The sequence below is a fragment of the Trachypithecus francoisi genome, unplaced genomic scaffold, assembly GCF_009764315.1.
Source record: "Trachypithecus francoisi isolate TF-2019V2 unplaced genomic scaffold, Tfra_2.0 Lachesis_group11, whole genome shotgun sequence".
NCBI lineage: Eukaryota > Metazoa > Chordata > Mammalia > Primates > Cercopithecidae > Trachypithecus > Trachypithecus francoisi.
In genome coordinates, this window is record NW_022681456.1 from 76,237,958 (window position 1) to 76,310,046 (window position 72,089).

General features: G+C 39.1%; 1 pseudogene; it reads left to right on the plus strand.

Moving 5' to 3' along the window:
• Positions 1 to 34,037: 34,037 nt before the first annotated feature.
• Positions 34,038 to 38,513, plus strand: LOC117090855 (annotated as a pseudogene).
• Positions 38,514 to 72,089: the final 33,576 nt, after the last annotated feature.

The window sequence follows — 72,089 nt, forward strand, 5'->3', positions numbered from 1 at the left end:
TGTAAAGTTCATTGATGCTAGGAAGAAACTGCATCAACTAGTGAGGAAAATGACCAGCTAATATCATAATGACAGGATCAAGTTCAAACATAACAATATTAACCTTAAATGGAAATGGACTAAATGGTCCAATTAAAAGATACAGACTGGCAAATTGGATAGAGTCGAGACCCATCAGTCTGCCGTATTCAGGAGACCCATCTCACATGCAGAGACACACATAGGCTCAAAGTAAAGGGATGGAGGAAGATCTACCAAGCAAATGGAAAACAAAAAAAGCAGGGGTTGCAATCCTAGTCTCTGATAAAACAGACTTTAAACCATCAAAGATCAAAAGAGACAAAGAAGGCCATTACATAATGGTAAAGGGATCAATTCAACAGGAAGAGCTAACTATTCTAAATATATATGCACCCAATACAGGAGCACCCAGATTCATAAAGCAAGTCCTTAGAGACTTACAAAGAGACTTAGACTCCCACACAATAATAATGGGAGACTTTAACACCCCACTGTCAACATTAGACAGATCAATGAAACAGAAAGTTAACAAGGATATCCAGGAATCGAACTCAACTCTACACCAAGTGGACCTAATAGACATCTACAGAACTCTCCACCCCAAATCAACAGAATATACATTCTTCTCAGCACTACATTGCACTTATTCCAAAACTGACCACATAGTTGGAAGTAAAGCACTCCTCAGCAAATGTAAAAGAACAGAAATTATAACAAACTGTCTCTCAGACCACAGTGCAATCAAACTAGAACACAGGATTAAGAAACTCAATCAAAACTGCTCAACTACATGAAAACTGAACAATCGCTCCTAAATGACTACTGGGCAAATAACAAAATGAAGGCAGAAATAAAGATGTTCTTTGAAACCAATGACAACAAAGACACAACATATCAGAATTTCTGGGACACATTTAAAGTAGTGTGTAGAAGGAAATTTATAGCACTAAATGCCCACAAGAGAAAGCAGGAAAGATTGAAAGTTGACACCCTAACATCACAATTAAAAGAACTAGAGAGGCAAGAGCAAACACATTCAAAAGCTAGAAGAAGGCAAGAAATAACTAAGATCAGAGCAGAACTGAAGGAGATAGAGACACAAAAAGCCCTTCAAAAAATCAATGAATCTAGGAGCTGGTTTTTTGAAAAGATCAACAAAATTGATAGACAGCTAGCAAGACTAAAAAAGAAGAAAAGAGAGAAGAATCAAATAGATGCAATAAAAAATGATAAAGGGGATATCACCACCGACCTCACAGAAATACAAGCTACCATCAGAGAATACCATAAACACCTCTATGCAAATAAACTAGAAAGCTGGAAGAAATGGATAAATTCCTGGACACTTACACTCTCCCAAGACTAAACCAGGAAGAAGTTAAATCCCTGAAGAGACCAATAACAGGCTCTGAAATTGAGGCAATAATTAAAAGGCAACCAACCAAAAAAAGTCCAGGACCAGACGGATTCACAGCCAAATTCTACCAGAGGTACAAGGAGGAGATGGTACCATTCCTTCCGAAATTATTTGAATCAACAGAAAAGGAAGGAATCCTCCCTAACTCATGTTATGAGACCAAAATCATCCTGATACCATCAATGAACATCAATGCAAAAATCCTCAATAAAATACTGGCAAACCGAATCCAGCAGCACATCAAAAAGCTTATCCACCATGGTCAAGTGGGCTTCATCCCTGGGATGCAAGGCTGGTTCAACATACGCAAATCAATAAATGTAATACAGCATATAAACAGAACCAGTGACAAAAACCACATGATTATCTCAATAGACGCAGAAAAGGCCTTTGACAAAATTCAACAGACCTTCATGCTAAAAGCTCTCAATAAATTCAGTATTGATGGAACATATCTCAAAATAATGAGACCTATTTATGACAAACCCACAGCCAATATCATACTGAACGGGCAAAAACTGGAAGTACTCCCCTTGAAAACTGGCACAAGACAGGGATACCCTCTCTCACCACTGCTATTCAACATAGTATTGGAAGTTCTGGCCAGGGCAATCAGGCAAGAGAAAGAAATAAAGGGTATTCTATTAGGAAAAGAGGAAGCCAAATTGTCCCTGTTTGCAGATGACATGATTGTATAATGATGTAACCCTATCATCTCAGCCCAAAATCTCCTTAAGCTGATAAGCAATTTCAGCAAAGTCTCAGGATACAAAATCAATGTGCAAAAATCACTAACATTCTTACACTAATAACAGACAGAGAGTCAAATCATGAGTGAACTCCCATTCACAATTGCTTCAAAGAGAATAAAATACCTAGGAATACAACTTACAAGGGATGTGAAGGACCTCTTCAAGGAGAACTACAAACCACTGCGCAATGAAATAAAAGAGGACATAAACAAATGGAAGAACATTCCATGCTCATGGATAGGAAGAATCAATACCGTGAAAATGGCCATACTGCCCAAAGTAATTTATAGATTAAATGCCATCCCCATTAAGCTACCAATGACTTTCTTCACAGAATTGGAAAAAAACTACTTTAAAGTTCATATGGAACTAAAAAAGAGCCCCCATTGCCAAGACAATCCTAAGCCAAAAGAACAAAGCTGGAGGCATCATGCTACTTGACTTCAAACTATACTACAAGTCTACAGTAACCAAAACAGTATGGTACTGGTACCAAAACAGAGATACAGACCAGTGGAACAGAACATAGCCCTCAGAAATAATACCACACATCTACAACCATCTGATCTCTGAAAAACCTGACAAAAACAAGAAATGGGGAAAGGATTCCCTGTTTAACAAATGGTGCTGGGAAAGCTGGCTAGCCGTAAGTAGAAAGCTGAAACCGGATCCTTTCCTTACACCTTATACAAAAATTAATTCAAGATGGATTAGAGACTTAAAAGGTTAGACCTAAAACCATAAAAACCCTAGAAGAAAACCTAGGCAATACCATTCAGGACATAGGCATGGGCAAGGACTTCATGTCTAAAACACCAAAAGCAATGGCAACGAAAGCCAAAATTGACAAATGGGACCTAATTAAACTAAAGAACTTCTGCACAGCAAAAGAAACTACCATTAGAGGGAACAGGCAACATACAGAATGGGAGAAAATGCTTGCAATCTACTCATCTGACAAAGGGCTAATATCCAGAATCTACAAAGAACTCAAACAAATTTTCAAGAAAAAAACAAACAACCCCATCAAAAAGTGGGCAAAGGATACGAACAGACACTTCTCAAAAGAAGACATTTGTGCAGCCCACAGACACATGAAAAAATGCTCATCATCACTGGCCATCAGAGAAATGCAAATCAAAACCACAATGAGATACCATCTCACACCAGTTAGAATGGTGATCATTAAAACGTCAGGAAACAACAGGTGCTGGAGAGGATGTGGAGAAATAGGAACACTTTTACACTGTTGGTAGGACTGTAAACTAGTTCAACCATTGTGGAAGACAGTGTGGTGATTCTTCAGGGATCTAGAACTAGAAATATCATTTGACCCAGTCATCCCATTACTGGGTATATGCCAAAGGATTATAAATCATGCTTTTATAAAGACACATGCACACGTATGTTTATTGCAGCACTATTCACAATAGCAAAGACTTGGAACCAACCCAAATGTCCATCAGTGACAGACTGGATTAAGAAAATGTGGCACATATACACCATGGAATACTATGCAGCCATAAAAAAGGATGAGTTCATGCCCTTTGTAGGGACATGGATGCAGCTGGAAACCATCATTCTCAGCAAACTATCACAAGAACAGAAAACCAAACAGCACATGTTCTCATTCACAGGTGGGAATTGAACAATGAGAACACCTGGACACAGGAAAGAGAACATCACAAACCACGGTCTGTTGTGGGGTGGGGAGAGGGGGAAGGGATAGCATTAGGAGATATACCTAATGTAATTGACAAGTTAATGGCTGCAGCACACCAACATGGCACATATATACATATGTAACAAACCTGCACATTGTGCACATGTACCCTAGAACATAAAGTATAATTAAAAAATAATAATTTTTAAAAAAAAAAATCAGTATATTTTAACACTAGCCTAAACCAAACAAAATTTTAGGGTGAAGTCTGAAATAAATTATTTATTATATGTCATAATCAAATAATTTAAGAATCAACAATTCAATTTCAAAATCACAGAAAATAAGATGAATATATATTTTTTTCCATGGTATATTAATAGGTAAAATTTTAAATACACAAAAAACATTGGGAAGTATTGTTCTATTACATATTATGAACACATAATATGTTAAACACAACAAAAAACACTAATTTCTTGGTGGGATACTATCTGATTGCCAGAGATGAGCAGAAATACTAAACCTCTGAAATACTTATCTATAATATGCGATAATGTAACTACCTAATGAAGCTTATTGTGCAAATATAATGAGATAAAGCAGGGGTCAGCAAACCAGGACCACAAGCCAAATCTGACCCACCACTTATTTGTGTACAGTCCACAAGATGAGAATGGTTTTTACATTTTTTAATGGTTGGAAAATATCAGAACAAAAACAGTATTTCATGATGTGTAAAAATTATATCAAATTCAAATCTGAATCCATAAATAAAATGATAGTGAAACACAGCTACACTCATTGATTTTTGCATTATCTGTGGCCACTTTCACACAACAGCAGAAGTGAGCAGTTGCAATAGAGACTTTATGGCCCGCAAAACCTAAAATATTTCCTGCCTGGCCCTAAAAAGAAAAAGGTTGAGATAAGCATGAAAACCACTTAGCATAATGCTTGGCATATACTAGAGGCTCAATAAATGATATTTATTTACATTAAATGTCCTTGATATATTCATATATAGTAAATGAACTAAAAATTATGGGTCTCCCAACTGCTATAAATGACCCCAAAATGTAATAATGGAGACTCAGCTCAACAAAACACCCAGGCCACTCAGAGCCCCAACAAGGCTTTCCCCATCATCATTCCGCACCCCACTATCTGCTGCAGGACTTGCTTCTACTTGCCATCTGCTCTGCAGAGAGGATGGAGAGGCACCTTCTGTGTGCCTCATGTCTGTCTTCAATGCTTTTTTAGATTACTGCTCAAAATTAATCACCCCCTCCCCCACCACTTCCTTGGGTGTAGTGTACTTTGGAAATGACCAAATGACTTGCTTTGGAATGGAATATGAGCAGACATATCATGACCTACTGGAACTCTCATTTTCAGAGTATTCATTCTAGACCCCAAGTACAAGGGAAGAAAAAGTTATTCAAACTAGAAATAATTCACTAATGAACTGGCCACCAACAAAATTAGTCCCCACTTCAAACTTCCCTTGCTATTGGAGTCATTCCCTGCCCATCAGATCAGAATCTTAATCTTCACTCTTGATTATTCAGTGTTTCCAGCCTGATTAGACTCATGGGCTATCTTGCCAGCCAGATGTCTACTGCCCAAGCAGTTGTCGAGGTTACATTTTTAGGTCTACAAGAATGTTGAAATAGATTATTCACAAATATAAAGCCTCAGTTAAATTTGTTCCTTCTGCCAGCCACATGGAAAGGAAACACACTGGTGAAAACATAAAATGCAGTCAACTGAGGTTACAGCTAATTTTTGGCATGGAATCAACTTCTCAGATTTTCAGCTAGAATAGATTGCTTCCAAATTCACATGCTGAAAAGTAAAGAAAGAAAAAAATTGAGTTTACAGTCATTGCAGCAGTAAATGGTGTACGGAGCCCCCTGACATCCTCTCTTGAGGACCCTACTTTCTCAGACTCTAGGTAACTTAAAAGAAAAAAAATGAATGAATATGTTATCATCATCTATTAGCCCACTGAGGAGTTTGGCCAGGTAATATCTTCTAGGAGGAAACCACAAACCATCACACTAAAGGGTTTTCTACAGGGTAGGGCGTGAGGTACTCACCATTATTCTCTAAAAACAAAAAAGAAGAGGTAGGGAGAGGGGCAGGAAATGTGTCAAAGGAGAAGAATCAGGGAATCCTGCTTAGAGGGGACGCTGCCCCTGAAGATTTCACGCCACTAGAATTCTTGACTCAATTACATTAAAAAATTATTCATTCAAGCCAGCAATGGTACATAAAAAAAATTATTCATATGCTTTCTACTAACACAATCTACCCTGATCAGACTTCCTTCATCCCTGGCTCAGTTTTAATAATTTTTTCAACTTTTTAAAAAAACTTTTTATGTAAATATTAAAGGCCAATTCAAGTCCTATTTTAAAGATATCTCAGTGAGGGGTAGACGGGAGCAGGATCTGCTTCTTTGCCAAGGGCACTTTGGTTGCTATTTTCTATTTACAAGAAAGGGTATATTTCCATGTCTTTAGCGCTTAGACAGGCATAAATGAATAAATTAGCATTTGCCTACGTTTAAATGTTATAACCTAAACTGCTGGGCAGCTGACTCTAATTGATTTATTATTGCTCACAGTTATTGTTTGCCAACTAAAGCCAGATGTTAAGGTAAAAGAGAAGCTACTAACCAAAAACATGATACCTCAGTGTCCTGGTTTTTAGGCTCAGAATTCTTCCTGTGAGCCATGATTAGGGATCAGGTGATACTGATTTTCTCTTGCTGCATGCTCTAGTAAGTCTCTTTGGCATGCACAGTCTATTTTTGATTATCTACTTGAGGCTTTGGGCTTCTACAGGATGTGAAATTGGGTTTTAACTCTAGTTTACCTCATTATCCAAAGGCCAGATACAGCCAAATATACTTTTAACTATTACCCAGAGCTCTCAGTGACTCCTCTAAGAATAAAAGCCATGATACTCACATTGTCCCTTCCACCTATGAGCAGCTATCCTAGTGGCTTAAATACTGATGAGCTTTGGATTGCCCATCCTCATTGATATACAGATTTATCTTCTCACTCACTGGGCATTCAGAAGATTACACCTCCCAGCCCTTTTGCAGTTAGAAGGGGACATCTGACTGGTTCTGGCCAAGAAAATGAGAGAAATGACTTGTGTCACTTGTAGGCTGAGGCAATGACATCTCCTGTGCAATTACTCAGCCTCTCTCCAGTTTCTCTTTTGCACTGATGGAGCAAGATGGTGGAGCTGCTGTCAGGCTGATCCCTGAGTGACTGAGTGGGCAGCGCTCCATCACGTCCACTCTACCCCACACTCCCCACCTGCCACCTGCCCACTCAAATTGGATGTTCAGCTGGAGCAAAAAAGAAAGCTTTACAGGATAAGCCACTGAGAAGTGGGGGCTAATATGTTACTGCAATCATAACTGCATTGGTTATCACAATTACATGATGTATATCTCCGAGAAATTATTTCCACATGACTCCTACATCAACGTGTCTCATGATTCTCACAGGAAAAGCAACCTTCATTTATTCCCTCAAACTCAAGGCTTCAGCTTGACGTTAAAGGAAAGATAGGATTTGGAAGGTGAAGAAAGTGGAGAGATCATGACACACCAGAGAAACAGGTTGTTACTCTGACCATTCTAGGACATTGTATGATTTAATAAACACATTCCTTTGATAAAAAAATTGTTGATGAAAACTTAAGATGCTCAATTTCAGCTCCACCCTTCCTTAGTACGTGGGGGAGTGGAAAACCACAACCCCAGGCCAAGACCCTCTATGAATTTACTAATTGGAAAGTGTTTCTCCCTTTCCACACTTAACTACATCAAGCCAACTTCTTCAGTATTTGTGTGAATGCATAGCCCCCAAACAGGGACTTGGGCTATTCCAAAAGATCCATCTCCTACTTAAATTGACGTATCCCTATGCCTCCACCAGAAAATCTCTGACAGTTTTGAAGTGGAACAGAGCCAGGCTCTGTGGCACATGTCTATAGTCCCAGCTACTCAGGAAGCTGAGGTAGAAGGATCACTTGAGCTCAGGAGGCTGGGGCTGTCTTGCTCTCTGATCGTGCCTATGAATAGTCACTGCACTCCAGCCTGGGCAACATAGTGAGACTCTGTCTTTTAAAGAAAAAAAAGTGGAACAGAAAAATGTCAAGGTTCACAGCTTCAATAGTAGTTGCTTGCGTGTTCATGTATGTATGCCAGGAGTGGAAGAGTAATGTGTTTTGGGGATGTGTGTGTGTGTATGTGTGCACATGTGTTTATGTATGTGTTTATGTAGTAAGTGTGTGTGAGTGTATGTGTTACGAGAAACATCACTGTTATACTTACCACTATCCTAAGAAAGACAATAGTAAGAAAAACAACACAATTTCTATATTTCCTTAGGGAAAAAAATTATTCAATACAATATTGCTTGAAGTGGAAAAACTTATATATTAGATAGAAAAATAAAATTATAGTAGAATGAAATACAACAATTTTTAGTACTTAGTATCTTCCCAGCACTGTATGCTGTGGCCTAACGTTTGTGTCTGCCTGGCAAAATTCTCTCTCTTTTTTTTTTTTTTTTTTGTAGACTGAGTTTTGCTCTGTCACCCATGCTGGAGTACAGTGGCGCGATCTCTGATTACTACAACCTCCACCTCCTGAGTTCAAGGGATTCTCCTATGTCAATCTCCCAAGTAGCTGGGGTTACAGGCATGCGCCACCACATCTGGCTAAGTTTTGTATTTTTAGTAGAGACAGGGTTTCACCATGTTGGCCAGGCTGGTCTCAAACTCCTCACCTCAGGTGATCCGCCTGCCTCGGCCTCCTAAAAATGCAGAGATTACAGGCATAAGCCACTGTGCCCGGTCACCCTTGCAAAATTCTTGTATTGAAACCTAATTACCAATGTGGTGGTAATTGGAGGTGGGCCTTTGGAAAGTGGTTAGGACATGAAGGCAGAGCCCTCATAAATAGGATTGGTCCCATTATAAGAAGAGACTCCAGAGAGATGCTTTGCCCTTTCTACCATGTGAGGACATAGCAAGAATGTGCCATTCTGTAAACCAGGAACTGGGTCCTCACCAGACACCAAATCTGTCAGCACCTTGGTCTTAGACTTCCCAGCCTCCAGGACAGTGAAAAATAAAACTTTGCTGTTTATAAGCTACCTTGTCTATGATATTTTGTTATAACAGCCCAAACAGACCAAGACAGCATTCTAAGCACCTTGTGTGTATTAGCTCATGTATTCCTGATAACAACCATGTGAGGCAGGAACTATTATCCTTATTTTATAAATAAGGGAAATTAGGCACAGAATAGTTAAATAAGTTAGTTACCCAAGATCTCATAGTTTGCAAATGGTCGAGACAGGATTTGAATGCAGCAGTCTGACTTCAAAGCCCACACAGGTGTAGGGATTGATACATACACAAATACTCTGAGTTTGATTGATACATACAAACAATTGAGTTTCCTTTTGGCAGCATCATAAGTCTGGAAATCATCCTCTGTGGGCTATGGCCAAATTCTTTCCACCAGGCAAAGCCTAAGTCCTCCTACTCACCAATGCCTTCTGCTATTTCTATTATGTGTTGAGTATTTTGGAGAAAAAATACATATTTTTTATAATTATTAGACTCTTTTTTATTATAAAAATATTCAAACATCCCAAAAGTAGAGAGAATAAAATAATGAACTCCACATACTCATCATCATCCACCTCTTCGCAATCTAGTCACCCCTCTCAAATTCCCCCACCCTGCCCACATTCTGTTTCTGTCCCCACCATGCCATTGAAACTCATCAAGGATTCCCAGTGACCTCTTGAATCACAATCCAATGGATTCTTTCCAGCCTTTTTTCAATATCCTTCTTCTGATCTGTCTGAATCTCCTGCCACTCTTGAAGAGACACTCATCATATTAGTGTGATAGCTACCACTCTTTAAGATCTGTGTACCACATCCCCCACTAGGGGCAGTCTGACACCCCACACCTCACAGGGTGGCGTCACCCCTGAGAGGAAACTTCCAAAGAAAGAATCAGACAGGTACACTCGCTGTTCAGCAATATTCTATCTTCGGCAACCTCTGCTGCTGATACCCAGGCAAACAGGGTCTGGAGTGGACCTCAAGCAATCTCCAACAGACCAACAGACAGTCCTTCTGACTGTCAGACGGAAAACTATCAAACAGGAAGGACACCTATACCAAAACCCCATCCGTACGTCACCATCATCAAAGTCCAGAGACAGATAAAACCACAAAGATGGGGAAGAAGCAGGGCAGAAAAGCTGGAAATTCAAAAAATAAGAGCGCATCTCCCCCTGCAAAGGAGCGCAGCCCATCGCCAGCAACGGATCAAAGCTGGTCAGAGAATGACTTTGACGAGATGAGAGAAGAAGGCTTCACTCCATCAAACCTCTCAGAGCTAAAGGAGGAATTACGTACCCAGCGCAAAGAAACTAAAAATCTTGAAAAAAAAGTGGAAGAATTGACAGCTAGATTAATTAATGCAGAGAAGATCATAAACGAAATGACAGAGATGAAAACCATGACACGAGAAATACGTGACAAACGCACAAGCTTCAGTAACCGACTCGATCAACTGGAAGAAAGAGTATCAGCGATTGAGGATCAAATGAATGAAATGAAGCGAGAAGAGAAACCAAAAGAAAAAAGAAGAAAAAGAAATGAACAAAGCCTGCAAGAAGTATGGGATTATGTAAAAAGACCAAATCTACGTCTGATTGGGGTGCCTGAAAGTGAGGGGGAAAATGGAACCAAGTTGGAAAACACTCTTCAGGATATCATCCAGGAGAACTTCCCCAACCTAGTAGGGCAGGCCAACATTCAAATTCAGGAAATACAGAGAACACCACAAAGATACTCCTCCAGAAGAGCAACTCCAAGACACATAATTGCCAGATTCACCAAAGTTGAAATGAAGGAAAAAATCTTAAGGGCAGCCAGAGAGAAAGGTCGGGTTACCCACAAAGGGAAGCCCATCAGAATAACAGCAGACCTCTCAGCAGAAACTCTACAAGCCAGAAGAGAGTGGGGGCCAATATTCAACGTTCTTAAAGAAAAGAATTTTCAACCCAGAATTTCATATCCAGCCAAACTAAGTTTCATCAGTGAAGGAGAAATAAAATCCTTTACAGATAAGCAAATGCTTAGAGATTTTGTCACCACCAGGCCTGCCTTACAAGAGACCCTGAAGGAAGCCCTAAACATGGAAAGGAACAAGCGGTACCAGCCATTGCAAAAACATGCCAAAATGTAAAGATCATCGAGGCTAGGAAGAAACTGCATCAACTAACGAGCAAAATAACCAGTTACTATCATAATGACAGGATCAAGTTCACACATAACAATATTAACCTTAAATGTCAATGGACTAAATGCTCCAATTAAAAGACACAGACTGGCAAACTGGATCAAGAGTCAAGACCCATCAGTCTGCTGTATTCAGGAGACCCATCTCACATGCAGAGACATACATAGGCTCAAAATAAAGGGATGGAGGAAGATCTACCAAGCAAATGGAGAACAAAAAAAAGCAGGGGTTGCAATCCTAGTCTCTGATAAAACAGACTTTAAACCATCAAAGAAGGCCATTACATCATGGTAAAGGGATCAATTCAACAGGAAGAGCTAACTCTCCTAAATATATATGCACCCAATACAGGAGCACCCAGATTCATAAAGCAAGTCCTTAGAGACCTACAAAGAGACTTAGACTCCCATACAATAATAATGGGAGACTTCAACACTCCACTGTCAACATTAGACAGATCAACGAGACAGAAAGTTAACAAGGATATCCAGGAATTGAACTCATCTCTGCACCAAGCGGACCTAATAGACATCTATAGAACTCTCCACCCCAAATCAACAGAATATACATTCTTCTCAGCACCACATCGCACTTATTCCAAAATTGACCACATAATTGGAAGTAAAGCACTCCTCAGCAAATGTACAAGAACAGAAATTATAACAAACTGTCTCTCAGACCACAGTGCAATCAAACTAGAACTCAGGACTAAGAAACTCAATCCAAACCGCTCAACTACATGGAAACTGAACAACCTGCTCCTGAATGACTACTGGGTACATAACGAAATGAAAGCAGAAATAAAGATGTTCTTTGAAACCAATGAGAACAAAGATACAACATACCAGAATCTCTGGGACACATTTAAAGCAGTGTGTAGAGGGAAATTTATAGCACTAAATGCCCACAAGAGAAAGCAGGAGAGATCTAAAATTGACACTCTAACATCACAATTAAAAGAACTAGAGAGGCAAGAGCAAACACATTCAAAAGCTAGCAGAAGGCAAGAAATAACTAAGATCAGAGCAGAACTGAAGGAGATAGAGACACAAAAAACCCTCCAAAAAATCAATGAATCCAGGAGTTGGTTTTTTGAAAAGATCAACAAAATTGACAGACCGCTAGCTAGACTAATGAAGAAAAGAGAGAAGAATCAAATAGACGCAATAAAAAATGATAAAGGGGATATCACCACCGACCCCACAGAAATACAAACTACCATCAGAGAATACTATAAACACCTCTATGCAAATCAACTAGAAAATCTAGAAGAAATGGATAATTTCCTGGACACTTACACTCTCCCAAGACTAAACCAGGAAGAAGTTGAATCCCTGAATAGACCAATAGCAGGCTCTGAAATTGAGGCAACAATTAATAGCCTACCCACCAAAAAAAGTCCAGGACCAGATGGATTCACAGCTGAATTCTACCAGAGGTACAAGGTGGAGCTGGTACCATTCCTTCTGAAACTATTTCAATCAATAGAAAAAGAGGGAATCCTCCCTAACTCTTTTATGAGGCCAACATCATCCTGATACCAAAGCCTGGCAGAGACACAACAAAAAGAGAGAATTTTAGACCAATATCCCTGATGAACATCGATGCAAAAATCCTCAATAAAATACTGGCAAACCGGATTCAGCAGCACATCAAAAAGCTTATCCACCATGATCAAGTGGGCTTCATCCCTGGGATGCAAGGCTGGTTCAACATTCGCAAATCAATAAACGTAATCCAGCATATAAACAGAACCAAAGACAAGAACCACATGATTATCTCAATAGATGCAGAAAAGGCTTTTGACAAAATTCAACAGCCCTTTATGCTAAAAACGCTCAATAAATTTGGTATTGATGGAACGTACCTCAAAATAATAAGAGCTATTATGACAAACCCACAGCTAATATCATACTGAATGGGCAAAAACTGGAAAAATTCCCTTTGAAAACTGGCACAAGACAGGGATGCCCTCTCTCACCACTCCTATTCAACATAGTGTTGGAAGTTCTGGCTAGGGCAATCAGGCAAGAGAAAGAAATCAAGGGTATCCAGTTAGGAAAAGAAGAAGTCAAATTGTCCCTGTTTGCAGATGACATGATTGTATATTTAGAAAACCCCATTGTCTCAGCCCAAAATCTGCTTAAGCTGATAAGCAACTTCAGCAAAGTCTCAGGATACAAAATTAATGTGCAAAAATCACAAGCATTCTTATACACCAGTAACAGACAAGCAGAGAGCCAAATCAGGAATCAACTTCCATTCACAATTGCTTCAAAGAGAATAAAATACCTAGGAATCCAGCTTACAAGGGATGTAAAGGACCTCTTCAAGGAGAACTACAAACCACTGCTCAGTGAAATCAAAGAGGACACAAACAAATGGAAGAACATACCATGCTCATGGATAGGAAGAATCAATATCGTGAAAATGGCCATACTGCCCAAGGTGATTTATAGATTCAATGCCATCCCCATCAAGCTACCAATGACTTTCTTCACAGAATTGGAAAAAACGGCTTTAAAGTTCATATGGAACCAAAAAAGAGCCCGCATTGCCAAGACAATCCTAAGTCAAAAGGACAAAGCTGGAGGCGTCACGCTACCTGACTTCAAACTATACTACAAGGCTACAGTAACCAAAACAGCATGGTACTGGTACCACAACAGAGATATAGACCAATGGAACAGAACAGAGTCCTCAGAAATAATACCACACATCTACAGCCATCTGATCTTTGACAAACCTGAGAGAAACAAGAAATGGGGAAAGGATTCCCTATTTAATAAATGGTGCTGGGAAAATTGGCTAGCCATAAGTAGAAAGCTGAAACTGGATCCTTTCCTTACCCCTTATACGAAAATTAATTCAAGATGGATTAGAGACTTAAATGTTAGACCTAATACCATAAAAACCCTAGAAGAAAATCTAGGTAGTACCATTCAGGACATAGGCATGGGCAAGGACTTCATGTCTAAAACACCAAAAGCAACGGCAGCAAAAGCAAAAATTGACACATGGGATCTAATTAAACTAAAGAGCTTTTGCACAGCCAAAGAAACTACCATCAGAGTGAACAGGCAACCTACAGAATGGGAAAAAATTTTTGCAACCTACTCATCTGACAAAGGGCTAATATCCAGAATCTACCAAGAACTCAAACAAATATACAAGAAAAAAGCAAACAACCCCATCAAAAAGTGGGGAAAGGATATGAACAGACATTTCTCAAAAGAAGACATCCATACAGCCAACAGACACATGAAAAAATGCTCATCATCACTCGCCATCAGAGAAATGCAAATCAAAACCACAATGAGATACCATCTCACACCAGTTAGAATGGCAATCATTAAGAAGTCAGGAAACAACAGGTGTTGGAGAGGATGTGGAGAAATAGGAACACTTTTACACTGTTGGTGGGATTGTAAACTAGTTCAACCATTATGGAAAACAGTATGGCGATTCCTCAAGGATCTAGAACTAGATGTACCATATGACCCAGCCATCCCACTACTGGGTATATACCCAAAGGATTATAAATTACTCTACTACAAAGACACATGCACACGTTTGTTTATTGCGGCACTATTCACAATAGCAAAGACTTGGAATCAACCCAAATGTCCATCTGTGACAGACTGGATTAAGAAAATGTGGCACATATACACCATGGAATACTATGCAGCCATCAAAAAGGATGAGTTTGCGTCCTTTGTAGGGACATGGATGCAGCTGGAAACCATCATTCTTAGCAAACTATCACAAGAAGAGAAAACCAAACACCGCATGTTCTCACTCATAGGTGGGAACTGAACAATGAGATCACTTGGACTCGGGAAGGGGAACATCACACACTGGGGCCTATCATGGGGAGGGGGGAGGAGGGAGGGATTGCATTGGGGAGTTATACATGATATAAACGTCATGCACATGTACCCTAGAACTTAAAGTATAATAAAAAAAAAAAAAAAAAAGAAAGATAAAAAAAAAAAAAAAAAAAAAAAAAAGATCTGTGTACCAAGCAGAGTGCTGAGTACTTTTTATACATTGTTTCATTTAATTCTCAAAACAATGCTGAAGTAAATACTGTTATGATCCCCATTTTCAAAATCAGGAAACAGACTGAGGCATAGAGAGGATAAGGACATTTGTCATAGGTCACACAATTAGGTAGACCCTGGGCTGGAAATGAGGTCTGTCTGACTCTGAAGCTCATACTATTCACCCCTACACCATATGTTGAGTCTCTCTCATCCATGGCTTTCCATGCATCACTCTCTCCTAGAGTCACTTGGATCTCTCTCACTTCCCTTCCCCATCCTTTTTTCATCTCATCTTCTTATGTCCATATGCTAATGTGCCCAGTAGTACTGCCTTCCAGGCTCCTCTTTCTTATACTCACTCCATCTGTGTGACCTTGCCCATACCCAGGACTTCAGTTGCCACCATATGCCAATACCTCTAATCTAGAATTCCAACTCCAGTCTCTTACAAAGGTTTCAGTTCCAACATTCTCCCTAGCCACTGGATATCACTACTTCACTGACCCATAGGAGCCTCCACTTCAGCATGTCCATTTATCATCTTACCTTGGAAATTTACTTTTCCCCTCATGTGTTGCTGGTTTAGAGGAATTATATCACACAGTTATCCACCAAGCCCTATCGACCCTGTCTTCAAAACTTCTCTCAAGTCTGTCCTCTTCTCTCTATCCTCGTTAGTTTAATCCTACGTGATTTTTCCTTAGATTATGGCAAATCCTTGATTATTGCCACACCACACTTCCAATCCATTCTCCAAACGTTTTTCAGATTGATTTTTAATGTAGATCTTATCACATTACCTGCCTGCCTAAAATATTTCAAAACTTCCAGTTAGACTTCCAGATAAAATCCACATTCCTTATGACGGTATACAAGGCCTTCTCTGGTCTAGTCTGGTCCCATAACACCTGTCAGAGTTGTACCTTACCACTACCTATTTGTACTCAATTCTCTAGCCTGTTGTATCTCTCCAAAATTCTTCTTCAGTCCTATAATCATTCATGTTTTCATGTCCTTCTATGTAATATCTAGATTGTTCTTCCAACCATTCCCTTTCTGGCCTCCTGCCACCATACATCAACAGAAGTTTACATATTATCTACCTGGCCAGTTATAGTTCATATTTCAAGATCCACCTCAAGGCTTACCTTCAAGGACTTTCTCTGACCTCTCTTTCTTATCCCCAGTCCAGGTTTGGGGTCCCTCCTTGATGCTCCCATACCACTTAGACTTCTGAGGCAGATACTGTAAGTTGCCTACTCAATATCCTTTCTGCTGTCTTTCTTACTATCAGTACTCCAATTATGTTCAGTGTATGATATGTCCAATTAAAAATACTCATCTCTGCTCGTCATCACTCGCCATCAGAGAAATGCAAATCAAAACCACAATGAGATACCATCTCACACCAGTTAGAATGGCAATCATTAAGAAGTCAGGAAACAATAGATGTTGGAGAGGATGTGGAGAAATAGGAACACTTTTACACTGTTGGTGGGATTGTAAACTAGTTCAACCATTATGGAAAACAGTATGGCGATTCCTCAAGGATCTAGAACTAGATGTACCATATGACCCAGCCATCCCACTACTGGGTATATACCCAAAGGATTATAAATTACTCTACTACAAAGACACATGCACACGTATGTTTATTGCGGCACTATTCACAATAGCAAAGACTTGGAATCAACCCAAATGTCCATCTGTGACAGACTGGATTAAGAAAATGTGGCACATATACACCATGGAATACTATGCAGCCATCAAAAAGGATGAGTTTGCGTCCTTTGTAGGGACATGGATGCAGCTGGAAACCATCATTCTTAGCAAACTATCACAAGAAGAGAAAACCAAACACCGCATGTTCTCACTCATAGGTGGGAACTGAACAATGAGATCACTTGGACTCGGGAAGGGGAACATCACACACTGGGGCCTATCATGGGGAGGGGGGAGGAGGGAGGGATTGCTTTGGGGAGTTATACATGATATAAACGTTATGCACATGTACCCTAGAACTTAAAGTATAATAAAAAATAAATAATAAATAAAAAAATAAATAAATAAATAAATAAAAATGAAAAAAAAAAAAAATACTCATCTCTTGGCCTGGGTGCAGTGGCTCATTCCTATAATCCCAGCACTTTGGAAAGGTGAAGCAGGGGGATCACTTGAGGCCAGGAGTTCAAGAACAGCCTGGGCAACATAGCAAGACCTAGTCTCTAAAAAATCTAAATATTAGCTGGGTGTGGTGGCACATACTTGCAGTCCCAGCTACACAAGAGACAGGCAGGAGGATCACTTGCGCTCAAGAGTTCAAGGTTATAGTGAGCTCTGATCATGCCACTGCACTCCACTCTGGGTAACAGAGTGAGACTCTGTCACTAAACATTTAGAGACTCTGTCTCTAAAAATTAATTAATAATTAAAAAATTATCTGAGCATGGTGGTGCACACTTGTAGTCCCAACTTGGGAGGCTGAGGTGGGAGGATCACTTGAGCCCAAGAGTTTGAGGTTGCAGCAACCTAGAGTTGGGCAAGGGAACAAGACACTGTCTCAAAAAATAAAAATAATTCATCTCCCAGATTCCCTTAAGCCAGGAGTGACCATGTGAGCTACTTCACTCAATAATATGTAAGCAGAATCCTGTTGGATGGGCTTCCAAGAAAGCTATGGTTTTCCTAATAAAAACAGACTCAGCTGGCACATGTCCTCTGCCTGTCTTCCCTGTCTTCCTGCCTAGAACACAATCAGACCAACTATGAAGATGAAAGCTGGACACTAAGGATGGAAGAGCAGGAAGCTGGATGGAGCCTGGTACTGGATGACTTCCTTGAGTGCTAAACTTCCTCGCTCTAAACTTCTTTTTACATGAGAAAAATAGGTTTATTTTTAAACCACAGGGTTAAGCCTCTACTGTAGGGTTTCTGTTGCAATGTATCCCAATTCTAACTGATAAACTCTCCCTATTTCCTTATCACTTATCACACTATATTCATTGTAGTTGCCTAGTGTCTGAGTCCATTAAATAGGGTCCATGACCACATGGGCTGCTTTATGAATCTCTACTTCCTCCTCATCTCACAGCCTCTTAGCTCACTTTTTAGTGCATCCTTGGCCAAAGCAAGCACCAGGTGAAAACTGACAGCACATTATCTCAGCTGCACCACTGTCTCTTGCTTTCTACTATGGGTAATCTGCCTTTGATTGGAGACACTCAGCCATTCTGCTTCTTGCACAACTTGGAAGTCAAGGAAGTTAACATTCCCAAGGGCAATCCTTATTCAGTAGATTGAATACCACCACTTCCACGTCTCAAGGGGGCAGTTCTGAGGGGCGTCCTACACAGCTTCTCAGAGGCCCCACGGAATTGAACTCCAGGTGCCCACAGTGCTAAACCAGCTCATAACACTTTCCTATATTATTTCCAAATCCCACTCCTGCTTATTTCCCAAATAAAACTCCCTACCAGTGAGATCTTGTCAGGCTCTGCTTTTGGGGTGAACCCTGGCTAAGCTGTGACTTCGTATCTCATCAGCACTTAGGGTGGTACCCAGTGATAAATACTGAATGAATAAACTTCTTCAACTATATCCCTTTGGGAGAACTGCTTTTTATTTCATTAACCTTTTTTATTTCATTATTTATTATAATAACCTTTTTATTTCATTATTAATCTGCTTATAATTTGAGCAGATTCTGGGAAGATGATGAAGTAGGAAGCACCAGCAGTCTGTCTCTTCATCTAAGCAACACTGCAGTAGTAGAATTTGTCTGATGGAACTATTTGGAACTCTAGAGTCTATTGAAGGCCTGTGACTTCCAGGAGAAGGCTTAGAGCAAAACAGAGGTTAATTTAAGTTAATTTCAGCCCTTAGCAGAGTAGAAGATACACATTCTATAAGCCAGACACATGGCAAGCAGCTGTGCACATGTCCCTGGGGCATCTTGCACACAGCTTGTGGGAGTCAGAATGGGTAAAAAAGATCTTGCCCTCCAAATATTAGGGATCTGTGCTCTGATCACTCAGCGGGGATCCTGATCACAGAGGTATAGAAAAAGAGGCCAGTGGACCTTGTCGTTGCACCTCCCCTCATTGTTGCAAGCCCCTCCTCCTCTGACTGAAGTGACTTGAGGGGATATAAAGGGTCAGTGCCCTTTTATTCTTCATTCGTTTTTCTCTTGTTCTTCTTTTGGGAGTGAGACACTGAAAACTACGACATTCAAAACAACTGCATAAAAGACTTGGAACCAACCCAAATGCCCATCAATGATAGGCTGGATAAAGAAAATGTGGCACATATACAGCATGGAATGGTGTATGCAGCCATAAAAAAGGATGAGTTCAGGTCCTTTGCAGGGACATGGATGAAGCTGGAAACCATCATTCTCAGCAAACTAACACAGGAACAGAAAACCAAACACTGCATGTTCTCACTCATAAGTGGGAGTTGAACAATGAGAACACATGGACACAGGGAGGGGAACATCACACACTGGGGCCTGTTGGGGGGTGAGGGGCTAAAGGAAGGATACCATTAGGAGAAATATCTAATGTAGAGGACGGGTGATGGGTGCAGCAAACCACCATGGTATGTGTATACCGACGTAACAAACCTGCACGTTCTGTACATGTATCCCAGAACTTAAAGTATAATAAAAATAAAATAAAAATAAAAACTGCATATATGGGAAAAGTTGGCAAGTGACCACACAAAACCAGGGAAAGTCACAGGCTCAGAAAAGAGCTGAAAGGCCTTAAGTTTATATCTCAGGCTGATCCTTGGCACAACAATCAAAACAACAAAAAATAAGAGAAAACAGCAAACCCTGGGAAGAGGGAAAATCTAATTTCAAAAGTTACCATATTATGAAATTCAAGTATTTCAAAAAACTCACAAAGCATACAAAGAAACAGAAAAGTATGGCTCATTTAAAGAAAAAAATAATAAATCAACAGAAACCATTTCTGAAAAAGACCTGATGACTGATCTACTAGAGAAAAACTTTAAACAATCGTCTTAAATGTGCTTGAAGAACTAAACGAGGACATGGAGAAAGTTAAGAAAATTACCTATGAACAAAATGAGAATATTAATAAAGAGACAGAAGATACAAAAAGAAACAAAATTCTGAAGCTGAAAATTATAATAACTGAAATGAAAATTCAGTTGATTGAAAAAATGTTCTTTCATTCAATATTCATCTTTGAACAAATATTTATTCAAATCTGGGTAGTAACCTAGTGCCAGTGAGATATGAAGTCATAGCTGTCTTAGTCAAGGTTCCCCCAAAAAGCACATATGAACAAGCAACAGAAAGAATCAGCAAACTTGAAGATAGGATGATGGAAATTAGCAAGTCCAAGGAAGAGAAAGCAAAAAGGTTAAAGAAAAGTGAAAAGAGAGCCTAGGGCACCTTGGGACACTATCAAGTGGAACAAACTATGCACTGTGAAAATTCCAGAAGGAAGAGAGAGAGAAAAAAAAAAGGACAGGGACAATATTTCAATAATGGCTGAAAACTTCCCAATTTTGATGAAAAACATAAATACAGACATCCAAGAAGCTTAGCAAACTCCAAGTAAGATGAACTCAAAGATAGCCACACCAAGACACATAACCAATCTGTCAAAATTCAAAGATGAAGAGAGAATTTTTAAAGCAGTAAGACAGAAGAGAAGTGACTTGTCACATGCAAGGGGTCCTCAATAAGATTACCAGAAGATTTCTCATCAGAAACTTCTGAAAATAGAAGAGTGGCTCAATATATTCAAAGTGCTAAAAGAAAAAGCTGTCAGCCAAGAATCCTGTATCTGCCAAAACTGTCCTTTAAAAGTGATGAAGAAATTAAGGCATTCCCAGATAAACAAAAGCTGAGGGGGGTTTTTACCACTATACCTGCCCTGCAATAAATGTTTAAGGAAGTCCTGCAGAGTTAAATAAAAGGACACTAGACATTAACTTGAAGCAATACAAAGAAATAAAGATCTTAGCAGAGTGTGGTGGCCCACACCACCTGTAATTCCAACACTTTGGGACATCGTGGCAGAAGGATTGCTTGAGCTCAGGAGTTCGAGACCATCCTAAGCAAGATAGCAAGACCCTGTCTGTACAATAAAATGTTTAAAAATTAGCAAGGTGTGGTTGTGCGTGCCTGTAGTTCCAGCTACTCGAGAGACTGAGGCAGGAGGAATGCTTGAGTCCAGAAGTTTGAGGCTGCAGTGAGCTGTGATTGTGTCACTACACTACAGCCTGGGTGACAGAGTAAAATCCCAGCTCTAATCTAAATAAATATTTAATGGGCATTATAAGAGCTAGTATTATTACAATGGTATAACTCCACTTTTTTATTTTCTGATTTAAGAGACTAATATATTAAGAAAACATATTAATCTCAAAGCTAGTACTATTGTAACTTTGGTGTAACTCCACATTTTATTTTTTACATAATTTAAAAGACTAATTTATTTAATATAATAATTAAATTATTAATAAAATATTAATATTAAACTTAAAAATAGCATGTTTTGGAGCACAATGTATAAAGACATAATTTTTTGACATCAACAACTAAAAGGGATGATGACAAGCTGTGAAAGGAGCAGACTTATGTTATTTAAATTAATATAGTATAAATTCATATCAGACTATTATAACTTAATATGTTAAATGTAATTTCCACGATAACTACAAAGAAAATAGCTATAGAATATATACAAAAGGAAATAAGAGAGAAATTTAAACATTTTACTACCAAAACAAAATTTTTAAGACAGTAATGCAGGAACTGAAAGACAAAAAAAGCTATACACCATTCAAGAAACAAAGAGCAATATGACAGAAGCCCCTCCTTGTCAGTAATTACTTTAATTGCAAGTAGATTAAATTTTCTAATCAAAAGACAGAGATTGGCAGAAAGATTTTAAAAATATGTTCTAACTAGATACTGTCTACAAGACAGAATCAGTTTAGACTCACAGGCACACACAGGTTGAAAGTGAAAGAGTCAAAGAAGATATTCCATGTAAATCATAACCAAAAGCGAGCAGGGACAGCTATGCTAATATCAGATAAAACAGACTTTAAATCAAAAAAAGGTTAAAAAAAGACAAAGAAGGACATTGTGTATTAATAAAAGAGTCAACCCAGCAAGAAGATATAACATTTTTATAAACATGACAGACCATCAAAAATATATGAAGCAAAAACAGAACTGAAGAGGTAAATAATTCTAGAGTAATAGTTAGTGATTTCAGTAGCTCCTTCTCTATAAAGGATAGAACAACCGAACAGAAAATAAGGAAATAGAGGACTTAACACAAAATATCAACTAGACTTAACAGACATATACAGAACACTATACCCAACAATAACAGCAAATGCTTTTCTCTCCAGTGTACATGAAATATTTTCACCAAGATAGACCATATGTTAGGCCACAAATTAAGTCTCAATGTGTTTGAAAATATAGATACTACACAAGTATTGACGGCAGCAATGGCCCATCTGGAGCAGCCACTGCCATCACGCCAGCTGCAGTGGGAAGGCACGGCTGGGGCTGCACGCTCCACAGAGACAGCAGGAGAAGCGGGAGCCCCACTCCTTCTGAGTTGGGATGGGAGCTCCCTGGGTGCTGCTGCAGCCACCCAAGCCACAGCTGAAGACCTGGGCATCTGTGTGCTCGTGGAGCCTGGGAGCAGGTGGGACCCACACCTCACCCCAACACCTCCAGCTGCCCAAACCATGGAGCAGGCAGGAGCTCTGCACACACACCCAAACCAGGCACAGCTGCAGCCACCCAAACTGCAGCTGCAGATTCAGGCAACCCTGCACTCTTGGAAGCCCAGGAAAGCCCCCCTGCCCTCACAGGCTCAGAAGTGTCTGCTCCCACTGCCTGGCTTCCCCTGCTGTTGGTGCCTGCTCAAATCTCAAAGCAAAGTCAGGGCCAAGCCCAGGTGCTGTCATGGCCCAGCTGAGTTTGCACACACTCAGGGCAGTGCTGACACACAAGCTCCCTGTCATGCCAGCCCCCTCCAAACAAGCATAGGAGGGAAGACAAGGGGAGGCTGAAGGCAGCTCAGCGCTGGTCTGAAGGCACCACTTAGCACCTACAGCCTGGGTGCCATGAATGGCAGCAGGAGGCAGGCAAGTTCCTGAGTGGAAGTGGACAGATCCCCAGTGAGCCCCACTTTCAGGCAAGGGAGGATCTAAAGGCTGGGGGCTGGGCTGCCAGTCCCAGGGACCAGAGATGGAACTTGTGGTGCCTTTTGCAGGCCTGTCCATGGCCACCCATGGACCAATTGCCAATCAACTTCCTCCCCTCTGAGCCCCAAAAAAGCCCCAGGCTCAGCCAGAACAGACATCAGGAGGACCAGCTTCAGAGTGGAGCTACCCACTCCAGGGTCTTCTGTCTGCTGAGAGCTGCAAAGATGTTGGGACCACCAGGTGCAGAGAGGAGCTACCCACTCCAGGGCCTCTTCTCTGCTGAAAGCTGAGAAGACATTGGAATGACCTGCCTGCAGAGAGGAGCTTCCCACTCCAGGGTCTCCTCTCTGCTAGGAACAGAACATTCATCAGGGCACCCTGGTTACAGAAAGGAGCTGCCCCCTGAAGATTTCCTCTGATCTGTTATATCACTCAATAAAGCTCCTCTTTGTCTTGCTCACCCTCCACTTGTCTGCGTCATTCTTCCTGGGCGCAAGCCCAAATGGCAAGGATAAAAGAGCTGTGACACAAACAGAGCTGAGACATACTCCCTTGCTCACCACATTGTGAGTGAAGAGAAGGAAACAAGAGCTATGGCTCTTCAGGTAGCCCAGATCTGGGAACTCCCCAAGGCAGGGTTGTGACTCCCTCTTTGGGGGCTCTGCAGTTCCTGGCATCTCCAAGCCTCCAGGCATCACTGTGTTTCCCCATTCCAGCCTTGGAAGCTGCTTGTGGTGTGCCTGGTCCAGCTGCAGCCTTGCAGAGGGCCAGCACCTGTGCCAGCACCTGCAGCTCCCCACCACACTGCAGCAACCAACATGTCTGACTGTGCAGTGGCCAGACCCCATGCTCACTCACACACCCCTGGCTATTCCACATCTGATTACCCTTGGCAGGCATGGGACCCAGTCCAGTAGGTCAAGCACAGCCTGCCAGGGTAAGTTGGTGAAATAGCCTAGCCACAGAGATTTCTAGCCAGAAAAATGACACCCTGAAGATCCTGTAACTGTATATTATCTGACAACTTGGGATGAAGTTCCTGTCTCTAAAAAAAAAAAAACTTTTTTTAAATTAGCCAGTCAAGGTGGTACATGCCTTTAGACCCAGCTACTCAGGAGACTGAGGTGGGAGGATTGCCTAAACCAAGGACTTCAAGGCTACAGTGAGCAAGGATAACACCACTGCACTCCAGCCTGGGTGACAGAGTGAGACACTGCATCTTTATAATTAATTAAATTAAAAAGTGAGAAAGAAATAAAAGAGAACAAAAGACCACCATCTCTTACAAACATTGATGCAACAATCTTCAACAAAGTATTAGCAAACCAAACTTGCAGCACATTAAAAGCATTTTACACAATCACCAAGTGGGATTTATTCCTGGAATGCAAGGATGGTTCAACGTATTAGAATCCACCACTGTAATAAACAACATTAACAGAATGAAGAGGAGGAAACCACATGATCTTTTCAATTGGTGCAAAAAAGGCATATGACAAAATTCAATACCATTTCATGATAGAAAACACTCAACAAACTAGGAATAGAAGGAAACCACCTTAACATAATAAAAACCATATATGAAAAACCTACAGCAAACATCATATTCAATGGTAAAACAATAAAGGCTTTTCTTCTCATATCAATAATAGAGCAAGAATGCCCACTTTTGCCATTTGAATTCAACATAACACTGGACATTCTATGAAGAACAATTAGGCAAGAAAATGAAAAGACATCTAAACTGGAAAGGAAGAAATAAAATTATCTCTGTTTATAGATAATATCATTTTATACATAGAAAACCCTCAAGATTCTAACAAAAGAAACTATTAGAACTAATAATGGAATTCAACAGAGTAGCAGGATACAAAGTTAGCACATAAAAATCAGTTGCATTTCTACATACTAACAATAAACAATCTAAAAGGGAAAATATGAAAATTCAGTTTACAATAGCATCAAAAAGAATAAAACACTTAGGAACTAACCTAAACAAAGAAGTAAAATATTTTACAATAAAAATTATGAATCACTGCTGAAATTAAAGAAGACTTAAACAAATGGAAATGCATCCTATGTTCATAGACTGGAAGACAATATGGTTAAGATGTCAATACTACCCAAAGTGATCTGCAGATTCAATGCAAAACCTACCAAAATCCAAATGGCATTTTTTGCAGAAATAGAAAAACCCATCCTAAAATTCATATAGAATCTCAAGGACCCAAAATAGCCAAAACAACCTGAAAAAAAGAACAAAGCTGGAGGACTCACATTTCCTGATTTTAAAACTTACCACAAAGCTATAATAATTAAAATACTGTGGTAGTGGCATAAAGACAGACAAATATACCAATGGAATAGAATTAAGAGCCCAGAAATGAACCCTCATAGATAGACAGATAGATAGATAGATAGATAGATAGATAGATAGGGATATATATGGTTAAATGATTTTTGACAAGAATGCCAAGACCATTCAGTGGGGAAAAGACAGTCTTTTCAACAAAGAATCCTGGGAAAATGGGATATTCACATGCAAAAGAATAAAATTGGATCCTTATCTAATCCATATTCAAACATTAAATCAAAATTGATCAGAGGCCAAGCACAGTGGCCCAGTACTTTGGGAGGCCAAGGCAGAGGATTGCTTGAGGCCAAGAATTTGAGAACAGCCTGGGCAATATAGCAAGACTCTCATCTCTACGATAAGTTTAAAAACAAAAATGAAACAATTTTTAAAATGTTTTAATGGATCAAAAGCCTAAATGTAAGACTTAAAACAATAAAACATTTAGAAGAAAACACAGGGCAAAAACTTCACAACATTGGATTTGGCAATCATTTCTCAGATTGAACATCAAAGGCACAGACAACAAAAGAAAATATAGACAAATTGGACTTTCTAAAAATTTTTAAATTTTGTACATCAAAAGACACTATCAACCAAGTAAAAACACAACCCACAAAATGAAAGAAGATATCATATCTGATAAGGGATTAATATGCAGCATACATAGAGAACTTCTAAAACTCAACAAGAAGACAACCTGATTCAAAAATGACCAAAAGTCTTAAGGTGACTCACCTACTTTGCAGGATGCCTGGGAGTTGCCATCTGCTCGTCCCCTTTACACTTACAAAGCCAATGGACCAAAATGTGGCTGTCTTTTTTTTCTACAACTAGGAATTGGAAGCAGTGGCCGGCAGGCCAGTGCGACCTCTGGTTCCTGTCTATTTATGAGCCTACTCTCTTTGAGTCCTGCGGTGGCCTCAGAGCTGGCAGAAGCACACTGGGTTTGTCCCTGCCTCCCTCCAACTATGAGATGGGCCATACTAAACTGCCCACAATATTGAAAAAAAAAAGTTTTAATGGGCAAAAGATTTAAACAGACATTTCTTTAAAGAAAATACACAAATAGCCAATAAGCACATGAAAAGATGTTCAATATCACTAATCATTGGGGAAATGTAAATCAAAACAATGAGATACCATCTCACACCCATTAAGAGGGCTACTGCCAAAAGAACAGAACAGAACAGAAGTGTTGGAGAGGGTGTGGAGAAATTGGGACGCTTGTGTACTGTTGGTGAAAATGTAAAATGTTACAGCCGCTGTGGAAAACAGTATGACAGTTCCTCAAAAAGTTAAAAATAGGATTAACTTATGAGCCAGCAATTCTATTTCTGTACCCAAAAACACTGAAAGCAGGGCCTTAAAGGATATTTGTATACCCATGTGGGTAGCAGCACTGTTGAGGATAGCTAAACCATGAAAGCAACCCATGGTCCATCAATGGATGAATGGATAAGCAACATGTGGTATATCTGTACATGAAATATATTCCATCTTAAAAGGGAAGGAAATTCTGATGTAGGCTACAACATAGATGAATCTTGAGAACATTATGTGAGGTGAAATAAGCCAGTCTCTAGTAGACAAGTACTGTATGATTCCACTTATATGAGGTATTTAGAGTAGTTCAAAATTATACCGTCAGACAGTAGAATAGCGGGTGCCAGCAGCTGGGGAAAGGGGAATATGGGGAATTATTGTTTAATGAATACAGAGTTTCAGTTTTACAAGATGAAATGAGTTATGGAGATGAATGATGGTGATGATTGCACAACATTATGAATGCATTTAAAAATACTGAACTGTGGCCAGGTGCGGTGGCTCAAGCCTGTAATCCCAGCACTTTGGGAGGCCGAGACGGGTGGATCACGAGGTCAGGAGATCGAGACCATCCTGGCTAACACGGTGAAACCCCGTCTCTACTAAAAATACAAAAATACTCCCGAGTGGCGGGCGCCTGTAGTCCCAGCTACTCGGGAGGCTGAGGCAGGAGAAGGCATGAACCCGGGAGGCGGAGCTTGCAGTGAGCTGAGATCTGGCCACTGCACTCCAGTCCGGGCGACAGAGCGAGACTTCGCCTCAAAAAAAAAAAAAAAAAATACTGAACTGTGTACTTAAAAATAGTCAGGATGACAAATTTTTGTTTCATGTATTTTACCACAATTTTCAAATGGGGAAACATTTTATAATCATTTGAAAGGATAGGAGTGCTCATAGGGGTGAAGTTTAGAAGCTACTAACTTCAACATAAAATACCAACAACAGAGGAAAGAGAAAATCATTAACAGCAGCATCTAACCAGATTTCAATCAGTGGGGTTTCATAATTCATTATGTTCAACTAAATAGGGATCCCTGAACTGTCAATATAAAATTTATTGTTCTAAATGCAATTACACTGTAAGCACTGTTAAACCTTGGGATATTGATTATTTGAACATTTAGACAAATAAAAGTATTAAAATATTATAAAAATTAAAAGACTTAGTTAAGAAATCATAACATCTATGAATATACAATCATGTTTTCCCTGAAGATATAACTTCAATCCCAAAATAAATTTTCAAATATAAAATAGCTATAATAATGTTTCAACCAATAATTTTATATTACCATACAATTGGAAGAGAAATAGCTAGTTTTTAGAATAATAAGAAAATGTTAGTAATAAAGCATTCTTTGGAAATATGGAGCAAAATTCTGTTACCATGGGCTTTGTTTTTAGATCCATGATTTGATAAAAATTCATGTGTCCCTTTCTATTTATTATAAAAAGAGATAAAAACCTACCACAGTAAAATGCCTCTAGGTCTATGCCTAGTGCCTTAGAAATAAAAATTTATTATCAAAGAATGGCTAAAGCCTCAGCTCATCCAAAGAGCTCCTCCTACTGTTTCTCCAAAATGTAAAATGAGTCTGAAGAGAGGAACTTTAACTGAAGAACCAGAGCATGACAAAATCAAGGCATAGGAAACAGAAGAGTTAAAGCCCCTGAGTCAGGGCTGAGAGTCTGATTCTTAAACAGGAGGAGCTAAAAGTCAAACCCTGACAGGGACAAAGCTTCTAGGTTCATTCTCAGGGCCTTGCCTTCCGTTAAGCTGCTTTGTCTAAGAACTGTGCTCACTTGCAAATTTGCAGGGGCTTTTTGGCAATATCTGAACTCAAAGAAATGCAGCTCTAACAAGAAAATACCAAGCACATGACAGAGTGTGGCAGAGAATTTTTGAACAAAGCACCTCTTCCCATTATCCCCAGACACTCCAAGGCCAGTGTCTACTCTGCACACAAATCATCGTGAAGGAAATGAAAGGTATATTCAGGTACAAAACAATTTTTTTAAATAAGTTGTTAGTAATAAGTTTCTAACAACTTAGAATTACTGTATTAATGTCTGATTAATTCAAATTCTTAGTCTCTGACATTTTTGGCAAATGGATAGTAGAGTTTGTTTTTCAGTCTATGGGCATGAGAGCCAATGCCTGAACCACAAAGAGAAAACAGTAAATGTGTTAATAATAAAGGTTCGAAGGTTATACACCAAACTTAACATGTGGGAAGATGAAGAGCTGGGGACAAAATAAGGTGTTTTTCTTTCTACTTGATATAATTCTATATTAGTTGAATTTTTTATAATGAGCATGTTTTATGTAAAACTTCTGAAATTTTATTTTTTAAAGAGTCATCTAAAATAATAATATTATCTGGGACATACTTACCCATCTAGGTAATAATCCATGCTCTCCATTTGGTCACTTTGTTCAGTCATCCCATGGACTAGCTCCTTTGGGGCACCAGTCCCCAGACCAGGCACTGCAGAGGCTGCAAAGACAATCCTTGTAACAGCAAACATTTATGGAGTGCTATGTGGCAGGTACTGTCTCAAGAACTTATCAGAGCTATCCCATTTAATCCTCATCCAATTTTGTCAGACCCACTCCTCAAATGAGGAAACAAGGCACAGAGCAGTTAAGTAAATTGCTCAAGACCTCAGCTGACACTGATAGAACAGGTTGTTTGGCTTCAAGCTGCACCTTTAATCACTATGCTATTTTGCATCCCTAAGGGTGAAAACCCTTCCCAAACTCTGAGAGTTTACACTCTAGTTGGAAAGAAATGTAGAAATCAATCACATATCATAGATGGTGTGATAAAGGTACACACAAAGAAAAAAGAAAGCTTGATTGAGTATGGGTGGGAAGGGTGAGGAGTGTCAAGGAACATTTCCAAGAGGAAGCACCCAGCAAAGCCAAGAGCTGGTCTCCTCACAAGAGCTGAAGGAGGGGAGGGTAATGAACATCTACTCCACACCTGCTGCTTACCAGGTGCTTGGTGGGTGTATTAGTCTGTTTTCATTTTGCTAGTAAAGACATACCCAAGACTGAGCAATCTACAAAAGAAAGAAGTTTAATGTATGCATAGGTCCACGTGGCTGGGGAGACCTCACAATCATGGCAGAAGGTGAAAGGCACATCTCACATGGTAGCAGACAAGAGAAGAAAGCTTGTGCAGGGAAACTCCCCTTTATAAAATCGTCAGATCTCGTGAGACTTATTCACTATCATGAGAATAGCACAGGAAAGACCCGCCCTCATGATTCAATTACCTCCCACTGGGTCCCTCCCACAACATTTGGTAATTATGAGAGTTACAATTCAAGAAGAGATTTGGGAGGGGCACACCAAACCATATCAGTAAGTGTTAACACAGATCATCTCTTTCTAGTCCCATAATAGGCTCTAGGAACTATGTGTTGTCTCTATTTTACTGATCAAGAGACTAATACCCCAAAAGTAAAATAACTTGTCTAAAACTGAAGAATTATTAAGTGCCAGAGCCAAGAACGAACTTTTATCTAACTCAGAAGCCCATGCTCTTTCCTCTCCCACCTCCCCCCACTACACACATGCACACACACACAAGCACACACACACATGCACACACACACATACAGAGCAGGAGGAGAAAAGTTAGAAATAGCAAAAAGACATTAAAACATCCTGTAAAAGGCTGGTCGCGGTGGCTCACGCCTGTAACCCAGCACATTGGGAGGCCGAGGCAGGCATATCACAAGGTCAGGAGATCAATACCATCCTGGCTAACACAGTGAAACCTCGTCTCTACTAAAAATACAAAATATTAGCTGGATGTGGTGGTGGGCGCCTGTAGTTCCAGCTACTCGGGAGGCTGAGGTAGGAGAATGGCGTGAACCAGGGAGGCAGAGCTTGCAGTGAGCCAAGATCACGCCACTGCACTCCAGCCTGGACAACAGAGTGAGACTCCATCTCAAAAAACAAAAAAAACAAATCCTGTAAAAACAAAACAGTCATTAATAATAATAAAATAGTAAGTTAAAAATAATATACAGTGAGTCTCCATTGGTTAAATAAAATAATAATAACAAAATGGTAATAATAAAAATTAATTTAATAATAACAAATAAACATACTGGCATAAGAAATCTCCATACTCTGAAAGAAATCTCTTAAATAAGCAGCAGGCTATTGATCTGAGGTCATCTCCATACCTTGAGTTCCCACAAACAAATTGCAACTTCAGTGAGTAAACAAACTGAAAAATCTAACTTTGAAATATAACAAATGGTCAGTCTTGGCCAACCACAGCAGCTGAACTCCAGCCAATCACAGGCTGCCACCTACTCAGATCATGTTCAAATAGGGCAAACATCAAGCTGTAGCCAGTCAAGCTCTTTCTGCACTTTCCTTTACTATGTAAGCATACTCACTTCCAACTGTGCTTACTGAGCTCTCTGAACTTTTGCTGGTTCTAAGTACTGCCAATGCATGAATTATTTTTTGCTCAGATAAACTCTGCTAAATTTAAATTGACAAAGGCTTTTATTTTAACAGACAAAGCTATCCAGCCACAAAGTGAACTATCATAAGATGAACTTCCATTCCTGGAAATGTTTGTGCAAATTTTTAACATCTGTCAGCCTGTCCTGGAAGGCCCAAAGTGAAACTTTGGATATCCAACCTCTAGGGGTTCTTAAATCACAGTGGGTTTCTATAGTTACAGTTACCCTAAGAAATTAAGTAGAGCCACAAAATAAAGTTCCACTTTGGACTGGTTTGTTTCTGTGGCTACACTGTCAGTTCTCTGAAGAGAAAGTTGAGTTTCATCCTCTTTGTTATCCTCACTCTTCTCAAGGTCACCCATGACCTTTGAGAGACAAATCTAATTGCTGTCTCTCTGTTCTCATCTTACTTTACCTCTCTGCAGCACTATACACTTCCTCGCTAAAACACTTTTTCTATTGATTTCCATAGCTGCACCTCTCCATCTTCCTGCCTGTTACACTGGCTGGTCCTTCTCCATCTTTTTTGCTGCTCCTCCTTCTCTTCCCAACTTCAACAATGTTGTGACTTGGAGACGCAGTTCTGCACCACCTTTTCTTGGATCTATACTCTCTCCCGACATCAGCTGGTCATGGCCCTGATCTTCCAATGCCACCTATATACAAATGACACCCAAGTGTGTATCTTCAGCTCTGACTTATCTAATATCAATGTTTTCATGTCCAGTAGGCATCTGAAACTAAGCACATTCAATCAAACCCTTAATTTCCACCCCCTAAACCTCTTCTTTCCCATCTCAGGAAATTGTTCAGGACAAAGACCTCTTTAGCTCAATCTCCACATCTAATCCATCAATATATTGTGTTGTTTCTCTCTCTAAAATATATTTTGGAATCAACTACGTCTCACCATTTCTACTATTTCCACCTTAGACCAAGACCCTGGACTTACCTGGCTTATCTGAAATAGCCCTGGTGCTCTTCCTGCACCCACTCTTGCCCACACAGTCATTCTCCTCACAGCAGCTAGAATTGCACGTACAATAAAATCTAAACTCTTCATCGAGATCTTACAAGATCCCAGATGGCCCAATCCCTGCCTGCCTCTCTGTGCTTACCTTCCATTACGCCTCTTTTGCTCACCAGGCTCTGGCTACAAGAGCTCCCTCCAGTACCTTGAACATGCCAAGTTTGCTCCTGCCTCAGGCCTTTGCACTTGTTTCCAATGCCTGGGGTGCTCTTTTCCTTCCCCTCTCTAGCTGACTCCATTTTCTTAAATAATACCCCCTCAGGGAGGCCTTTTCCACTCCACACCTGTCACTCTCTATTACATTAACCTATTTTATTTTCTTCATAGCCTCTTTGTTAACTTATTTATTGCCTTTATTCCCAAGGAAAAGTAAACTCTAAGAGAGCTGGGACTTCACCCATCATGTTCACCAGTGACCCAGTACCTAGAACAGTGCCTGGCATAAAATAGGTGCTTAATAAATATTTTTGAAGAAATTCAATATAAGTATTAAAGAAAGGTTTTTGCTTAACAGAGTCTACTGATGACTTTATGCCACAACTGGAGTTAAAGATGTTTAAAAAGCTTTGATTTCTGTTATAAACAAGTGACTAGAGAGTCCCCGGTTGCCCAGGTTGCCCCAACAAGTTTACCATGGATCTGTTACTAGTAGTGCTGAAAGAGATAACAACCAATAACTCTGGGGCTCAACTTCCTTTGTTTTGCATTCTCAATCTCTAAATGTAGGAAACACAGTTTAAATGATAACTCCGCCTCTTTCTTCCAGGCCCCCAGTGTTATTATTTGAAATGAAGAGACACCAAAGCAGAAAGCCTGCTTTAGGCCAAGATACAAATTATCTCATTGATATTGTCAGATGTGTGTCATGTTCCCACGGGGGAACTATCCATAAGTAATGTCATGAGCCACTTGCGGTTTCATACGAAACATCTCCACATGGACATCCTCTGCAATTTCTGATGAGTTTGTAGTTCCATTGGAGGTACATTTTTTAGAAATGTTCATTATTTTTAGATATTAAAGCAAATCTCATAAGGAGGATTAAGGATTAGGTGTTATCATTGTAAACAGAAAATAATCATTCTTTATCATTACTGCATTATGTGGAAAAAATGACTTCCTTTCACTGAGTTTTGGTTTAAACCACTATAGTGAAAGTGGCTTCTGAAAAATTGTCTCAGGTAACTTTTATAGTCATAATAGGGAAAAATATAATTTGCCATCAGTAGCCTATCATTTCTACACTTCTCAGTTATTTGTGACCTGAATAAATAAGGCCTATGGCTTAATAGGATAAGAATGCTGCTAAGATATGTAGCAGCAAAGATAAACCCTCTTTTCTGTCCTCCCCAAGAATACGAGATGGAGGTGCAAGTCATGATCCTTTCAAAAAAGCAAGGCTGCACACCCAGAGCCTTTCTAAGCAGTCCTACTTCGAAGAGACACATACAGTGAAGTTCTGGGGCTGCCTTAAATAAGGTAATGCAGGGAGGAAAATCTGTTCTTGTTATAAGCATCTGAATACCTCAAGAAAAAATATTTCAAGGTTGTGTTATTGGTTTATTGTTCATCATCTTCACATTTCCACTTGCCTATCTAACCACAGCTGAATATTTCATTTCCAACTCCCCTGTTAATGTTACAACTACAAATTAATTTCATTTCCTTGTTGGTAATATGTTACATTGCTTGATAAGGTTTTAAAAGATTATCAGAAAAAAGGTGCCAGAACAGTGCAAAATATCACCACATCCCTAAAGAAAAAAGGCTAGAGATCTCTGGCATAGTGGCAACTTGCCAGCCTTCAAAATTACTGAAAAACAACTGAAATTTTTAGCCTATGAATTTCAAATCCTTTGACCAATACCCTGATATAGATATCTACAACCTTCATTTGCTTTTGTTTATCTAACAAATGACATGAAGATGTAATGCTCTGATGAGATGAAATTGAATGTGTGTGTGCACACACCTGTGTGTGCATTTGAATGTGTGTGAAAAGGAAGACACCTATTTTCCAGGGTGTGTCAAAGATGTACCGTTCTTAATGACTTCTATCTGGGATTTACTTGTATTCAAATGTTTAAGTTTTTCTTCCTTCCAAACATCTAAGCCATACTAAATTAATGGAAGAAAGTGGTAATTGTTTACTAACGGAACAAAACAGAATGTCACATTAAGAAATCATTGGAGGCCGGGCGCGGTGGCTCAAGCCTGTAATCCCAGCACTTTGGGAGGCCGAGACGGGTGGATCACGAGGTCAGGAGATCGAGACCATCCTGGCCTACACCGTGAAACCCCGTCTCTACTAAAAAATACAAAAAACTAGCCGGGCAAGATGGCGGGCCCCTGTAGTCCCAGCTACTCGGGAGGCTGAGGCAGGAGAATGGGGTGAACCCGGGAGGCGGAGTTTGCAGTGAGCTGAGATCCGGTCACTGCACTCCAACCTGGGCGACAGAGCGAGACTCCGTCTCAAAAAAAAAAAAAAAAAGAAAAAGAAATCATTGGAAACCCTGTTATCCATAACCACCATCCTACTCTAAAAATTAAAGAAAGAAGAGCACTGGAGTTAAAGTTACATTCCCACGCAAACCAAAGACATTTTTGCCTCTTCATATAAACTGTAAACTCCTCTCTCTCTCTCTAGCAGGGTTTGTATCATATCTCTGGATTCTATCCCAATGCCCTACAAATTGAAGGTACCAAATACCTATTTTCTTTTTTATTATTATTATACTTTAAGTTCTCAGATACATGTGCACAATGTGCAGGTTTGTTACATAGGTATACATGTGCCATAGTGGTTTGCTGCACCCATTAACCCATCATCTAAGTTTTAAGCCCAGCATGCATTAGGTACTTGTCCTAATGCTCTCCCTCCTCTTGCCCCCAAGCCCAAATAGTCCCCGGTGTGTGATGTTCCCCTTCCTGTGTCCATGTGTTCTCATTGTTCAAATCACATTTGTGAGTGAGAACATGCAGTGTTTAGTTTTCCGTTCTTATGTTAGTTTGCTGAGAATGATGGTTTCCAGTTTCATCCATGTCCCTGTAAAGGACATGAACTCATTCTTTTTTATGGCTGCATAGTATTCCATGGTGTGCATGTGCCACATTTTATTTATCTAGTCTATCATTGATGGGCATTCAGGTTGGTTCCAAGTCTTTGCTATTGTGAACAGTGCTGCAATAAACATAAATGTGCATGTGTCTTTATAGTAGAATGATTTATAATCCTTTGGGTATATACCTAATAATGGGATTGCTGGGTAAAATGGTATTTCTGTTTCTAGATCCTTGAGAGATCACCACCCAAATACATATTTTCTAAGAATTATGATGATAATGAATTAACTCCTCTAATTCCTACCAGGAAATATATTCCATACATAATTAGACCCATGTTTCTCAAAACATGTTTCACAAAAGATGTATGCCTTGCAACATGGATGGCTGTTCTACTAAAAATGGGAGAAAAAGAAAAATTCTTTAGCTAAGTAAGATTGAGAAACCTAAGCATAAAGTTAAATAAGTTGCATTACCACATAATTTCTTAAGAAGTTTTAAAACATTTTTGTGCATTGTGAAACTCTAAAAGACAGCTAAAGTTTGCAACATTTCCCATAATTGTTTGATAAGGAAAACTTATGAAACCTTGAAGGGTACTAGTGTCTTACAGACCAAAGTTTAAGAAATGCCACATTAGATGAATGTTGAGTGCCCACTATACAAAAGGATAGTGTTCATTGAAATATACCCTTTCTTTCAGCCCTGGGGATTTTTTTCATCTGTAAACAGAAGATAATAACACCTACCTCACAGGGTTGTCATGAAACTGGAATGAAATCAAATATATGCAATGCCAAGTCTAGCACAAAGAGGACCAAAATAAACTCTCCTCCTCTGTCCATAAAGGCATTACTGTGAGGAAACTGAAATTGTCCTGAATTTTGTTGCACTTATACACACCTCTGTATAGGTTTGTATGCCTGGGGACAGAACTGTATCATATGACACTCCATTATCTGGTTCAGGAGTTAAGTCAGTACAGCCAAAGCCATCTCTCACCCAACTAGGATTTTAGTTCCTTAACTTCATAAACCTCCATCCACCACTGCCTTCCTTAATTAGACCTATGATTCCTCACACACAGTCAACACACTTGTAAAGAAAGACCCAGGCATTCAAGCATAAACCAGAAATATAGTACATCAGGTTGCCAAAATGGTTAAGTACTTTATTAGCGAAGGCTCTTAAGCATATATATATATGTGTGTGTGTGTGTGTGTGTGTATATATATGTGTGTGTGTATATATATGTTATTTAGGGTCATACAAGTGCTGAACGGTACAGTAGAACTGCTTTTAGTTTCTAATCTGTTTTAACAACACTGCATCGCAAAGTTGATTAAAATAAATATTCAAATAAAATCTAAGTTGAACAAAGCAATTCAAAAATGTTTAAGCCTCAAGTGCATGCAGCCACAGAATATGCTCTTGAGCATTGCTCCCTAAGGGGCTGCTATCCTCTGCCTCCTTGAAGGCACCCATGTCAGGGGTTGCCTGATCCAGGGAGCTGGTTAAGAATATGAGAATGTGAGCACAGAAAGGCAGGCAACAGCACAAACAGCCATGCTTCTAGAAGGTTCTAGGGAGAGAGCAGGAGCAGTGCAGAGGGAATAGGAATGAGCAGGCAGAGGACCTGGGGTCATGAGACCTTTGGGTGGGAGGAGCCAGTGGCCGGGAAGGTTCTAGTGTGTTCCATCTCCCAGCAGCTGCCTGCTTCTACGAGGTCTTGCGGAGCCAGCACCTGGGCCTGGACAGCCACAGCCCCGTAGCTTCGCCCACCGCCTTCCGACCATAGACCCCCACAAAGTGAATGTGCTTTGAGCCTTTGTGAAAATGTGTAAACAAGATCCAAGCGTTCTGCACACCAAGGAAATGTGTTTCCTGAGGGAGAGGGTGGAGAGCATTGGGGGTAAAGTATCACCTGCTACTTGGAAAGCGAAATCAGAAGAAAATACCAAGGAAGAAAAATCTGGTAGTAAGAAGGTGGAGGAAGACTTAAAGGCAGATGAACCATCAAGTGAGGAAAGTTGTCTAGGAATCGATAATAAAGGTATGATTGAACCAGACACTGATGGCCCTCCAGAAATGGGAGATGAAATGCAGAGATAATAGAGGAGATGATGGATCAGGCAAATGATAAGAAAGTGGCTGCTATTGAAGCCCTAAATAACGGTGAACTGCAGAAAGCCATTGACTTATTCACAGATTCCATCAAGCTGAATCCTCACTTGGCCATTTTATATACCAAGAGGGCCACTGTCTTCGTCAAATTACAGAAGCCAAATGCTGCCATCTGAGACTGTGACAGAGCCATTGAAATAAATCCTGATTCAACCTAGGACACAGGAAATTGCAGAACATCAGAGAAAGTATGAACAAAAATGTGAAGAGCAAGAGACCAAAGAATAGAAAGAGTTAAGAAGGCTCAAAAGAGCATGAGAGAGCCCAAAGGCAGGAAGAAGCCAGACAAGCCAGACAATAGTCAGGAGCTCAGTCTGGCTCTTTTCCAAGTGGCTTTCCTGGGGAAATGCCTGGTGATTTTCCCAGAGGAATGCCTGGAATGGAGGGGGCATATCTGGGATGGCCAGAAGGCCTTAACCCAATAAAATTCTCAGTGAGCCAGAGGTTCCTGTAGCCATACAGGATCCAGAAGTTATGGTGGTCTCCCAGGCTGTGGCTCAGAACCCAGCAAATATGTCAAAATACCGCAGCAACCCAAAGGTTATGAATCTTATCAGTAAATTGTCAGCCAAATTTGGAGGTCAAGCGTAATGCCCTTCTGATAAATAAAGCCGTTGCTTAAGGAAAGGCAACCTAGATCACCTTATGAATGTTGCGGTAATACAAACCAGTGTACCTCTGACCTTCTCATCAAGACAGCTGGAGTGCTTTGAAGATAATCCCTACCCCTCTCCCCCAGTGCAGCTGAAGTATTTTACAGTGGTTTGCCATTAGGGTATTCATTCAGATAATGTTTTCCTACTAGGAATTACAAACTTTAAACCCTTTTTAAACCTTAAAAATATTTAAAACAAATTTAAAGGGTCTGTTAATTCTTATATTTTTCTTTATTAATCATTTTGGATTTTTTATTTGAATTATCGGGCAGGAAAAATACTTATGTATGGAAGATTATTGCTCTAATTTGAGTGAAATAAAAGTTTGTTAGTGCGAAGCAAAAAAAAAAAAATGTTTAAGCCTCTTGCGATGCACAATTCATCAGTGATACATTAGTGCCCTCTGCTGCTGGTTGAGTTTTCCAACAGCTCAGAATTTCAGTATGGTTTTTCTTTTTCTCCTTTTGTTCTTTTCTCTTCTTTTAAGAACATTACAGTGTATTGTTTTGGTTCAACATTTTATACATTAATTAATAAAATTAGTGGAATGGTAATCAGGATGCATGGCATTATTTTAAATTATTATTGCTTGTGTTTTGACATCAATGTAAAGAAATTTCTTGACCAAAATTACTTAGAGATTTCATATTGAGCTGCAATCATGGAACACAGCATACATTATTGCTCTTTAATTGTAAAATATTCTATAAAAAGGAATTTATGTAGCTAGCCTGATAGCATATTGTATAGGTTCCAATTTTTATTGATTATAAAATATAATTTACCCCTCATTTTGCATGGCTTATTTCTTAGGGTTGCCAGATTTAGCAAATAAAACTATGTCCCAGGTACTTGCATGGAACCTATTTCTACTAAATACTTAAACTAAAAAATGCTAACTCGTTAGGTTAAAAAAGTATTTACGGTTGACCTGAAATTCAAATTTAACTGGATTTCATGTATCTTACCTTGTGACCTTATGTATTCTCATGTGTGCACTGAATTTCATCATTGAAATTCTTTCCTTTTATGATAATCAGAGTTTATCCTACCATAATAATGACTAAAACCAAACATATCTTTCTTTATTTTCTATTTCTTTCCTCACATTTTGTGAAACACTGAGTACTGAGTAGGTTTTCACATATCAATGCTTAATGCACAAAACTGAATTAGCAGAGTTCGTTAGTCATGAGATTAAAAGCATTTGTTCTTAAAGGAAGAGTTATTTAGTTAACAGATGGATTAAGTAAGAACAATCCTGAATTCCTCAACTTCCTTTATGGAGCAACAAACATACTATATAAAAAGCATATAAAAAGTTTTGTTTTGTTTTAAGAATGGTAAGTTTGAAAGTAAAGGCACCCAGATGCAACATTATCCTAAAGCATGATTCTCAAGCTTGCACAGCTGAACTTGTGCAAGTTTTTTGGGGTTTTGTGTGTTTGTTTTTGAGACAGGTTCTCACTCTGTCACCCAGACTGGAGTACAGTGGCACAACCACAGTTCACTGCAGCCCCGAACTCTTGGTCTCAAGCGATCCTCCCACATCAGCTTCCTAAGTAGCTGGGACTAGGTGCACCACCATGCCTGGCTAATTTTATTTATTTATTTATTTTATTTTAGAAACAGAGTCTCACTATGTTGTCCAGGCTGGTCTCAAACTCCTGGCCTCAAGTAATCCTTCTGCCTCAGCCTCCAGAGTCGCTGGTATTACAGGTGTGAGCTACTGTGTCTGGCCAGAGAGTGCTTCTTGATTTTAATATACACATGAATGAAACAAATTGATCTAGCAGAATCTGGGCATTTCTAATTAGCATCTAGTTGATGCCATTGCTGCTAAACGAAGGACCATACTTAGAGAAGAAAGATTTTAGGAGAGACCAAAAAAGAAAAAGCAATTCGTTTCAATATGGAACTACATAATGCCTGTGTGAATTGAAAATGCAGATTACTTACCAGCACATTACTGCCAGAATGTAATGATAACTGACATAGAAACGAAGGATGGGAGCAGAGATGAAAGGAAACGAATCTTAATAGTCCTACAGTGGTGTTTAGTGTGCCATCTTCAGTTCCTTTATCGTTTTCTGTTACAGTATCTCTCACTGGCAAAACGGAATTAGTATTTGCTCCCTCACTACTTTTTCAGAATTTGAGAATTTGCATTAGATCATTTTATATGCAGCATCCCAAATACACAGTAATTTAAAGCATACAAGTTGAGACCACATTAGAATTAAGTTCATAGTTTATTTCCATCAGACCTATTTTAACCATTTTGGTCTGTTGGAGCTTAAAGTAGCAAGATGCAGATTGTGCAACCATGTGGAGCTGATCAAGTCAACCCCCGAAAGTGTAATTGGTAAATCTTTTCAAGTGCTTTTGAAAAATTAATCAAGGCAGGTTTGGTGAACCTTTGCTGAGAGTGTCATTAGAACAAATGACTTGGTTCCCAATAAATTATCATAAAGGAAAACTCCATCTGCAAATCCCAAGGTGACCCATTTATCTCGCTTGAATGGAAAATAATGACTTTTTAAGCACTGCAAATAATTCCGCTGGTTTAAAATCAATTTGGTTAATACAATTAAATTGAACTATTTGATCTTTCAGGTTCAAAAACCACCAACTTGACTCAAACATTAACATTTTAATATGGAAACAACCACCATAATCTTCCAATGCCTTCTAAAATGGTTTATAGGAACACGTTGTAGAAAACAGTGCATATAACATTGTCTTCAAAATCTTTCCAGAACCAGTAATAAAAATTAGTATTGAAATATTCTGCCTTAAGCACTCATATTTCACCTCAAAGCCAATGCCTTTTTTTTTTTTTTTTTTTTGACACAATCTCACTTTGTCACCCAGGCTGGAGTGCAGTGATGTGATCTCTTCTTACTGCAACTTCCATCTCCTGGGTTCAAGTGATTCTCCTGCCTCAGCCCCCCAAGCAACTGGGACTACAGGCATGTGTCACCACATCCAGCTAATTTTTGTGGGATATATATAAAATTTAAGGACTGAGATACACGTGCAGAACGTGTAGGTTTGTTACATAGGTATACACGTGCCATGGTGATTTGCTGCACCCATCAACCCATCATATACATTAGGTATTTCTCCTAATGCTATCCCTCTCCTAGCCCCCTACCCCCCAACAGGCCCCAGTGTGTGATGTTCCCCTACCTGTGTCCATGTGTTCTCATTGTTTAAATCACACTTATGAGTGAGAACATGCAGTGCTTCATTTTCTGTTCCTGTGTTAGTCTGCTGAGAATGATGGTTTACAGCTTCATCCATGTCCTTGCAAAGGACATGAATTCATCCTTTTTTATGGCTGCATAGTATTCCGTGGTGTATATGTGCCACATTTTCTTTATCCAGTCTACCATTGATGGGCATTTGGATTGGTTCCAAGTCTTTGCTATCATCAATAGTACTGCAATAAACTTACGTGTGCATGTGTCTTCGTAGTAGAATGACTTATAATCCTTTGGGTATATACCCAGTAATGGGATTGCTAGGTCAAATGGTATTTCTGTTTCTAGATCCTTGAGGAATCGCCACACTGTCTTCCACAATGGTTGAAATAATTTACACTCCCAACAGTGTAAAAATGTTCCTATTTCTCCACATCCTCTCCAGCATCTGCTGTTTCCTGACTTTTTAATGATCACAATTCTAACTGGCATGAGATAATATCTGATTGTGGTTTTGATTTGCATTTCTCTAATGACCAGGGATGATGAGCTTTTTTTCATATGTTTGTTAGCCACATAAATGTCTTCTTTTGAGAAGTGCCTGTTCATATCTTTCTCCAACTTTTTGATGGGGTTGTTTCTTTCTTGTAAATTTAAACAAGTTCCTTGTAGATTCTGGATATTAGCCCTTTGTCATATGGATAGATTGAAAAATTTTCTCCCATTTTGTAGGTTGACTATTCACTCTGATGATAGTTTCTTTTGCTGTGCAGAAGTTCTTTAGTTTAATTAGATCCCATTTGTCAATTTTGGCTTTTGTTGCTATTGCTTTTGGTGTTTTAGTCATGAAGTCTTTGCCCATGTCTATGTCCTGAATGGTATTGCATAGGTTTTCTTCTAGGGTTTTTATGGTTTTAGGTCTTATAATTAAGTTTTAATCCATCTTGAGTTAATTTTTGTATAAGGTGTAAGGAAAAGGTCCAGTTTCAGTTTTCTGCATATGGCTAGCCAGTTTTCCCAACACCATTTATTAAATAGGGAATCTTTCCCCATTGCTTGTTTTTGTCAGGTTTGTCAAAGATCAGGTGGTTGTTGATGTGTGGTGTTATTTCTGAGGCCTCTGTTCCATTCCATTGGTCTATATATCTGTTTTGGTACCAGTACCATGCTGTGTTGGTTATTGTAGCTTTGTAGTATAGTTTGAAGTCATGTAGCATGATGCCTCCAGCTTTGTTCTTTTTGCTTAGGATTGTCTTGGCTATACAGGCTCTTTTTTGATTCCATATGAAGTTTAAAGTAGTTTTTTCCAATTCTATCCGTGAGCAGGGAATGTTTTTCCATTTGTTTGTGTCCACTCTTATTTCCTCGAGCAATGGTTTGTAGTTCTCCTTGAAAAGGTCTTTCACATCCCTTGTAAGTTGTATTCCTAGGTATTTTATTCTCTTTGTAGCAATTGTGAATGGGAGTTCACTCATGATTTGGCTCTCTGTTTGTCTATTATTCATGTATAGAAATGCTTGTGATTTTTGCACATTGATTTTGTATCCTGAGACTTTGTTGAAGTTGCTTATCAGCTTAGGGAGATTTGGGGCTGAGACATGGAGTTTTCTAAATATACAATCATGTCATCTGCAAACAGAGACAATTTGACTTCCTCTTTTCCTATTTGAATACCATTTATTTCTTTCTCTTGCCTGATTGTTCTGGCCAGAACTTCCAATTCTATGCTGAATAGGAGTGGTGAGAGAGAGCATCCTTGTCTTGTGCTGGTTTTCAAAGGGAATGCTTCCAGCTTTTGCCCATTCAATGTGATATTGGTTGTGGGTTTGTCATAAATAGCCCTTATTATTTTGAGATACATTCCATCAATACCTATTTTATTGAGAGTTTTTAGCATGAAGGGATGCTGAATGTTTTCAAAGGCAGGCCTTTTCTGTATCTATTGAGATAATCATGTGGTTTTTGTCATTGGTTCTGTTTATGTGATGGGTTACATTTATTGATTTGCATATGTTGAATCAACCTTACATCCAAGGGATGAAGCTGACTTGATCTGGCTGTGGCATCTGTCACCCCATTGATCACCAAGCTTGGTTTGGCTGAGCTGACTGGCTAGGCAGGTGACCCCTTCCTCCCTCACTGCTCCATGTATGTCCCTCCCAAAGCTGTGCACTCAGTCAAAGAGGACGACCATCCCGGATAGAGGAGGACTGGTCTTTGGTCAAGGGTATAGGAGTAGCTGCACTCCCTTGCTAGACCCTCCAAACAAGTTCTCAAAACAAAATTTTTAACTAGCCAGATGTGGTGGCATACAGCTGTATCCCACCCACTCAGGAGGCTGAGGCAAGAGGATCACTTGAGCCCTCTTGCCTCAGAGTTCACGGTTACAGTGAGCTATGATTGTACCACCACACTCCAAACTGGGCAATAGAGCAAGACTCTGTCTTAAATAAATAAACAAGAAAAATAAATTTTTTAATTGCTAAAAAAAATAAGGAAGATTTAAATAAATGGAGACATAGTCTCTGTTCATTAATTTGAATGTTCATAATTTGGAAGACTTGATGTTGTTAAGATAAGAATTTTCCCCTAATTGATCTATAGCTTCAGTGCAATCCCAGTCATAAATCCCAGCAGGCTTTTTCATAGAAATTGACAAGTTGATTCTTGCATTGGGGAGTTATACATGATATAAACGTCATGCACATGTACCCTAGAACTTAAAGTATAATAAAAAAATAAATAAATAAATAAAAATTAAAAAATAAAAATAAAAATAAATAAAATAAATTTAAAAAAAAGAAACACATCAAAAAATAGATTGAAAACTAAAAAAAAAATAAAATAAAATAAAATAAAATAAAATGTGTATAGAAATACAGAAGACCTAGACTGGTCAAAACAACCTTGTAAAAGAAAAATAAAGCTGAAGGACTTACAATTCTGACCTTAAGACTTACTATAAAGTAACCAAGACAATGTATTACTGGCTTAAGCATAAATAAATAGATCGGTAGAACCAAATATAAAATCTGGATATAGACCAACACATATATAGTCCATTGATTTGCAACAGACACCAAAGCAGTTCAATGAGGAAAGTATTTTCAACAAATGGTTCTGGAACATCTGGACAGCTATAAGAAAAAGAGTAAACCTGAACTCTTCACACCGTACACAAAAATGAATTTCATGTATATATTATAAACTTAAATATAAAAGCTAAAACTATAAAGCTCTTAGAATAAAATGTAAAAGACTATTTTCACAACTAGGAGTAGACAAAAATTTGTTAGGACACAGAAATCAATAACAATAAAATGGTTTTAATTGGTAAATTAGACTTAAAAATTAAAGACCTCTGCTCACTGAAAATGTTAAGAATATGAATAGGCAAGCCACAGATTGGAAGAAAATATTCATGAAACATTTATCTGATACAAAAAAACTTTTAAGTGAAAATAGAAAGGTTTTTTATAACTCAACAGTAAAAAGAAAAACAATCCAAGAAAAAAATGGGCAAAATATTTGAACAGACACTTTTACAAAGGAAATTTATTTTAAAATTTAAAATTGTCTGATAAACACAAGAAAATTGTTTAATATCATTAGTCATCAAAGAAGTGGAAATTGGCCGGGCGCGGTGGCTCAAGCCTGTAATCCCAGCACTTTGGGAGGCCGAGACGGGCGGATCACGAGGTCAGGAGATCGAGACCATCCTGGCTAACACGGTGAAACCCCGTCTCTACTAAAAAAATACAAAAATCTAGCCGAGCGAGGTGGTGGGTGCCTGTAGTCCCAGCTACTCCGGAGGCTGAGGCAGGAGAATGGCGTAAACCCGGGAGGCCGAGCTTGCAGTGAGCTGAGATCCGGCCACTGCACTCCAGCCGGGCGACAGAGCGAGACTCCGTCTCAAAAAAAAAAAAAAAAAGAAGGGAAATTTAAACTATAATGAGAACCACTACACACCTACTACAATGACTAAAATTAAAAAGACAACTGACAATATTTGTTAGAATGTGAAGCAAATAGAACTCACATACACTACTGGTAGGAATCTGAAATAACACAACCACTTTAGGAAAAGGTTTCTGTTTCATTTAAAGTTAAATACACATATATCCTTTGACTCTGCTATTCTATCCTAGGTATTTTACTTATTTGTGGAAAGGAAAACATACCCACAAAAAGACTTGTGCACGAATGTTCTTAACAGCCTTATTTACAACACCTAAAACTAAAAGCAATCCATTATCTATAAACAGAAGGATGAATAAGCAAATTATTATATATTCATACCATGGGACATGTCTCTACAGAAAAAGAGAATGAATTACAATAAATGCAATAATATCAATGAAACTCACAGACTTGCTGGGCAAAAGAAACCTGATACAAAAGAAAATATATTTAATGATTCCGTGTGTATGAAATTCTAGAACAGGCAAAACCAATCCGTGGTGAAAAAGTTTAGAAAAGTGATTAGCTGGATGGTGGGAAAGAGGGAAACTGAGAAAAAAGAAGAAGGAACTTTCTGAGGTGATGGGGGTGTTCTAAATTTTATGATGTGGGTTACACAAATGTACATATTGTCCAAATTGTATAGTTATTATTTGGGTATCTCACTAGAGGTGAAAGTTGCCTTTTAAAAATGAGTGTGATGTGGGTAGTGGCTGAAAGTATAGATTAAACAAAATGGCAGAATGTTGATAATTGTCAAACCTGAGTCATGGGTGCAAGGATATTTATTACACTTGGTTTGCTTTGTAAATGTTTGAAATTTTCTACAATAGAGTTTGTTTAAACTGGTAGAAATGAATTAAAGGGTAATATGCACTGAATACTAATTGCAATAATCTTCTATTTTAACTAAAACTGTGAGAACTGGCATAACCACACAGTTTTTGCTAGGCAGAAAATTGAGTGCTAAACAATTAAGAAACCATTGTTTTGTTCATTTATGCCCTTGGGAGAAGGAAGAGGAGGGTGAAGAATGAAACAGAATAATGTTAGTCTGCAGCAATCAGACCATGCTATTTCAACTATTCACCTTCTCAAGAGGATAGTGATATTCAGCCAAGATATTACCAAACCTAGTTATTTGTTCATTAAACTCACTTCAGAGCAATGCCCTAAGTGTTAATTAATAAATGTTAATTTATGTTAATGATAATGTTGCACGTGAATTTTTTAACTTTTTTCTCAATTTAAAATATTCGAGAAGCAAGAGTCAAGCATTCTGCTAATAAGCCTGCATTTTTCTTTCATTATTCTCTTTCTTCTTTCTCTTCCCTGCTGATTTCTACTTCTAACTTTTGCAATGCGAGCATTACAGTCCCCAAGAGCTGAATTTGGTTCCACAGAAATTACCAAGTAGAATATCTGCAGTTTTATTGAACGACACTGTTTATTCAACAGGTACCAATGTTAAGTTAGAAGGAAAACAAAAATTGTGTGATGCCCTAAGTGGCAAGTGGCAGCTTCCCTCACTGCTAATCGCATTCATGCTACCTCACAACCAAAGTGGTCAAATACGAGAGGGGGAAAAATTACAATGAGCCAAAAAAACTCTCCTAACATAACGATTCAGAGTCCCAGAGCAAAGGTCAAAGTGATATGCACACTCCAAATCTGGATCTGTAGGGTCAAAGCCAGACCAAGCAGCCTACTAACGGGGCCACCTATTAGTAGGAAGACCTGAGGAGCCTCAGAAGAGTCAAGGTAGCTGGACTCAGAGCTCACTAGGAAACTACAGCTCCCCTTTGAGAGGGGACAACATGCCAGCAGCCCTCGCTGGCTCTCAGCGCTTTCCCGTCCTGGGCGTCCGCTCTGGCGGCGCTTGAGGAGCCCTTCAGCCTGCCTCTGGGGCTGGCCGAGGCCGGAGCCGGCTCCCTCTGCTGGCGGGGCAGGTGTGGAGGGAGAGGCGCAGGCAGGGGCAAGGGCTGCAGGCGGAGCTCGTGCAAGGGCGCCGGTTCGGGTGGGCGTGGGGCCCGGCATTGGGACGTGGCCAGCCCGCGCCTGCTGGGCGTGATCAGGGAAGGAGCTCCCCCTGGGCTGCCGGAGTGCCCGGGCTGGGTGCCACAGAGTCCCCCTGGCGAGTGCCCCTGAGAGGTAAGGCTTGCTCCGCTTCTGGGACAGGTGGGGACTTGGAGAACTTTTGTGTCTAGCTAAAGGACTGTAAAGGCACCAATCAGGACTCTTGTCTAGCTAAAGCTTTGTAAAGGCACCAGTCAGTGCTCACACTGTGTCCAGCTAATCTACTGGGGACTTGGAGAATTTTTCTGTCTAGCTATAGGATTGTAAACGCACCAGTCAGCACTCTGTGTCTAGCTAAAGGTTTGTAAATGCACCAATCAGCACCCTGTCAAAACGGACCAATCACCTCTTGTAAAATAGACCAATCAGCTCTGTAAAATGGACCAATCAGCTCTCTGTAAAATGGACCAATCAGCAGGATGTGGGTGGGGTCAGATAAGGGAATAAAAGTAGGCTGCCAGAGCCAGCAGCAGCAAACTAGTAGGGTCCGTTTCACAAGTAGAATAGGCTGTGGAAGCCTGTTCTTTCGCTCTTTGCAATAAATGTTGCTGCTGCTCACCCTTTGAGTGGGCGCCACCTCTATGAGCTGTAACACTCACCACAAAGGCCTGCAGCTTTACTCCTGAAGCCAGCGAGACCGCAAGCCCACAGCGCCACCTTTATGAACTGTAACACTCACAGCGAAGGTCTGCAGCTTCACTCCTGAAGCCGGCAAGACCACGAACCACCAGAAGGAACGAACAACTTCAGACACACCGCGTTTAAGAGCTGTAACACTCACTGCGAAAGTCTGCAGCTTCACTTGTGAAGTCACCAAGACCACGAACCCACCAGAAGGAAGAAACTCCGGACACATCTGAACATCTGAAGGAACAAACTCCGGACACACTGTCTCTAAGAATGGTAACATTCACTGTGAGTGTCCACGACTTCATTCTTGAAGTCAGTGAAACCAAGAACCCACCAATTCTGGACACACCTTCATTCTCCCAACCACTGCATGAAAAGGGACTCAAGGTGAAGGAAAAAAAAAGACATTGTACTCATTCAATAAGTATTTATTAAACATTCACTGTCTGTTATGTGCTGATGTAGGCACCAGGGATACAGGAAGGACCAACAAGGGCTGAGTCTTTGTCACCATAGGGAACAGCTTCATCAAGGAGCAAGTGCAGGATGATCTGGGGTGTGTAATACAGCATATATTTGAGGTTATATTACCTGTGTTGAGACTCAGGTTGGAGGCCAAGAAAAAATGTCCAGAAAAAGTAACATTTAAACTGAAACCTGGAGTAGGAGGAGGAGATAGCAAGTCAACTTACTATCTTAACTATTTTTAAGTGTACAGTTCAGTGGTATTAAGTACATTCATACTCTTATGTAATCACCAGCACCCTCCATCTCCAGAACTATTTTCATGTTTTAAAATTAAAACCTTATACCCATTAAAAAATAACTCCCCATTCTGTTCTCTCCCAAGCGCTGAACCACCTTCTGTCTCTAATATTTTGACTACTATAAGTACCTCATATAAATGGAATCATACAATATTTGTCCTTTTTTGTCTGGATTATTTTACTCAGTATAAAGTCTTTAAGGTTCATCCATGTCATGGCGTATGTCAGAATTTCCTTCCTTTTTATACATAAATAATATTCCATTGTGTGGATATACCACATTTTGCTTATCCATGCATGCATCAATGGACACTTGAGTTGCCTCTATGGTTTAGCTATTGTGAGTGGTGCTGCTGTGAACATGGTGCACAAATATGTCTTTGAGATCCCACTTTCAGTTCTTGTAACACCCACAAGTGGAATTTCAGGATCATATGGTAATTCTACTTTTAACTTTTCTTTCTCTTTTTTTCTGTATTAAGACTTTCAGATAAAACTATTTTTAACTCTGGGAAACCACTATGCTGTTTTCTATAGCAGTTGTATCATTTTACATTCCCACCAACCATCCACAAGGGCTCCAATTTCTCCACGTCCTTTTCAACACTTATTTTCTGTTTGTACTACTATTTTGGTAGTACCCATTCTAGTAAGTATGAGGTGGTATCTCATAGTTTTAATTTGCTTGCATTTCCCCAATGATTAGTGATGTTGAGCATCTTTTCATGTGCTTATTGGCCATTTATATATCTTCTTTTTTTTTTTTTTTGTTTGTTTGTTTGAGACGGAGTCTTGCTCTGTCGACCAGGCTGGAGTGCAGTGGCCGGATCTCAGCTCACTGCAAGCTCCGCCTCCCGGGTTCACGCCATTCTCCTGCCTCAGCCTCCCGAGTAGCTGGGACTACAGGCGCCCGCCACCTCGCCCGGCTAGTTTTTTTGTATTTTTCAGTAGAGACGGGGTTTCACCGTGTTAGCCAGGATGGTCTCGATCTCCTGACCTCGTGATCCGCCCGTCTCGGCCTCCCAAAGTGCTGGAATTACAGGCTTGAGCCACCGCGCCCGGCCTATATATCTTCTTTGGAGAAATGTCTATTCAAGTCCTTTGCCCATTTTTGAATCAGGCTTGGCATTTTATTCTTGAGTCTTAAGAGTTGCCTATATATTCTGGCCATTAATCCTGTATCAGATACATGATTAGCAAATATTTTCTCCCATTCTGTGTGTTGTCTTTTTCATGAAGTCCAGTTTGTCTGTTTTTTCTCGTTTCCTTATGCTTTTGGTGTCATATCCAAGCAATCATTGCCAAATCCAAGTTTGTGAAGTGTTTCCCATATGTTTTCCTCTTAAGAGTTTCATAATTTTAGCTCTTGTATTTAGGTAGCAGACCAATTTGGAGTTAATTTTGTATATGGTGTTAGCTAAGGATCCAACTTTATTCTTTTGGATGTGGACATCCAGTTTTACCAATACCACTTGTTGAAAAGACTGTCTTTGCCTTAATTGAAGAGTCTTAGCACCAGTGTTGAAAATCATTTGACCATTTAAGTGAAGATATATTCCTGAACTCCCTAGTCTGTCCCATTGGTCTGTATGTGTGTCTTTATGCCACCACTACACTGTTTTGATTAGTGTAGCTTTGTGGTAAGTTTTGAAAATCAGGAAGTCTGAATCCTCCAGTTTTGCTCTTTTATAGGGTTGTTTTTTGCGATTTTGGTCCCTTGATATTCCATGTTCATTTTATTTTAATTTTTTTTTTTTTTTTTTTTTTTTTTTTTATAGAGCTTTACTGCTTTATTTGTAAGAGACAAGAACTGGAAATAACACGGATGTTTTTGAATAAGTGAATGCTGAATAAACTGTGGTACATCCATACCATGGAATACTGTTCAATCATAAAAATAAATAAATTATTGATCCATGGAGGAACCTGCCTGATTTTCTTTTTTTTTTTTTTTTTTTTTTATTTTTTATTATACTTTAAGTTCTAGGGTACATGTGCATGACGTTTATATCATGTATAACTCCCCAATGCAATCCCTCCCTCCTCCCCCCCCCCATGATAGGCCCCAGTGTGTGATGTTCCCCTTCCCGAGTCCAAGTGATCTCATTGTTCAGTTCCCACCTATGAGTGAGAACATGCGGTGTTTGGTTTCTCTTCTTGTGATAGTTTGCTAAGAATGATGGTTTCCAGCTGCATCCATGTCCCTACAAAGGATGCAAACTCATCCTTTTTTATGGCTGCATAGTATTCCATGGTGTATATGTGCCACATTTTCTTAATCCAGTCTGTCACAGATGGACATTTGGGTTGATTCCAAGTCTTTGCTATTGTGAATAGTGCTGCAATAAACATACGTGTGCATGTGTCTTTGTAGTAGAGTAATTTATAATCCTTTGGGTATATACCCAGTAGTGGGATGGCTGGGTCATATGGTACATCTAGTTCTAGATCCTTGAGGAATCGCCATACTGTTTTCCATAATGGTTGAACTAGTTTACAATCCCACCAACAGTGTAAAAGTGTTCCTATTTCTCCACATCCTCTCCAACACCTGTTGTTTCCTGACTTCTTAATGATTGCCATTCTAACTGGTGTGAGATGGTATCTCATTGTAGTTTTGATTTGCATTTCTCTGATGGCGAGTGATGATGAGCATTTTTTCATGTGTCTGTTGGCTGTATGGATGTCTTCTTTTGAGAAATGTCTGTTCATATCCTTTGCCCACTTTTTGATGGGGTTGTTTGTTTTTTTCTTGTATATTTGTTTGAGTTCTTTGTAGATTCTGGATATTAGCCCTTTGTCAGATGAGTAGGTTGCAAAAATTTTTTCCCATTCTGTAGGTTGCCTGTTCACTCTGATGGTAGTTTCTTTAGCTGTGCAAAAGCTCTTTAGTTTAATTAGATCCCATGTGTCAATTTTTGCTTTTGCTGCCATTGCTTTTGGTGTTTTAGACATGAAGTCCTTGCCCATGCCTATGTCCTGAATGGTACTACCTAGATTTTCTTCTAGGGTTCTTATGGTATTAGGTCTAACATTTAAGTCTCTAATCCATCTTGAATTAATTTTCGTATAAGGGGTAAGGAAAGGATCCAGTTTCAGCTTTCTACTTATGGCTAGCCAATTTTCCCAGCACCATTTATTAAATAGGGAATCCTTTCCCCATTTCTTGTTTCTCTCAGGTTTGTCAAAGATCAGATGGCTGTAGATGTGTGGTATTATTTCTGAGGACTCTGTTCTGTTCCATTGGTCTATATCTCTGTTGTGGTACCAGTACCATGCTGTTTTGGTTACTGTAGCCTTGTAGTATAGTTTGAAGTCAGGTAGCGTGACGCCTCCAGCTTTGTCCTTTTGACTTAGGATTGTCTTGGCAATGCGGGCTCTTTTTTGGTTCCATATGAACTTTAAAGCAGTTTTTTCCAATTCTGTGAAGAAAGTCATTGGTAGCTTGATGGGGATGGCATTGAATCTATAAATCACCTTGGGCAGTATGGCCATTTTCACGATATTGATTCTTCCTATCCATGAGCATGGTATGTTCTTCCATTTGTTTGTGTCCTCTTTGATTTCACTGAGCAGTGGTTTGTAGTTCTCCTTGAAGAGGTCCTTTACATCCCTTGTAAGTTGGATTCCTAGGTATTTTATTCTCTTTGAAGCAATTGTGAATGGAAGTTCATTCCTGATTTGGCTCTCTGCTTGTCTGTTACTGGTGTATAAGAATGCTTGTGATTTTTGCACATTAATTTTGTATCCTGAGACTTTGCTGAAGTTGCTTATCAGCTTAAGGAGATTTTGGGCTGAGACGATGGGGTTTTCTAAATATACAATCATGTCATCTGCAAACAGGGACAATTTGACTTCTTCTTTTCCTAACTGGATACCCTTGATTTCTTTCTCTTGCCTGATTGCCCTAGCCAGAACTTCCAACACTATGTTGAATAGGAGTGGTGAGAGAGGGCATCCCTGTCTTGTGCCAGTTTTCAAAGGGAATTTTTCCAGTTTTTGCCCATTCAGTATGATATTAGCTGTGGGTTTGTCATAAATAGCTCTTATTATTTTGAGGTACGTTCCATCAATACCAAATTTATTGAGCGTTTTTAGCATAAAGGGCTGTTGAATTTTGTCAAAAGCCTTTTCTGCATCTATTGAGATAATCATGTGGTTCTTGTCTTTGGTTCTGTTTATATGCTGGATTACGTTTATTGATTTGCGAATGTTGAACCAGCCTTGCATCCCAGGGATGAAGCCCACTTGATCATGGTGGATAAGCTTTTTGATGTGCTGCTGAATCCGGTTTGCCAGTATTTTATTGAGGATTTTTGCATCGATGTTCATCAGGGATATTGGTCTAAAATTCTCTTTTTTTGTTGTGTCTCTGCCAGGCTTTGGTATCAGGATGATGTTGGCCTCATAAAAAGAGTTAGGGAGGATTCCCTCTTTTTCTATTGATTGAATAGTTTCAGAAGGAATGGTACCAGCTCCTCCTTGTACCTCTGGTAGAATTCAGCTGTGAATCCATCTGGTCCTGGACTTTTTTTGGTGGGTAGGCTATTAATTGTTGCCTCAATTTCAGAGCCTGCTATTGGTCTATTCAGGGATTCAACTTCTTCCTGGTTTAGTCTTGGGAGAGTGTAAGTGTCCAGGAAATTATCCATTTCTTCTAGATTTTCTAGTTGATTTGCGTAGAGGCATTTATAGTATTCTCTGATGGTTGTTTGTATTTCTGTGGGGTCGGTGGTGATATCCCCTTTATCATTTTTTATTGCGTCTATTTGATTCTTCTCTCTTTTCTTCTTTATTAGTCTAGCTAGCGGTCTGTCAATTTTGTTGATCTTTTCAAAAAACCAACTCCTGGATTCATTGATTTTTTGGAGGGTTTTTTGTGTCTCTATCTCCTTCAGTTCTGCTCTGATCTTAGTTATTTCTTGCCTTCTGCTAGCTTTTGAATGTGTTTGCTCTTGCCTCTCTAGTTCTTTTAATTGTGATGTTAGAGTGTCAATTTTAGATCTCTCCTGCTTTCTCTTGTGGGCATTTAGTGCTATAAATTTCCCTCTACACACTGCTTTAAATGTGTCCCAGAGATTCTGGTATGTTGTATCTTTGTTCTCATTGGTTTCAAAGAACATCTTTATTTCTGCTTTCATTTCGTTATGTACCCAGTAGTCATTCAGGAGCAGGTTGTTCAGTTTCCATGTAGTTGAGCGGTTTGGATTGAGTTTCTTAGTCCTGAGTTCTAGTTTGATTGCACTGTGGTCTGAGAGACAGTTTGTTATAATTTCAGTTCTTGTACATTTGCTGAGGAGTGCTTTACTTCCAATTATGTGGTCAATTTTGGAATAAGTGCGATGTGGTGCTGAGAAGAATGTATATTCTGTTGATTTGGGGTGGAGAGTTCTATAGATGTCTATTAGGTCCGCTTGGTGCAGAGATGAGTTCAATTCCTGGATATCCTTGTTAACTTTCTGTCTCGTTGATCTGTCTAATGTTGACAGTGGAGTGTTGAAGTCTCCCATTATTATTGTATGGGAGTCTAAGTCTCTTTGTAGGTCTCTAAGGACTTGCTTTATGAATCTGGTGCTCCTGTATTGGGTGCATATATATTTAGGAGAGTTAGCTCTTCCTGTTGAATTGATCCCTTTACCATTATGTAATGGCCTTCTTTGTCTCTTTTGATCTTTGATGGTTTAAAGTCTGTTTTATCAGAGACTAGGATTGCAACCCCTGCTTTTTTTTGTTCTCCATTTGCTTGGTAGATCTTCCTCCATCCCTTTATTTTGAGCCTATGTATGTCTCTGCATGTGAGATGGGTCTCCTGAATACAGCAGACTGATGGGTCTTGACTCTTTATCCAGTTTGCCAGTCTGTGTCTTTTAATTGGAGCATTTAGTCCATTGACATTTAAGGTTAATATTGTTATGTGTGAACTTGATCCTGTCATTATGATATTAACTGGTTATTTTGCTCGTTAGTTGATGCAGTTTCTTCCTAGCCTCGATGGTCTTTACATTTTGGCATGTTTTTGCAATGGCTGGTACCGGTTGTTCCTTTCCATGTTTAGGGCTTCCTTCAGGGTCTCTTGTAAGGCAGGCCTGGTGGTGACAAAATCTCTAAGCATTTGCTTATCTGTAAAGGATTTTATTTCTCCTTCACTGATGAAGCTTAGTTTGGCTGGATATGAAATTCTGGGTTGAAAATTCTTTTCTTTAAGAACGTTGAATATTGGCCCCCACTCTCTTCTGGCTTGTAGAGTTTCTGCCGAGAGGTCTGCTGTTATTCTGATGGGCTTCCCTTTGTGGGTAACCCGACCTTTCTCTCTGGCTGCCCTTAAGATTTTTTCCTTCATTTCAACTTTGGTGAATCTGGCAATTATGTGTCTTGGAGTTGCTCTTCTGGAGGAGTATCTTTGTGGCGTTCTCTGTATTTCCTGAATTTGAATGTTGGCCTGCCCTACTAGGTTGGGGAAGTTCTCCTGGATGATATCCTGAAGAGTGTTTTCCAACTTGGTTCCATTTTCCCCCTCACTTTCAGGCACCCCAATCAGACGTAGATTTGGTCTTTTTACATAATCCCATACTTCTTGCAGGCTTTGTTCATTTCTTTTTCTTCTTTTTTCTTTTGGTTTCTCTTCTCGCTTCATTTCATTCATTTGATCCTCAATCGCTGATACTCTTTCTTCCAGTTGATCGAGTCGGTTACTGAAGCTTGTGCATTTGTCACGTATTTCTCGTGTCATGGTTTTCATCTCTGTCATTTCGTTTATGATCTTCTCTGCATTAATTAGTCTAGCTGTCAATTCTTCCACTTTTTTTTCAAGATTTTTAGTTTCTTTGCGCTGGGTACGTAATTCCTCCTTTAGCTCTGAGAGGTTTGATGGACTGAAGCCTTCTTCTCTCATCTCGTCAAAGTCATTCTCTGACCAGCTTTGATCCGTTGCTGGCGATGGGCTGCGCTCCTTTGCAGGGGGAGATGCGCTCTTATTTTTTGAATTTCCAGCTTTTCTGCCCTGCTTCTTCCCCATCTTTGTGGTTTTATCTGTCTCTGGACTTTGATGATGGTGACGTACTGATGGGGTTTTGGTATAGGTGTCCTTCCTGTTTGATAGTTTTCCGTCTGACAGTCAGAAGGACTGTCTGTTGGTCTGTTAGAGATTGCTTGAGGTCCACTCCAGACCCTGTTTGCCTGGGTATCAGCAGCAGAGGTTGCCGAAGATAGAATATTGCTGAACAGCGAGTGTACCTGTCTGATTCTTTCTTTGGAAGTTTCCTCTCAGGGGTGATGCCACCCTGTGAGGTGTGGGGTATCAGACTGCCCCTAGTGGGGGATGTCTCCCAGCTAGGCTACTCAGGGGTCAGGGACCCACCTGAGCAGGCAGTCTGTCCGTTCTCAGATCTCAACCTCCGCGTTAGGAGATCCACGGCTCTCCCCAAAGCTGTCAGACAGAGTCGTTCGGGTCTGCAGCGGCCCCGCTCTTTCCCCTAATGGACTGCAGCTGTGCGCTGTCCGCAGCGGTAGAGTCTACAGAGACAGGCAGGCTTCCTTGAGCTGCTGTGAGCTCCACCCAGTTCGAGCTTCCCAGCGGCTTTGTTTACCTACTTAAGCCTCAGCAATGGCGGGCGCCCCTCCCCCAGCCTCGCTGCTGCCTTGCGGATAGATCGCCGCAGACGGCTGTGTTAGCAGTGAGGGAGGCTCCGTGGGCGTGGGACCCTCCCGGCCAGGTGTGGGATATATTCTCCTGGTGTGCCTGTTTCCTTAAAGCGCAGTATTGGGGTGGGAGTTACCCGATTTTCCAGGTGTTGTGTGTCTCAGTTCCCCTGGCTAGGAAAAGGGATTTCCTTCCCCCTTGCGCTTCCAGGTGAGGCGATGCCTCGCCCTGCTTCAGCTCACGCTGGTCAGGCTGCAGCAGCTGACCCGCACCGATTGTCCGGCACTCCCTAGAGAGATGACCCCAGTACCTCAGTTGAAAATGCAGAAATCACCGGTCTTCTGTGTCGCTCGCGCTGGGAGTTGGAGACTGGAGCTGTTCCTATTCGGCCATCTTGCTCCGCCTCTCTTTTTTTTTTTTTTTTTTTAAGACAAACTCTGACTCTGTTGCCGAGGCTGGAGTGCAGTGATGGGATCTTGGCTCACGGCAGCCTCGACCTCCTGAGCTGAAGTGATCCTTCTGTCTCAGCCTCCCAAAGTGTAGCGATTACAGGTATGAGCCACCATGCCATATTAATTTTAGAATGGGTTTTTCTATTTCTGCAAAAAAAAAACTCATTGGAATTTTGTCAGGGATTGTATTAAATACATAGAACACTTTGGCCAGTACTGACATCTTAATGATATTAAGTCTGCCAACCCATGAGCATGGTGTCTTTCCATTTGTTTACATCTTCTCTAATTTCTCTCAGAAATATTTTCTAGTTTTCATTGTTTTTTCACAAGTCTTTTACCTTCTTGGTTAATTCCTAAATAATCTATTCTTGTTGATACTATTTTAAATGGAATTATTTACTTAATCTCCTTTTCAGACTGGTTTTTGGGGTTCTTTGAGACAGAGTCCCACTCTGTTTTCCAGGCTGGAGTGCAATGACATGATCACGGCTTACTGCAGCCCAACCAATCTTCCCACCTCATCCTCCTGGGTAGTTGGGATTATAGGCACACACCACAACACCCTGCTAACTTTAGCAGTTTTTTGTACAGACAGGGTTTCACCATGTTGCTGAGGCTGGTCTTGAACTCCTGAGATTAAGTGATCCACCCACCTCAGCCTCCCAAAGTGCTGGGATTACAGGTGTGATCCACAGTGCCCAGCCCAGACAGTTTATTATTAATGTGTAGAAGTGCAGCTGTTTTTTATTAATTTTGTATCCTACTATTTTGCTTAATTTATTTATGTTCTCATAGTTTCCTTGTAGAATCTTTAAGTTTTTCATATTGTCTGTGAGCAGAAATATAATAGAAGATAAACATCATTTGTGAGCATAAAGCAATTTTAATTATTCCTTTCTAATTAGGATGCCTTTCGTTAGATGCCTTTGTCTTACCTAATTGCTCTTGCTAAAACTTCCAGCACTATGTTGAATAGAAGTAGTAAAAGTGGGCATCCATACCTTCTTTTTGATCTTAGAGGAAACACTTTCAGTCTTTTACCATTGATTATGATGTTCTGTATGAGTTTTCATACAGCTTCTATTATGTTAAGGTAGTTTCTCTCTATTCCTAGCATGTTGAGTGTTTTTATCATGAAAGTGTGTTGAATTTTGTCATATGCCTTTTCTGCAATAATTGAAATGATCATGTGTTTCTTTTCCTTCATTCTGTTAATGTTATGTATTACAGTGGTGAATTTTCATATGTTAAGGCATCCTTGCATTCCAAGAATGTATCCCCCTTGGTCATGGTATAATCCATTTATTATGCTGCTGGGTTTAGTTTGCTAGTATTTTGTTGAGGTTTTTTGCATTGGTGTTCATAAGGAACATTGATCTACAGTTTCTTTTCCTGTGGAGTCTTCGACTTTTGTATCAGGGTAATGATGACCTCACTGAATAAGTAAGGAAGTGTTTCTTTCTCTTCAGTTTTCTGAAAGGGTTTGAGAAGGATTGGTATTAGTTTTTCTTTAAATTTTTGGTAAAATTTGCAGGGGAAGCCATAGGTCCAGGCCTTTTCTTGGTTGGGGGGCTGATTATTACATACCAATCTATTAGTTTCAGGTCTATTCAGATTTTCTGTATTTTGTGGTTTAGTCTTGGTAGGTTTTGGTGTTTCTAGGAATTTGTCCATTTCATCTAGGTTGTCAAATCTGTTAGCATACAATTGTTCATAGTACTCTCTTATAATCATTTTTATTTTTGTAGAAACAGTAGTAATGTCCCACTTTCATTTCTGATTTTAGTAATCTGACTCCTTTTTTTCTTAGTCCATCTAGGTAAAGTTTCAACAATTTTGTTGATCTTTTCAAAGAAACAAATTTTAATTTCATTATATGTGTGTGTGTGTGTATATATATATATATATATATGTTTTTTGATACAGAGTCTGTCTCTGTCAACTAAGCTGGAGTGCAGTGTGGCATGATCTTGGCTCACTGCAACCTCCACATCCCAGGCTCAAGCCATCCTCCCACCTCAGCCCCCTGAGTAGCTGGGACTAAAGGCACACAACACCATGCCTGACTAAATTTTGTATTTTTTGTAGAGATGGGGTTTCACCATATTGCCCAGGCTGGTCTTGAACTCCTGGGTCCAAATGATCCACCTGCCTCGGCCTCCCAATGTGCTGGAATTACAGACAAGAGCCACCATGTCCAGCCTGACTTTATCAATTTCTCTATTATTTTTCTATTCTCTGTTTCATTTTTCTCTGCTCTAATCTTTATTATTTCCTTTCTTCAACTGGCTTTGGGTTTAATTGGTTTTTCTTTTCCTAGTTCCTTAAATGGTAAAGTTAGGTTGTTGACTTAGGATTACTTTGCTTTCTTTGTTTTGTTTTGAGTCAGGGTCTGTCACCTAGGCTGGAGTGCAGTGGCATGATCAAAGCTCACTGCGGCCTCAAACTCTTGGGCTCAAGTGATTCTCCCATCTCAGCTTCCTGATAGCTAGGACTACTGACATTGATGACCACACCTGGCTAATTTTTGGTTTTGGGTTTATGGTTTTGTTTTTGTTTTTGTATAGATAGGTTCTTGCTATGTTTCCCAGGCTGGTTTCAAACTCCTGGCCTCAAGCAACCCTCCTGCCTCAGCTTCCCAAAGTATTTTTTATTACAGGCATAAATCACCACACCTGGCCTACCTTGCTTTTTATTGTAAGCATTTATAACTATAATTTTCCTCCTTAGCACTGTTTTTACTATGTCCCAAAGATTTCGGTATATAGTGTTTTTTCATTCATCCCTGAGCATTTTCAAATTTCCTTGTGATTTTTTCTTTGATCCATTGGTTGTTTAATTTCCACAGATTTGTAAATTTTCCAGTTTTCCATCTGTTGTTGCTTTCTAGCTTCACCCTATCATGGATAGAGAAGACACTTTGTATGACATCTATCTTTTTAAACCTACTGAGACTTCACTTGTGGCCTAACATATGGTCTATCCTTCCAGTGTCCCTTGAGAAGAATGCTCATGCTCCTGTTTTGAGGTATAGTGCCATGTATATATATATCTCACTCTTATCATTTGGCTGGCTGGTCTATCCATTATTCAGAGGGGGAATACTGGCATTTCCAACCATTATTGTAGAACTATTTCTCGCTTTGAGTCTGTCAATTTTTGCTTCTTATACTTTGTCACTAGTTGTATAAATGCTTATCATTGTTATATCTTCTTGCTGTATTGAACCTTTTATTGATATACACTGTCCTTGTCTCAAGTAACATTTTTTATTTAGTCTATTTTGTCTGATATTAGTATAGCCACCCCTGCTCTCTTTTAATTACTATTTGCATGGAATAACCTTTTCTGTCCTTTTGCTTTCAATCTTTTTGTGCCTTTGGATCCAAGGTGAGTCTCTTGTAAGCAGCATATAGTTAAATCCTTATGGCTTGAAGAGTTTAATTCATTTACATTTAAAGTAATCGCTCATAAGGAGGGACTTCTGTCAATTTGCTATTTGCTTTCTATATATGCCTTATAGCTCTTTTATGCATTTCATGCATTACTATCTTCTTTTCTGTTCAGTTCATTTTTGTAGTGAAATCTTTAAATTTCTTCCTCATTTCCTTTTGTGTATCTTCTTTAGCTGTTTTTTCTGTGGTTACCATGCAAATAAAATTTAACATCATAAAGTTATAACACACTAATTTGAATTTATACTAGATTAACTTTAATAACATACAGAAACTCTACTTCTGTAACAGCTCTATCCCCATCCCTTTCCATTGTTGATATTGCAAAATTACATCTTTATTAGTGTGGGCCCAAAAACATAAATTAAAAATTTTTAATGCATAAATCTCTTAAATTGTGTAGGAAACAAAATGTGGAATTACAAACCAAATTACAATAATACTTTTAGAGTAATCGTTTTTTTAATGTATTAGTCCCTTAAATCATGTAGAAAGCAAAAAGTAAAATTACACATCATTGTTACAATAATAGTGGCTTTTATAATTGCCCATGTATTTACCTTAACTGAAATCTTTATTACTTCATGTGGCTTCATGTTACTATCTAGTCATCTGATTTCAACCTGCAGAACTCTTTTAGCATTTCTTGCAGGATAGATCTAATGGTAGTGAACTGCCTCTGCTTTTGTTTATCTGGGAGTGTCTTAATTTCTTACTCACTTTTGAAGGGCAGTTTTACCAGATATAGGATTCTTGGTTGCCAGTTTTGTTGTTTTAGCACTTTAAATATATTAGTCCATTCTGTTCTGTTCTCAAAAGTTTCTGATGAGAAATATGCTAGTAATCTTATTGAAGATTAGCCTTTTTATGCAACAAGTCAACTTTCTCTTGCTGCTTTCAGAATTCTCTTTGTATTTGTGTGTGTACTGCATTTTATTACATAAAAGTACAATTAGTAAAATAATATACTAATTTAATTAATTTTAATATAATTTTAACTAGAATTAAGAATGTTTTTCTCTCATGATAATATAGAAGAATATTACTCTGAAAACCTACCTAATATATCACTAAATAACCAAAGATATTCATCATACATTTTACATTTTAATGTCATTACTCCCCCATAGAAAAGGTCATAAATAATGCCCACCTAATAAAAAAGAATCTGTCATATCTTTAATGCAGAAACAATTTATCACATGCTTTCACATGTAAACACAATAGTAATGAAGAAATAGCATGAAGTAATTTTAGAGTTGAATTATATCATTATTCATTTTTTTTTAAAAAGCAGATTTTTCAATTACTTTCAAGTACTTTAAATGTAATCATAACTCTTCAAAAAATATTCTACTCCTTTTTAAGTTGTATACAAATAATTTGTCTACCAACTTTAGTTTTGGATTATTTTCTCTATTCAGTACTCTGATTTAGTGTAATGTCAGAAGTGTCGGTGCCTTAGTTATTTCTACTGTGAATTCTCTGATATTTACATAGTTTACAGCATCTGCAAAATTATATTTTAATACAAACTCTGGTATTTTTTTAGCTGTAGTTACTGAAAAAATGTTTTTCCAAATTTATTACATTTGCAGCATTTTTCTTCAATATAAATTATTTGATATTGAACAAAGTTTAAGCAACTGCTTCAGGCTTTTCCTGTAGTAAAAATATGTACAATAAGATCTGTGATACAAGTAAAGGTGCTGCAACCTTCTTTATATCTATAATGTTTGCCTTCAAAATACATACTTTTCTTCACTTTAAAAGCTTATGTTTTCTGAAAAAAAAATTTTACAGTAATTGCACTTATAATGCTTTCACTAAGTATGAACTCTCTGATATTAAGATGTAAACAGATAGTAATAGTTTTTTTACATTCTTTTTGTTTGTAAATTTTTCTCAAGTATAAAATGCTTTTCTGTGCAATAAGGTGTGAGGATTGGTTAAAAGTTTTGCCACATTCTTCACATTTGTAATAGTTTTCTCCACTATGAATTATCCCACCTACAATCAAGTGTGACAACCATTTAAAGGCTTGTCACGTTCTTCACATTTCTAGGATTTCTCATCAGTATGATTTATTTTATGTTTAGAAAAGTTTGAAGTGTTGCCAAAAGCATTGTCACATCTTTCAGGTTTGTAGAATTTCTCTCCAGTATGAATTATCTTATGTCTCTTATGAATTAAGGATTTGCTGAAGGATTTGCCACATTCTTCACACTTGGAGGGTTTCTCTTTAGTATAAGTTTTCTTGTGTTTAGTAAGGTTTGAGAATTGGTTAAGAGCTTTGCCATATTCTTCACATTGGTAGGGTTTCTCTCCCATACGAATTACTTATGTGTAGTAAGGTGTGAGGACCAGTTTAAAAATTGGCCACATTCTTCACATTTGTAGGTTTTCTCTCCAGTATGAATTATCTTATGAATAGTAAGGTGCAAGGATTGGTTAAAAAGCTTTGCCACATTCTTCACATTTGTAGGGTTTCTCTCCAGTATGAATTATCTTATGTTTAGTAAGGCCTGAGGACCAGTTTAAGGCTTTGCCACATTCTTTACATTTGTAGGAATTGTCTTTAGTATAAATTTTATGTTGAATTAGGTGTGAAAGCAGGCAAAATGTTTGACACACTCTTTACATGTGAAAAATTCCTTTCTAGTATGTCTATTTGAATTTGAAAATTTATAAAAAAAAAACTTTCACACATTTATCACATTTAAATATTTTGCTCTGGTTAGTTGTCAAACACTGGTTAAGTTCATTATGACCTTTTTTGTGCACCTCACACTCATCCAACTTTTATAGCTTTTCTTAACTGTAAATTCTAATATTCACATTTTCCATATCTTCTCAGTAAAACTTTTTGGAAAAAACTTCCATGTCCTACTCTGGCCAAAGGTCTTAGACAAAATAAAAACATATAACCAGGGGTTTGGCTACCATCTCATGTCTCTTCGTATTCCAGGGCTTTTTTTCTTTTTTCTTTTTTTTTTTTTTTCTCCAGACAGGTGATCAGGTCTGGCTTAGAGAGAGCAATATACCCAGGAAGACCAGGCTTCTGCAGTTCCCTGACATCACATTCCTACATAAATTCTGCTATGCAGTGTCCACGCATTGCCACTCCTCCAGAGATAATTCTATGGCCACCTCCCTAAATGTCAATGATCTTATTTCTAGGTTTCCAGGGGGTCCTGGTGTCTTAGCAGTGGATCTCCCAATACCTGCAGGTCACAGGGCAACAGAGCCTGGGCCTCTAGAAGCAGAAGAAACAGAGAAGTGAACACAAGACTGGGAGCTCTGGCTGCAGTGAGAGACAAAGGCCTGTGTTTGTCTTTTGACAGTTTGATTATAACATGTCTCAATGTGGCTATCTTTGAGTTCATCATACTTGGAGTTTGTTGAGCTTCTTGGATGTTTATATTCATGTATTTTACCAAACTTGAAAAGTTTTCAGCCATTATTTCTTCCAAATATTATCTCTGCCCCTTTCTCTCTCTCTTCTGCTGGAACTCCTACAATGTATATATTGGCCTGCTTGATATTTTCCCCTGGGACTCCTAGGCTGTGCTTACTTTTCTTCAATCTTTTTTCTTTCTGTTCCTCAGACTTGCTAATTTCCATTGTCCTAACTTTGAGTTTGCTGATTTTCTTCTGCTTGCTCAAATCTGCCTTTGAATACCTCTAGTAAATTTCTTATTTCAATTACTGAACTTTTCAGCTTCAGAATTTCCTTTTCCTTCCTGGGTTTTCTCTTAATATTCCTATTTTGTTACATATAGTTTTCTTAACTGTCTCCATGTCTTCCTTTAGTTCTTTGAGCATCTTTAGCTAGTTTTTTTAATTAAATTTTTATTTTTAATTTTTGTGGGAACACATTAGGTGTATTTATGGGATACATGAGATATTTTGATACAGGCATGCAATGCATAGTAATCACATCTGGGGTATGCATAGTAATCACATTTGTAGTAATCACAAATGGGGTATCCCCCACCTCAAGCATTTATCCTTTTGAGACAAGAAGTCTTCTTCTGATACAGGTTTTTCTCGATTGAAACGTTCATGGTCTCATGGGCTTCAAGGAATGAAGCCGTGGACCACAGCAGCAAGTGTTACAGCTCGATTAGAGAAACGCACAGACCCAAAGAGTGTGTAGCAGCAAGATTTTTTTTTTTTTTTTTTGAGACAGAGTCTCAATCTGTCACCCAAGCTGGAGTGCAGTGGTGCAATCTTGAGTCACTGCAACCTCTGCCTCTTGGGTTCAAGTGATTCTCCTGTCTCAGCTTCCCAAGTAGCTGGGATTATAGGCATGTGCCATCATGCCTGGCTAATTTTTGTATTTTTAGTAGAGATGGGGTTTCACCATGTTGATCAGGCTGGTCTCAAACTCCTGACCTCAGGTGATCGGCCCACTTAATCCTCAGGTGATCCGCCCACCTAGGCCTCCCAAAGTGCTGGGATTACACGCATGAGCCACCACAAGATTTATTAAAGCGAAAGTTAAAGTAAAGTGAAAGCAAAAGTAAAGCTTCTACACAGTGGAAGGGGACCCGGGAGGGTTGCCATTTTTGGCTTGCGTGCCTTGTGCTTATATCCCCTTCTAACCCCATCCTCTTTTCCTTTTTCCTAATTCCTATAGAATTAGCTTATTTTTCAATCCACTTGTGGGTTGGTGGGCCTGATTGGTTAAAAACATCAGGCTGCAGCTAGAGCTTAAACTCCCTATATGATTGCTTGAAGTTGCAATCCCTTAGCTTGCAACTGTGACTCATTTTGGCTTAGGGGACAGTCCCCTTAGGGATGTCCCTATTGACCCAGGAAGTCCAGCCAACTTAGCCACTTAGTCCCTCACTTTGTGATATGAACAATCCAATTATACACTTTTAGTTATTTTTACATGTACAATTGCTTTTTACTACTGTTACCCTGTCGTGCTAGCAAATACTGTCTTGTTCATTCTATATTTTTGTACCCATTAGCCATACCCAATTTCCCCTCCCTTACCCCCACGCCCCCACCCCCACCCCACTACCCTTCCCAGCCTCTGGTAACTATCATTCTGCTATCTCCATGAGTTCAATTGTTTTAATGTTAGCTCCCATGGGTGAAAACATGCAAAGTTTGGCTTATTTCACTTAACATAATAACCTCCAGTTTCACCCATGTTGTTGCAAATGACAGGATCTTTCTTTTATATGGCTGAATGTACTCCATTGTGTAGGTTGCTTCCAAATCTTGGCTATTGTAAATAGTGCTACAATAAACGTGAGAGTGCAGATATCACTTTCATATACTAATTTCCTTTCTTTTGGGTATATACTTAGGAGTGGGACTGCTGGATCATGTGGTCTTTGAGCATCTTTAAGACAGCTGTGTTAAAGTTTTTGTCTAGTAAATCTGCCAACAGGTCTTTTTCAGGGACAGTTTCTGTTTGTTTGCTTTTTTCCATAGAATGGGCCATAATTTCCTGTTTCTTTCTATCTCTTGTGATTTTTGTTGAAAACTGGACATTTTAATCTAATAATCTGGTAAGTCTAAAAGTCAGATACTCTCTCTCCAGGCTTTGTTGTTTTGTGTTATTTTTGTTGTAAGCTGTCCCTGTGCTGAGGATCAGTCTGAGGTATAAAATTAGGGTATTTTCAGAGCTTGTACCTTCCCCTACACATGCACTGTAACTTTCTAATTTGTCTTGTATATGAGGTTACTTTTGAACGTCATAGTCTTCAGTGTCTGGCTCCCAAAGTGGGGAAAAGAGAAAAATTAAGGGCACAAAAAAAACAAAAAGGCACCAGCCTTTTAATTAACCAGGAAGTCACTTCAGCTGGGGGTGGGGGGCGGCTTGCAACAATAGAGGGAGGTGCAACCACAATGTCCACCTACCTCTGAACCTCTGTAATCAGAAGCAGCAATTAGCAATCAAAGCACAGATCTCCACTATTTGGAGGACACAGTCTTTTTTTATTCACCCTGGCTCCCAAAACCTGCATGCAAGCTGCTCCAGGAACATGTGCACACCCACCTGCCAGAGGGATAGGGGATGGGGATGGGTAGCTGCTACTGTACTAAGAGCTAAAATTGACCAAAATGAACCACAATTTACTATCCAAGCTTTTCCCTGGCTGTTGCAAGTCTTCAATAGACCCAGAGTTCCAAAATAGTTACATCAGAGAGGTTCTGCTACTATAATTTTTACCTAAGCGGGGAGACGGATTTCTGGTGTTTTATTCTCCATTATCTTCCCAAAATCCTCAAATTTTGTTTTAAATGTTTGATAAGGCTTCAGGTTTTACTTTATAATTTATATTTAATAAAATTTTAAGTCAAAAGAATGAATCCTGCTAGCTTCAGTCTTTAAACCTCTAATCAGCCACATCTACACATAGGCATCATCACCTATCAATCTAGACATAGGCCAAATGATGTTTGCTAGGAGCAGGTTAAAGATGCAGCTGCTAGGAGCAGGTAGCAGGTGGAAGATGCAGATAAAGACTGTGTTAAGGGGTATAGATACAATGACCATGCATTCTGGATCCAAAATTCAGATATGGTGCCTAAAAAAAATTTGAGAATGATTATATGAAAAATATTATAAATATATATAAATTAAATTGGATTGTATTATGAATTTAATGCACTGCCTTTACTTTTTTGTTATGATTTCAGTTTGCTTAATTTTATTTTTTTTTCCTAAGTTATTGGGGCACAGGTGGTATCTGGTTACATAAGTGAGTTTTTTAGTGGTGATTTGTGAGATTTTGGTGCACCCATCACCTAAGCAGTATACACTGCACCATATTTTTAGTCTTTTATTCCTCTGCCCCACTCCTCTTCTTCCCCCCAAGTCCCCAAAGTCCACTGAATCATTCTTATGCCTTTGTGTCCTCATAGCTTAGCTCCCGCCTATCAGTGAGAACATAAGATGTTTGGTTTTCCATTCCCAAGTTACTTTGCTTAGAATAATAATAGTCTCCAGTCTCATCCAGGTCACTGCAAATGCTGTTAATTCATTCCTTTTTATGGCTGAGTAGTATTCCATCACATTGTGTGTGTGTGTGTGTGTGTGTGTGTGTGTATCAGTTTCTTTATCAACTCGTTGATTGATAGGCATTTGGGTTGGTTCCGCAATTTTGCAATTATGAATTGTGCTCCTATAAACATGTGTGTGCAAGTGTCTTTTTTGCATAATGACTTCTTTTCCTCTGGGTAGATATTCAGTAGTGGGATTGCTGGATCAAATGGAAGTTCTACTTTTAGTTCTTTAAGGAATATCCACACAGTTTTCCACAGTGGCTATACTACTTTACATTCCCACCAGCAGTGTAGAAGTGTTCCCTGATCACCGCATCCATGCCAACATCTACTGTTATTTGACTTTTTTATCATGGCCATTCTTGCAGGACTGTGGTGGTACTGCATTGTGGTTTTGATTTGTATTTCCCTGATCATTAATGGTGTTAAGCATTTTTTCATGTGTTTGTTGGCCATTTGTATATCTTCTTTTGATAATTTTCTATTGATGTCCTTAATCCACTTTTTGATGAGATTTTTTTTTCTTACTGATTTGTTTGAGTTCATTGTAGATTATGGATATTAGTCCTTTGTCAGATGTATAAACTGTGAATATTTTCTCCTACTCTGTGGGTTGTGTTTAGTCTGCTAAGTGTTCCTTTTGCCATGCAAAAGCTCTTTAGTTTAATTAGGTCCCAGCTGTTTATCTTTGTTTTTGTCATATTTGTTTTTGGGTTCTTGGTCATGAAATCCTTGCCTAAGCCAATGTCTAGAATTTTTCCAGTGTTATCTTCTAGAATTTTAAAAGCTTCAGATCTTAGGTTTAAGTCCTTAATCCATCTTGACTTGATTTTTGTATAAGGTGAGAGATGAGGATCCAGCTTCATTCTCCTACATGTGGCTATCCAATTCTCCCAACACCATTTGTTGAAAAGGGTGTTCTTTCCCCACTTTATGTTGTTTGCTTTGTCAAAGACCAGTTGGCTGTAAGTATTTGGGTTTATTTCTAGGTTCTCTATTCCGTTCTATTGGTCTATGTGCCTATTTTTATACCAGTACCATGCTGTTTTGGTGACTATGGCCTTATAGTATAGTTTGAAATCAGGTAGTGTGATGCTTCCAGATTTGTTCTTTTTGCATAGTCTTGCTTTGGCTATGAGGGCTCTTTTTTGGTTCCATATGAATTTTACAATTGCTTTTTCTAATTCTGTGAAGAATGATGGTGGTATTTTGATGGGGACTGCATTGAATTTGTAGATTACTTTTGGCAGTACAGTCATGTTCACAATATTGATTCTACCCATTCATGAGCATGGGATGTTTCCATTTGTGTCATCTACGATTTCTCTCAGCAGTGTTTTGTAGTTTCGCTGTAGAGGTATTTCGACTCCTTGCTTAGGTATATTTCTTTTTTTTTTTTTTTTTTCAGCTATTATAAAAGGGGGTGAGTTCTTTATTTCATTCTCTGCTTGGTTGCTGTTGGTATATACAAGAGCTACTGATTTGTGTACATTAATCTTGTATCCAGAAACTTTGCTGAATTCTTTTCTCAGTTCTAAGAGCTTTCTGGAGGAGTTTTTAGAGTTTTCAAGGTAAACAATCATATCATCAGCAAACAGTGACAGTTTGACTTTCTCTTTACCAATTTGGATGCCCTTTCTTTCTTTCTCTTGTCTGATTGCTCTGGCTAGGACTTCCAGTACGATGTTGAAGAGGAGTGGTGAGAATGGGCATCCTTGTCTTGTTCCAGTTCTCAGAGGGAATGTTTTCAACTTTTCCCCACTCAGTATTATGTTAGCTGTGGGTCTGTCAGAGATGGCTTTTATTACATTGAAGTATGTCCTCTGTCTGCCCATTTTGCTGAGAGTTTTAATCATAAAGCAATGCTGGATTTTGCTGAATGCTTTTTCTGCATCTATTGAGATGATCATGTGATTTTTGTTTTTAATTCTGTTTGTGTAGTGTATCACATTTATTGAATTGTGTATGTTAAACCATCCCCGCATCCTTGGTATGAAACCCACTTAATCATGGTGGATTATCTTTTTGATATGTTGTTGGATTCAGTTAGTTAGTATTTTGTTAATGATTTTAGCATCTATGTTCATCAAGGATATTGGTCTGTAGTTTTCATTTATGGTTATGTCCTTCCCTGATTTTGGTATTAGGGTGATGCTAGCTTCATAGAATGAATTAGGGAGGGTTCCTTCTTTCTCTATCTTGTGGGATAGTGTCAAGAGGATTGGTATCTATTCTTCTTTGAATGTCTGGTAGAATTCTGCTGTGAATCCATCTGGTCCTGGACTTCTTTTTGTTGGTAATTTTTTAATTACCATTTCAATCTCGCTGCTTGTTATTGGTCTGTTCAGGGTATCTAATTCTTCCTGGTTTAAGCTATGAGGGTTGTGTTTTGTCAAGAATGTATCCATCTCTTCTAGGTTTTCCAGTTTATGTGCATAAAAGTGTTCATAGTAGCTCTGAATGATCCTTTGTATTTCAGTGGTCAGTTGTAACATCTCCTGTTTTATTAGTGAAATTATTTGGATTTTCTTATTTTCTCAGTTAATCTTGCTAATGGTCCATCAATTTTACTTACCTTATCAAAGAACCAGCTTTTTGTTTCATTTATCTTTTGTATTTTTGTTGTTCTTATTGTTTCAATTTCCTTTGGTTCTGCTCTGATCTTAGTTACTTCTTTCTTCTGCTGGGTTTGGGTTTGTTCTTGTTTCTCTAGTTACTTGAGGTGTGACCTTAGAATGTCAGTTTGTGCTCTTTTAGTCTTTTTGATGTCAGCATTTAGGGCTATGAACCTTCCTCCTAGCACCACCTTTGCTTTATCCCAGAGGTTTTGGTAAGTTGTGTCATTATTATCATTCAGTTCATAGAATTTTTTAATTTCCATCTTTTGTTTTTGACCCAATGCTCACTGGAGCAAGTTATTTAATTTCCAGATATTTGCATGGTTTTGATGGTTCCTTTGGGAGTTTATTTCCATTTTTATTCCACTGTGGTCTGAGAGAGTGCTTGATATAATTTTGATTTTCTTAAGTTTATTGAGGCTCATTTTATGGCCTATCCTAAGGTCTACCTTGGAGAAAGTTCCATGAACTGTTGAATAGAATGTGTATTCTGTGGTTGTTGCATGAAATGTTCTGTACATATCTGTTAAGTCCATTTGTTCCAAGTTAGTTTAAATCCATTGTTTCTTTGTTGACTTTCTGTCTTGATGACCTGTCTAGTGCTGTCAGTGGAGTACTGAAGTCCCCCACTCTTATTGTGTTGCTGTCTCTCATTTCTTAGGTCTATTAGTAATTGTTTTAGAAATTTGGAAGCTCCAATGTTAGGTGCATATATGTTTAGGATAGTAATATTTTCCTGTTGGACAAGGCCTTTTACCATTATAAAATGTTCCTCTTTGTCTCTTTTAACTGTTGTTTTAAAGTTTGTTTTGTCTGTTTTAAGAATAGCCATCCTGCTCACTTTTGGTGTCCATTTGCATGAAATGCTTTTTTCCACCCCTTTACTTTAAGTTTATGTGAGTCTTTATGTGTTAGGTGAGTCTCCTGAAGGCAGCAGATGGTTGGTGAGTTCTTCTTATCCATTCTGTGGTTGTATATCTTTTAGGTGGAGCATTTAGGCCATTTACATTCAACATTATAACTGAAATGTGAGGTATCATTGCATTCATCATGCTCTTTGTTGCCTGTGTATTTTGGTTTTCTTGTTTTTTGTTTTTGCTTTTTAACTTGTATTTTTGTTTTATAGATCCTGTGTGATTTATGCTTTAAAGAGGTTCTGCTTTGATGTGTTGTGTTTCCAGGATTTGTTTCAAGAGTTAGAGCTCCTTTTAGCAGTCCTTGTAGCGGTGGCTTGGTAGTGGTGAATTCTCCCAGCACTTGTTTGTGTGAAAAAAGACTGTATCTTTCCTTCATATATGATGCTTAGTTTCGCTGGATATGAAATCCTTGGCTGATAATTGTTTTGTTTGAGGAGGCTGAAGATAGGGCCCCAATCCCTTCTGGCATGTAGGGTTTCTGCTGAGAAATCTGCTGTTAATCTGATAGGTTTTCCTTTATAGGTTACCTGGTGCTTCTGTCTCACAGCTCTTAAGATTCTTTCCTTCATCTTAACTTTGGATAACCTAATGACAATGTACCTAAACAATGATCTTTTTGTGATGAATTTCCCAGGTGATCTTTGTGCTTCTTGTATTTGGATGTCTAGATCTCTCGCAAGGCCAGAGAAGTTTTCCTTGATGATTTCCCCAAATATGTCTTCCAAGCTTTTTGAACTCTCTTCTTCCTCAGGAACA